The sequence below is a fragment of the Dama dama genome, chromosome 9, assembly GCF_033118175.1.
Source record: "Dama dama isolate Ldn47 chromosome 9, ASM3311817v1, whole genome shotgun sequence".
Taxonomy (NCBI): domain Eukaryota; kingdom Metazoa; phylum Chordata; class Mammalia; order Artiodactyla; family Cervidae; genus Dama; species Dama dama.
Window position 1 is genome coordinate 65725235 of NC_083689.1, and position 72089 is coordinate 65797323.

Below are 72089 nucleotides of genomic sequence, written 5' to 3' on the forward strand. Positions count from 1 at the left end.
CATAGGTGTGGAAACTGAGGGTCGGAAAAGGGAGATCATTTGCTAGTAAGTAGTGAAGCCATGGTTTAAGCCAGGACGGTGTACACCTCAGATCTTTACTTAGTATGCTTTACAGCTTCCCACCCACAAGGACTAAGTCCCTAACACAGTTTTGAAGTCTGTGACAAACCAAACATTCCTGCTCTAGGCATCTACAGATTGGGATAGCACCTCGACTTTGCAAATTTAATCATTCCTTTTTTTCCTCCTCCCCTGAACCAACTTTACCCAGTGCTTAGAAAGGGCTACTTAAATCCATAGCCCAAGAAAAATGTATCTTTGTGATTAATATGTGTTAAAATGAGGAGTGACATGGTAATAAAATGGGAAAGGTTTGGGGGCCTTTGGGGAAATCCATCTGACCGCGGGCTGTGGTTCCAATAATGAGGCTGCTATTTTGTGGTCATGGAGGTAATGTTTTCTGATGCAGGTGGAATGATTAACAAGGTGAATATCTCTGCCTGGAGGAAGGAGGGGTGGAGAGGAAGTGCCGGCAGGAAAATGGCTCAGGACGGGAAACCACAGGCCTTTCCTTCTTCATTTTCAGGAGCTGTGAGAATTTTAATTAAGCTTAGAGGCCAGGAGAGGCTGGTTCTCTGCTCTCTCTTTTACTTTCAGTCTCATTCATTCAGTGATGTGGGGTGGGGGGGAGAAGAAAGGGGACTGGAAGTACTCCAGAGGAGAGGAAAAAAACAGAAGGATGCATTTTCCTAATCCATTTTCTCCATTGCCTAGAAATTTCAGTCAGGTAATTCCTCTTCTGTTTGCCTGGAGAGCTGGCTTGCCTGGTGAGTGGAGTGTTAGATGATGGGGGTACTGCAGTGCCATGCAAGGGGGTGACTATGATTATATGTAGCCAGAGGATCCAGGAGTATACAAATCCTGCATTGATCCAGGTATTCTTCTTCCTATGAGCTTCCTCATAGAGGCATATGCAAAAATAACTGTTATTAGCTGAGCTTTAATCTTAAACCTCAAAGTAAGGATGGCCTGGGTCAGGTGTTAACTTTCTCTTCTTGAGAACAGAGGCAGTCCAAGGGGCAAGTAAAGTCTGAATGACATATTTTTCTCCTAAATTTAGATCCCTCCCAGTACGGTGCTATGGAAATGTACGTCTGCTGATAGCAAAGAGAGAGAGGTGGAAAGATGGTATCCTCTTCCATTGTCCCCTTAAGCTGTTTCAGGCTAGATTAGGCTAAGGCCTGGCTACAGTGCCAGAGGAAGGGAAAACATCCTGAGATGTGGGGACAGCTGGACAGAGATCCCACAGGAAGTGTTACTAAGCCTGTGTATGTGTCTCTGAGAACACCACCCTCAGAATAAAAAGTCTAATTCATTTTTTAGACTCTGACCAACCACATAATCATGACACTTATGTCTGGGGATGGGGTGATGGGGTGGAGGTGGTGGTAAGGTTCATACCTTTCACCTCATCTCATCTTTGGGAGGGAGATAGCAGCTGTGGAGACTCCCAAAAGAGCAAATGGAAAAAAGCTATTGAGTCTCCCTGTGTTCCTAGTCTTCTGCCCCAGTTTTGTCTTTCTGGATGAATGCTGTGGTCTCCCTGATAACTCTATCTTTGCTGTCAGAATGATTTTCCTGAATCAGCACTCTCATTCACATCACTAAATGCTCAAAAATATTCAATGGATATCACTGTCCTGAGCAGCCATGGGCAATCTGGCCCTCCTTCTGTTTTTGTAAATAAAGTTTTATTAGAACTGTTATGATCATCTATTTTCATATTCTCTACAACTGCTTTCATGCTGCAGTGTCAGAGTTGGGTGCTTGTGACAGAGAGCTTATGGCCTACAAAATCTAAAATATTTACCATTTAGCCCTTTACTAAAGAAGTTTCCTGCATCCTGGTCTAGAGAACAATGTCCAGATGACTATACCTGGCAGTTGAGGTCTTTGCTTGTATTTGTTGTTGTTCACTTGCTCAGTCATGTCCTACTCTTTGTGATCCTCTGGACTGCAGCAGGCCATGCTTCCCTGTCCTTTACTATCTCCCGGAGCTTACTCAAACTCATGTCCATTAAGGCGGTGATGCCATCCAACCTTCTTGTCCTCTGTCATTCCATTCTCCTCCTGCCTTCAGTCTTTTCCAGCTTCCGGGTCTTTTCTAATGAATCACCTCTTCACATCAAAAGGGCAAAGTATTGGAGCTTCAGCTTCAGCATCAGTCCTTCCAATGAATATTCAGGACTGACTTCCTTTAGGGTAGACTGGTTGGATCTCCTTACAGTCCAAAGGACTCTCAAGAGTTTTCTCCAACACCACAGTTTGAAAGCATCAACTCTTCAGCACTCAGTCTTCTTTATGGTCCAACTCATATTCGTACATGACTACTAGAAAAACCATAGCTTTGACTATCTGGACCTTTGTCAGCAAGGTGATGTCTCTGCTTTTTAATACGCTGTCTAGGTTTGTCATAACTTTTCTTCCAAGAAAGAAATATCTTTAAATTTCATGATTGCACACACAGTGATTTTGGAGCCCCCAAAAATAAAGTCTCTCAATGTTTCACTGTTTCCCCATTTATTTGCCATGAAGCTATGGGACCAGATGCCATGATCTTCATTTTTAGAATGTGTATTTTTAAGCCAGCTTTTTCCACTCTCCTCTTTCACCTTCATCAACTGGCTCTTTAATTCCTCTTTGCTTTCTGCATAAGTATGGTGTCATCTGCATATCTGAGGTTATTGATATTTCTCCTAGCAATCTTGACTCCAGCTTGTGTTTCATCCAGTTTGGCATTTCACATGATGTATTCTGCTTATAAGTTAAATAAGCAGCATGACAATATACAGCTTTGACATACTCCTTTCCTGATTTTGAACCAGTCTGTTGTTCCATGTCCCATGTTGCTTCTTGACCTGCATACAGGTTTCTCATGGGGCAAGTAAGGTGGTCTGGTATTCTCATCTCTTTAAGAATTTTCCACAGTTTGGTGTGATCCACACAGTCAAAGGCTTTAGCGGAGTCAATAAAGCAGAAATAGGTGTTCTTCTGGAATTCTCTTGCTTATTTTGATCCAATGGATGTTGGCAATTTGATCTCTGGTTCCTCTGTCTTTTCTAAATCCAGCTTGTACATCTGGAAGTTCTTGGTTCACATACTGTTGAAGCTTAGCTTGAATGATTTTGAACATGACCTTGCTAGCATGTGAAATGAGTGCAATTGTGCAATTTGAACATTCTTTGGCATTGCCTTTCTTTGGGATTGGAATGGAAATTGACCTTTTTTAGTCCTGTGGCCACTGTTGAGTTTTCCAAATTTGCTCACATATTGAATGCAGCATTTTAACAGCATCATCTTTTAGGATTTGAAATAGCTCAGCTAGAATTGCATCACTTCCACTAGCTTTGTTCATTGTGATGCTTCCTAAGGCCCACTTGACTTCACTCTCCAGGATGTTTGGCTCTAGGTGAGTGATCACACAATTGTGATTATCTGGATCATGAAGATCTTTTTTGTATAGCTCTTCTGTGTGTTCTTGCCACCTCCTCTTAATCTTCTGCTTCTGTTAGGTCCACGCCATTTCTGTCCTTATTGTGCCCATCTTTGCAAGAAATGTTCCCTTGGTATCTCTAATTTTCTTGAAGAGATCTATAGTCTTTCCCATTCTATTGTTTTATTTCTTTGCACTGATCACTGAGGAAGGCTTTCTTATCTCATCTCGCCATTCTTTGGAACTCTGCATTCAGGTCTGTATATCTTTCCTTTTCTCCTTTGCCTTTCATTACTCTTCTTTTCACAGCTATTTGTAATACCTCCTCAGACAACCATTTTGCCTTTTTGTACTTGTTTTTCTTGAGGATGGTGTGATCACCGCCTCGTGGACAGTGTTATGAACCTCTGTCCATAGTCCTTCAGGCACTCCATCTATCAAATCTAATCCCTTGAATCTGTTTGTCACTTCTACTGTATAATCATAAGGGATTTGATTTAGGTCATACCTTAATAGTTTGTGATTTTTCCTACTTTCTTCAATTTAAGTTTGAATTCGACAATAAGGAGTTCATGATCTGAGCCACAGTCAGCTCCCAGTCTTGTTTTTGGTGACTGTATAGAGCTTCTCCATCATTGACTGAAAAGAATATAATCAGTCTGATTTCAGTATTGACCATCGGTGATGTCCATGTGTAGAGTCATCTCTTGTGTTGTTGGAAGAGGGTGTTTGCTATGACCAGTGCATTCTCTTGGCAAAGCTCTGTTAGCTTTTGCCCTGCTTCATTTTGTATACTCTAATGCCAAACTTGCCTGTTACTCCAGGTGACTCTTGACTTCCTACTTTTGCATTCCAATCGCCTATGATGAAAAGAACATCAGTTTGTGTTTTTTTCCTGTTAGTTCTAGAAAATCTTGTACGTTCATAGAACCATTCAACTTCAGCTTCTTCAGCACTAGTGGTTGGGTGCACAGCCTTGGGTTACTGTGATGTTGAATGCTTTGTCATGGAAAAAAATCAAGATCATTCTGTCATTTTTGAGATTGCACCCAAGTACTGTATTTCAGACTCTTGTTGACTATGAGGACTACTCCATTCCTTCTAAGGAATTCTTGCTCACAATAGTAGATGTAATGGTAATCTGAATTAAATTCACCCATTCCTTTCCATGTTAGTTCACTGGTTCCTAAAATATCTGTGTCCACTCTTGCCATCTCCTGTTTGACCACTTCCAATTTACCTAGGAAACAATGAAAGAGCTTTTTTTCTTGGCCTCCAAATCATTGTGGGTGGTGTCTTCAGCCATGAAATTAAAAGCTGTTATACCAATATGGACCTAACTAATTCTTCTTCTTTTATTTATCTCTATTCCCCTTCAAGTACCTTGTGTCCCAGCCAAAAAGTTTCCCCCTACTTCATGATTTTAGTTGTTTTTGAGCTTTTTATGGAATTATTATATGTTTATAGCAAAACACCAGTATTCTAAGTATACAGATTGATGAATTTTTACAATACTGACATATGCTTATTAGTTCAGTCCAGTCGCTCAGTCGTGTCCAACTCGTTGCGACCCCATGAACCACAGCACACCAGGCCTCCCTGTCTATCACCAACTCCTGGAGTTTACCCAAACTCATGTCCACTGAGTCGGTGATGCCATCCAACCATCTCATCCTCTGTCGTCCCCTTCTCCTGCCCTCAGTCTTTCCCAGCATCAGGGTCTTTTCAAATGAGTCAGCTCTCGCATCAGGTGGCCAAAGCATTGGAGTTTCAGCTTCAACATCAGTCATTCCAATGAACACCCAGGACTGGTCTCCTTTAGGATGGACTGGCTGGATCTCCTTGCAGTCCAAGGGACTCTCAAGAGTCTTCTCCAACACCACAGTTCAAAAGCATCAATTCTGCACTCAGCTTTCTTTATAGTCCAACTCTCACATCCATACATGACCACTGGAAAAACCATAGCCTCGACTAAACGGACCTTTGTTGACAAAGTAATGTCTCTGCATTTTAATATGCTGTCTAGGTTGGTCATAACTTTCCTTCCAAGGAGTAAGCATCTTTTAATTTCATGGCTGCAGTCATCATCTGCAGTGATTTTGGAGCCCAGAAAAATAAAGTCAGCCACTGTTTCCACTGTTTATCCGTCTATTTGCCATGAAGTGATGGGACCAGATGCCATGATCTTAGTTTTCTGAATGTTGAGCTTTAAGCCAAATTTTTCACTCTCCTCTTTCACTTTCATCAAGAGACTCTTCAGTTCTTCTTCGCTTTCTGCCATAAGGATGGTATCATCTGCATATCTGAGGTTAATGATATTTCTTCTGGAAATCTTGATTCCAACTTGTTCTTCTTCCAGCCTAGTGTTTCTCATGATGTACTCTGCATATAAGTTAAATAAGCAGGGTGAGAATATACAGCCTTGATGTACTCCTTTTCCTATTTGGAACCAGCCTGTTGTTCATGTCCAGTTCTCACTGTTGCTTCCTGGCCTGCATACAGGTTTCTCAAGAGGCATGTCAGGTGGTCTGTTATTTCCATCTCTTTCAAAATTTTTCACAGTTTATTGTGATCCACACAGTCAAAGGCTTTGGCATCGTCAATAAAGCAGAAATAGATGTTTTTCTGGAACTCTCTTGCTTTTTCAATGATCCAGCAGATGTTGGCTATTTGATCTCTGGTTCCTATGCCTTTTCTATAACCAGCTTGAACATCTGGAAGTTCATGGTTCATGTATTGCTGAATCCTGACTTGGAGAATTTTGAGCATTACTTCACTAGCGTGTGAGATGAGTGCAATTGTGCCATAGTTTGAGCATTCTTTGGCATTGCCTTTCTTTCGGACTGGAATGAAAACTGACCTTTTCCAGTCCTTTGTCCACTGATGAGTTTTCCAAATTTGCTGCAGCACTTTCACAGCATCATCTTTCAGGATTTGAAATAGCTCAACTGGAATTCCATCACCTCCACTACCTTTGTTTGTAGTGATGCTTCCTAAGGCCCACTTAACTTCACATTCCAGGATGTCTGACTCTAGGTGAGTGATCACACCATTGTGATTATCTGGGTCATGAAGATCTTTTTTGTTCAGTTCTTCTGTGTATTCTTGCCACCTCTTCTTGATATCTTATATTAAGACATATGCTTAAAACTGACACTAAATCAAGAAATGGAACATTAATTGCCAGTGCCCCAGAAGCCCTCCTCATTCTCTTTTCTATCCTGATTTCTAAAAATTATAGGTCCGTTTTAGCTCTTTTTGATCTTTAATTTGTCTGACTTTGTTGTGGATGTTTTTCAATCATTCAGTTGTGTCCTACTCGTTGCGACCCCAAGGACTGCAGCACACCAGCCTTCACTGTCCTTTACTATTGCTCAGAGTTTGCTCAAACTCATGTCCATTGAGCCAATGATGCCATCCAACCATCTCAGCTCTCCCACCCTCTTCTCCTGCCCTCAATCTTTGCCATCAGGGTCTTTCCCAATGAGTCAGCTACTTTCCCTCAACTTAATTTGTGAAATTCAACCATGTCATTGCATGTACTGGTAATTTGTTTATTCTCATTGCTGATTTCCATTTTGCATGTTTTACATGATTTATTAATTCTACTGTTGATAGACATTTGTGGTTTCTACTTTGCAGCTATTTTGAATAGTGTTGCTATGAACATCATGTTACATGTTTTTTTGGTTAACACATATATGCATTTCTGTTGAGTTAATGCCTAAGTATGTAATTGAGTCATAGGTTACAGGCTACCTAATCATCCCCAGGTATTTATATTAATATATAGGCCTATCAGGGCTAATTGAGAATTCCAACTGATGCTAAGGCTCCTTGTCAACACTTGGATTTTTATTGATGGTGTTTATTATTGTTCTTTTTCCTTTGGAGAAATTCTGGTGGGTATATGGGGAAACCTCATTGTGATTTAAATTTGTATTTCCTTAATGACTAAAAGATAGGGCGCCGTTTCATAAACTTATTGGGTATTTAGATACCCTCTTCTGTGATGTGCTTAAGTCTTTTTTTGTTCCTGTGCGATTGTCTGTTCTTTTGCAGAAGTTTTTTATGTTCCAAGTGTGACTATTTTGTCAGGTTTATGTCTTGTGAACTTTGACTCTCTGGATTGTCTTTCTGCTTAAGAATTTTGTTTGATGAACAGAGGTTTATAAACCTAATACATTACAATTCATCTTTTTTCCTCATGGTACTTTATGAATCATGTTTAATAAATTTTTGCCATTTTCGAAATTACAAAGATGTTTTTATAAATTTTCTTCTATAAGCTTTATTATTTCATTTTTCTTACTACAGATTTTAAATCTACCTGGCAATGATTGTGTGTGTGTATGTATGTAGGGATCAGTAAGGATCAAGATTTATTTTTCTTCATATGGATATCCAGTAGATCTACTTTTTTTTAAATTAAAATATTCTTTACCCACTAAACTGCAGTGTCACCATTGTCGTGTATTAGTTTGCTGTTTTCTTGCATAAAAACTGCAAGGACATCACTATTTATATATATATATTACAAGAGTACATTATTTATGATAGTATCAAAATCCATCAAATTTCTAGAAATAAATGTAACAAAAGAAGCATAACCCTATATACTAAAAACAAGAGATAAAAGAAAAACAAAATTATAGTATATGTGTACATACGTGTGTGTATGTGTATTCAGCAGCATTATAATAGGTCTTGAAATATGGTAGCATATGTCTGCAGCTTTGTTTTTCTTCTTTAAGGTTTCCTTGGCTGTTGTTGACACTTTAAATTCCCATAATAATTTTAGAAATAGTCAGTCATTTGGCACTATAAAATCTGATGAGATTTTGAATTTGTAGATCAAAATGGGGAGAACTGATAGATTTGCAATATGCTAGTGTGTCTAATCTGTCTAATCTTTACTTAGACCTTCTTCAGTTTTTCTTAATAATTTTCTGTAGTTTTTAGTGTAGAGGTTTATATATATTTTATACAATTTTTTCCTAGGAATTTGGTGGTTTTTAATGATGTTACAAGTGATAAATACTTAAAAAAATTTATTTCTGTAAGTTCCCATGTTGCAAATAAATGAAAATCCAACTGATTGATGTTGTATCTAGTGATCTCACTTGATTTACTTAATTGAAATAGTTCATCTGTAGATTTTGAAAAATTTTGCACTTGTATTTTTGCTATTACTCTGCTTTTTCTTTCCTTATTTTATTACAATACTAAGACCAAAACAACATTGTATAAATGAGGTCAAAGTGTGCAGCCAGTTTCTCCCCAGTGTGGGGTATCTGTCTCTCAAATCAACATGACTTATTTCATTGATTTGGTCTCTATAAACCACTTTAGTGAAAGGAATCAGTGGGTTGGTGATTGTGTGCAAGTGTTCCTTGTGACTAAGCAGAATTATTTGTTGCTTCCTCTTCCCTTACTCTATTTTACAACTATTCTTCAAGTATAGATGAATGACCAAAATCTACTTATTAGATTTTCTGGGTTAAGTAAGTGTAAAACTCTTTTGTTGGTTTGCACAACAAAGTTATAACCATAGCTATTACCTACTGAATATTTTTTAAGTGTTGATGGTTTTGTTTGCATTATTTTATTTGATGGTACCCACAATCCTATAAAGTAGTCACTAGTGCTTCTTTTGTACAAATAAGTAGACTGCAGAATAAAAGTGACAAATTTGGCCCAAATCACATATGTGGAAGTAGTGGAGCTGGGGTTTGAACCTAGGCAGTTTGATTGCAGAGCCCTTAACCATCATGAAGCTGATTTTCTCCAAACAAGTTGAAATTTGCCTCCTTAAAATTCCTTTGTAGCTGTGCAGAACAAATGCCTTTTCTTTTCTATGAATCCCTTTCAGTTGCTTGGAGATAGCTTCTATCAGCCTTCTGAGTGTTCTCTAGATTCAGTGTTCCTAGTTTCTGTCATTCCTTGCATGACAACACTTAAAAATCTCCTTTGCTTTTTCAGTTAGCAGTTTTCTTCTCAAAACTCCTCTTCAAGCATGGTGTTCAAAGAGAGCATCCCTTGCTGCATTTGAATGATCTGAGCTGTGCAGAGGGCAGAACTTTACCCTTCTTCATCCTGGACTCTGTACCCCTTCTAATGCATCTCGAGATGGAAAAACCTGGGATAGATTTTGAAGTTCAAAGATCCCATTCCAGTCTTGGCAAAGCCGTTTAATAGCTGTGTGATGTTGGGCAAGTCACTCTATATCCTCCCCAAGCCTCAGTTTTATAGTCTGTAATATATGGGACCATGACTGCTACCCTGGTTACTCCCCCTCCCAGAGAATGGTGGGAAACTCATTTGAAATAATGGATGGGAATGTTGTTTGCAAATTGGGAAGCTCTCTCTCAATGTCAGTTATTTTTAGCAGACACATCATGCTGTTGACACATATTGAGTGAGTATTTGTACAGAATGGAGCAGAATTCAGCCACAAAGAAAGAGAACAAAAGGGAATGTAGTGGCATTCAGCCAACAGAAGGAAATGCTAGTTGGGCTACTTAGGAAGAGAAGCAGTGGAGAGTGGGGGGTTAGCCCCAGTAAAGGTGGACAGATACAGACCTGCATGTTCAGCTGAGAATTTGGACAACCTGTCTTGGTCCACAAGGTCAGTGGGGACCAGGAAATCATTATCAGCTCTGGTGACCTGAGATGCTGAATGGTGTTTTTCTTTCTAGTGAAATGGTGAGGCAGAGCTTTTCTCTGCCTCCCTCGCCCCACACCCCCACCCCATCCCACAAGGCTAATTATTATAAAAATTCTCTGTCATTGCTTTGCAACGGTCCACAGCCTAACTAATTTAAAAATGCAAATGAATGCTAAATTACAGTCAGCTTTTAGAACTTGTTTTCTGCTTGTGCACCTAGTGATGGTAGGTGTCATTTCCAGAGCTGTAAATCAATCTTGGGCACCCTGGGTGATTTGATAATGGCCAGCGGCATCACTGCTGATGTCACAAGATGCTCAGGTGATGGTAGGTTTCCGCAGCATCGTGGACCATCAATCTTAGGCTGTCTCTGCCTCTGCAGCGGCATACTGCAGCGCCACGTTATTCCTCCTGAAAACCAAGGGGCCCTCCTCCTGTCATCTGTCAGGCCTCTGATAGGCCAAGCAATGAGCCTGATTCTGGTGGTTGGGCAGTTCTGCCTTAACCATTATCCTTCCTAGCTGTGAGCTTTGGGTCTGAAAGCCTGTTTGATGATTACAGTGATAATGAGAAATGAAGTCCTGCCTGTGAGCTAATGTTGAGACTAGTGTGTCTCACAGTGTATTCCTAAGAACTGGGGTGCTTTAAAATGCAGCTTCCTGGGGTCCAGCTCCTATCTCCAGAATTGGAATCTCTACAGATGGGCCCCAGAAATGTATTTTTTTCATTATTTAGATCATCTTTATTTGACTTAGTTGTAATGGGGCTTAATTACAAAGGGAATCCATATTTCAAATGTAAATACATGTTGAAATGAATTTAAGAAATTTACTACAGTGAAAAGTCTTCAGATTAAGAGCTTCTTGTCATAGTTCAGTTTTAATGGTTGACTTTTAACAGTGTTTTTTTTCATATTCCTTTCCATAGTGCTTTATTACAGGAAATGGAATATAGTTCCATGTGCTCTACAGTAGGACTCTATTGTTTATTCATCCTATATATACTAGTTTCCATTTGCTAACCCCAAACTCTCCTCTACCTCCCCACCTTGGCTCTCCATACCTGTGAGTCTGTTTCTGCTTTGTAGGTATGTTCATTTGTGTCATGTTTTAGAGTACACATAAAAGTGATATATAGTGAGAAATGTAAATTTTTAAAATAGGCTTCCCAGATGATCCTTCTGCATGTGAAATTTTGATAACTACTGTCTTACATTATAAAATTATGGCATACTGGGGCTGAAAGAGCCACCCCCCGCCACCCCTGCCACAGACCTCCTAGCCCAGTGGTTTTCAAACTTGACTGTTGCACATTAGAATTCTTTGGTGATATCTTAAAACTCCCAGTGCTGGAGGGCTTACCCCACACAAATGTCACGATCTCTAGGGTTGGAGTCAGGCTACCAGTGTTGTTTCTTAAAGCTCCCCAGGGAACTCCAATATAGACCAAGGGTCAGAACCGCTGCTGTGATCCAACCCATTGGTTTTAGAGTTGGGGACCCCATGGCTGCTCACAGAGGCAGTAGGGACCCACCCAAGAGAGTCAGTGGCCCACACAGGATAGGAGCTCAGATTTCTTGTCTCATTGGTGTTGCTTCTATCATAACTTCTTGCAGTTGAACCAATGACAACCCTGATATGCTGTGTTCTATTTTATCCTATACAAAGCAAAATAACACCTAAGAGTTCGAGGTCCTTATAATCCAGAGAATTTTTATTCTCTCAGGGTGATCCTCTGACTCCAGCCAGAGTGGTCCCTGATTTCAGCTATGGCCTAAAACTCAGCCCCGGCTGCAGGCTGAGCCACTGTCCAACTTAAGTGCCCTGGAGAACAGGGCAACTGTTCCCCTGTCAACTGGAGAAGGCTTGCTGGGGAAACAAGCTTCTCGTTTTGCAAACTCAAGCTTGAGTTTGGGGAGCCTAAAGAAGATCACCTGGGCAGGGTCACAGGCTAGGATGCACAGAGGGTGGTGAAGAGTCACCCTCTGCCTGGGATCACTGGGTTGTGTACCATAACCGGACTTGTAGGGTCAGTCTAAAGCTGAGATTTGGGTCAGCATGTGGTCTAGATTAGAGCTTAACCAGTACAACACATACGGCCAACTTCAGGAGCAAGTTCAAGGCCATCCAGTTATTCATTTCTTTAACAAGCTTATGCTTGAGAATGTACTTTGTTCCATGTAGGCGAGAGGTGGTCCAGATAAATGGAGTAAAAGTCAGTTTACAATAGTGGTTAAATATGTGAGCCGGGGACAGACAACCTGGAACTGCATTGTGACTATACAATGTGAGAATCTGTTCATGCCATTTTTCTAAGTTTTGTTTTCTCACCCACTCCACAGCTCTTTCAAAGGATGGTCATGAGCATCAAATGAGTGTGTAAAAAATGCTTAGCTTACTGTTGGATGTATCATAGATATCTAAGTGATGTTAGTTACATGCAAACCAGTTGGAAAAAAAATAAGAAAAAAAAAATCAATCTTTGTTTCTAAGTATGGGCTTTGGACATTGAGAAAACCCCTGGCACATCTCGGGGGACAACTAGGGGATGAAGGGAGATTTCCTGCCAGCTGCGTCACTCACCCAAGAGACTCAGCTGGCACCTCTCTTGTCCCTTTAGACAGCTTGCCGCTGGCTGGGATGGTGGCAGTGGGCCAGTCACTGAGTTTAAATAGAATTTTCTTTGCAAATTGACATAGCAATGAAATTACCAAACTGCTGTGTTTATCTTTCCAAATAAAAGACAGATTTTAAGTACATTATGCCAACGTAATTGAAAATCAGAAGCAAATGAGGAGGGTGTGCTGTAACTTCTACGCTCACGTGAGATTCCACTCTCTGGATCCCCAGTTAGGTATAGGGGGTGTTGTGGGATATAAAAGAAGAAGGAATGCTTTCAATACCCCTGTGCTCATAACTGTTAAGATGAGCTGGATTCTTAGAGTGATGGCAGCTCACCACTTGGGAAACCTGAAGGCCCAGGATCTCTCTAGAGATGCAAGTATAGCAACTTGAATTTCAATTAAAATTCTTCTATCCCCATGACAGAGTCCCCTTAATCCTTCTTCAGAAATGCTGGCTGGGTAATCAGACCCTTGCGCTGCCTGCTGCAGGTGGCTATGTGTAACCAGAGCTTTACTGCCCAAGCTCTCAGATGCAAGCTCACCTGCTTGGGATCTATGTGCTACCTCCTGCTGTCTGTGTGTCGGGAATTGCGATGTCTCCACGTGGGGTTGGAGGCTGGCAGAAAAGTACAGAGCTGCGAACCTTCATGGGAAATTTCAGAACTGGCTGACCACCTGGCTTCATTTTTGGGGGGTCCTTTTCCTTGTCCTGTCTTAGTGGTTCGTACCTGACAATGACCGTGAGGGAGGTGGAGGTGGTCTAACCTCTCTTCTAAACCCATCACCCCAACTCCTGTCATGTCAAATCAAAATCATGTTTTTTAAACTTTTTATTTTGTATTAGAGCATAGTTGGTTAACGATGTTGTGATAGTTTCAGATGGACAGCAAAGGGACTCAGCCATACACATACATGTATCCATTCTCCTCCAAGTTCCCCTCCCATCCAAGCTGCCCCATAACACTGAGCAGAGATCCCTGTGCTACACAGTAAGTCCTTGTTGCTTATCCATTTTAAATCAAAATATTTTAGATGTGAACAATTACAAATATTTCCTTAACCTTGAAAAATGTGAAAGAAAACAGACTCTTTTGTTTCACTTAAAAATATATTCGTTGTGCACCATGTAGGTAAGATGAAATAGTTTAAGATGGGTTGGGCAGATTTCTATCCTAAACCTCTCCTTTGTTGAGTCTCCTCCACTCAGCCTGTTCATTCTTCTTGGCTTACACAGCAGCATCTTGTGGCTTAACCACTCTGCGTGGGGATGCAGTGCTGTCTGGAGATGCTGATTGTCCTCACATCTAGGCAGAAAACAAGCCGAAAAATGAATATCTGTGCCAGCAAGTTGGTAACAGCACGCTGTCTGAAGAGAATGAGTAATCGAATTTTGCTTAAAGAATATTGGCAACTGAATATTATTTGCAGAATATTGATAGTCAAGTGATGTTACAGTCTTTTGTGATAGAGTTGTTTACGGAGCTCTCATCTTTGGTCTTTCAATGTGGAACTCTGGTTTGAGTGAAGTACTAGTCTGACATTATTGATAGGCAGGCAGAAGTTGCTGACTTAGGGTGCAGTTGGATTTCTTTGTCATTTCCACCTTGAGTTGAAATTCTCCTCCCTGATGTCCTTGTTTAAGAAGGACCTTGGGGTGACCTAAAGAATCAAGCATTACAGTTGTGTCTGACTCTTTGGGATCCTATAGACTGTAGCCCGTCAAACTCCTCTGTCCATGGGGATTCTCCCTGGCAAGAATACTGGAGTGGGTTGCCATACCCTCCTCCAGGGGATCTTCCCAACCCAGGGGTCATTATGATTCAACCTTGAAGTTCTAGTTGTGATATATCTACTGACTTGCTATGTGACCTTGACCAGGTCATCTAACCTTTCTGGACCTCAATTTATTAATCTGAAAAATGGAGACAATAACAGATGTCCAACATATGCATACCTATGGCCGATTCATGTTGATATTTAGCAGAAACCAACACAATTCTGTAAAGCAATTATCCTTCAATTAAACAATAAACAAATTAAAAATTAAAAAAAAAAAAAAACCTGTCCAACAATATCCAACAATAACATTACAGAGCCTTGCGAGGATGGAAAAATGCATATGGGAGTTCTTTGAAGAACAGGGCACACTATGTGAAAATGATACATTAATGATGTCACAATTTGTCTTTCTTTAGACATTATCTTGCCTGGCAGTCTTAACAGAGTTATGTTTTTTAAGAGTGGAGACTCAAGGGCTAGACTGCGTGGTTAGGATCCTGGCTCTGCCTCTTGCTGGATATAAGATCTTTGGCAAGTTATTAAACTTGTTGAGTCTGTTTCCTGGTCTGTGTAGTGGAGATGATAGGGGTAACATTGATTTCAGAGGGTCATTATGAGAGTTACAGACATAATACATGTGAAGTAATTTTCACGGGGCCTTGCACAGAGTATGCTCTCCACAAAGTTTTGTTCCTTGTACTATTACTATTGGCCTCAGCCAGTACTTCGGTCTCCTGCAGTGGATTGTGACACCAGCCATCTGTGTTGTTGGGATATGTTCCAGACACCTCTTGGAGGGATGTTAGCCCATCTCTGAACCCAAGGCAGCAGAGAATGCCCATGTACATCCCTCAAGAGATATCTAAGCATAGCGACCAAAGTTTGTCCGTTCGGTGACCCCAAATGTTTTCTTTTATGTGGAAGCTCATAATATTCCATCATAAATGTTTCATAATTGCCTCATGAATTATTCACCTGCAACTTAATAACCTTAAATTTTATGGGATTATGGTTTTATGAGAGAAAAACATTATCAGCCTGGGACCCAGCTGTGAAGAGAAAGTGCTGACCTTAACAATTTATTTTCACTATGCTGTAGACCGTTTTTTTGTAACTATGAAATACAGAATATTAATAAAAGAGAAAATAAAAAACTAAAAGAAGAGGGAAAAAAATCCTTACATGGCTCTTTCTAAAAAATTTAATCTCAAAGCTGTGTTTGCAATATCTTTTCCTACTGCCAAGAAGCTGATCCACCTTCGTTATAGTTGGTATCATTTTCTTTGGTAATGCCAAAAAATTATTCTTTCTTTTCTTTCCTTATCTAGCCTTTGGCCTTCCTATACTTTCATCTATTTCTCAATTATTTTTTAAGTCTGTATTCATTAGTAATTTTTGAATTAATATCATGCTGTCACTCTCCTAGGTTATCAGAATGTTAGTTTTGGAAGGTTGTCAGAGTTGTTCAAGCAGAGTATGGTAATACAGTGGAAAGAGCAGTGGTTGGAAGATAGTCTCAGTTTAGACTATAACTTAATTGATGCATAATGTTAGCAATTCAGTTAAATTTTCCCAGGATCAGTTTCCTTATAAATAAGATGGGAAATATTGAGAAGGCCAAGGAAGATAATACTGGGTTGACTGAAAAGTTCCTCTGGGTTTTCCCATAAGATGTCATGAAAAACCCAAATAATTTTGGGGCAACCCAATAGATGAGCCAGCCTTTTAAAGAAGAAAGCAAGACCAGGGCATGCAAGGAACTGGCCCGGCAACACAAGTGAGGGAAGATTGAGGTGCTGAAATCACTGAATACAGTGGAAGGATGAATAGGAAGATAGAAAGAGAAAGCTAGTTTGTATCAAGTAGGCAAAGAATCCAACTTTATTGAAGTTTGAATTTTCACTAGGAGCAGAAAAGAATAAAGCAAGGTCATTCTATCCTCTAATATCAGAAAGAGGTACAACTGTTACTAAAACCCTTTTATTGCAAGTCACAGGGTATGTATACATACATCTTGGAATTAAAGAACTGTGGAAAGACAACAGAAATAGTGAATGGTTTATTCTATTGCCCCCCCTTTACAGATGAGGAAACTGAGGCTTAGTGAGGAGGTAAATTTGATCATGGTTCTGTGGTGAGTTAGAAGCACATGGTAGGACTAGAAGCTGAGTTCTTTACTGATTCACCTTGTTCCCCAGTAGATACCTACAAAATATTGTAAAACGGTTAACCTCTAATTAAAAAAAAAAAAAAAAGCCAGTTTCTTTGATTTCTAATACTGGATACTTGACTGCCCCAGAAAGGGCCATGGATCCACTATAAGTGGGGACCTCTGGAATGGAGGGCAGGAGTTACTAATAAAAATGGGGCAAGTTTTGGGCAGAGTAGAGACTGAAGAAGAGCTAAGAAATGCTATTCTGCTGCAGGCGAAATGAGCCCATCTACAAGCCAAGCTTAGCCATCGGTGGGGCATGTTTTTGGACTGGCTAGACCTGAGTCATCCAATTAAAACAGAAGCAGGTGCTCCAGAGGCTGCACCCCCTCTCCTTCCCACAGTTTGCACTGAGTTCTAATAACATTTTATTAAAATTCTCTGGATCCTGATTAATTTTCCTGGCTGCTTTCTCTCTTATTGCTCTCCTGGCCACAAGATGAGAACAGTCAGTGCTCTAACGAATGCAGTGAGCACTTGGGCTCAACTCACTGGGTCTAAATGGCTCTCTGTCCTCTGCCTAATGAAGCTTTGGGGATTTCTCCCCTGCCTGCACTTTGGGTGGATAATGGGAGATGGCAGCCATTTGTGTCTGAGAAGATAGGCAATACCAGGAACTTCTCTTCTGGGGCATCATCTGTAAAAAGATCATTTATTTGGTTACTGGAGGGTCTAACTGTCAGCTGAGAGAGGAAACAAAGTCGCGTTTGCACAGCGCAGGCTATATGCTAAGCATTTTTATGTGACCCTTCTGTAGGTTTTTAGAGCATCCTGTTCATTCTTCTAGCACAGAGCTGGCAAGATCTGTTTTCCAAAAAGCACTGGGAGCAACTTGAGAGAGACATTATATCTTTCTCAATGTCGCATTCTCAGACTCACCATAATGGCCAACCAACTCATAGCAAGTTCTCAATAAATAGGTATTAAATTGATGAACGACTGCTAACTGATAAATGTAGGCTTTCTTATCCAGTGCTCACTCCCTTTCCTACTTCCATTTTACAGATGAATAAGGCAAGGCTCAGAGGGATTTGCCGATGGTCACTCATATAATGATACATACAGGTCTGTGTAATGTGAAAAAGGATATGACCTTTCTACTCACTAAACATGCTGTCTATTTCTAGGGAGAGTGTACTATCTCTGGGACCTGCTGAATTTCAGTCTAGATCCCAGTGAAGTGTTGCCTTTGGAAGACATCTATTTTGGACTTAGCCTTCATGGCACACAAGTTGCTAAAGTATCAAGATTGTTCAACTTACATCATAATACTGAAAGTGTTATTATAGGCTGAGGGACGGTTTCAAAAATGACAAAACTGGGTATGGTGGCATATAAACTAGAGTCTAAGGAACAGTGGGTGTTAAAGGGAAGATAATTCAGGGTCTTCTGTGTACAGTATGATAATTCCCTCTAGCCCTGTCAACATATACTTGAAAGTGTGGACCACATTTTTTTGATTCTCAGTGGTTATGGTTGTTGAATTTGGATGTCAGTTCAGTTCAGTCACTCAGTTGTGTCCGACTCTTTGCAACCCCATGGACGGCAGCACGCCAGGCTTTCTTGTCCATCACCAACTCCCGGAGCTTGCTCAGACTCATGTCCGTCAAGTTGATGATGCCATCCAACCATCTCATCCTCTCCATCTCATTCCTCATTTCCTTCTCCTCTTGCCTTCTATCTTTCTCAGCATCAGGGTCTTTTTCAATGAGTCAGTTCTTTGCACCAGGTGACCAAAGTATTGGAATTTCAGCATCAGTCCTTTCAATGAATAATCGGGACTGATTTCCTTTAGGATTGACTGGTTGGATCTCTTTGCTGTCCAAGGGACTCTCAAGAGTCTTCTCCAACACCACAGTTCAAAAGCATCAATTCTTTGGTGCACAGCCTTCTTTATAGTCCAACTCTTACATCCATACATGACTATTGGAAAAATTATAGCTTTGACTAGACAGACTTTTGTTGGCAAAGTAATGTCTGCTTTTTAATATGCTGTCTAGGATGGCCATAGCTATTCTTCCAAGGAGCAAGCATCTTCTAATTTCATGGCTGCAGTCACCATCTGCAGTGATTTTGGAGCCGCAAAAACAAAAATCTCTCACTGTTTCCATTGTTTCCCCATCTATTTGCCATGAAGTGATGGGACCAGATGCCATGATCTGTTTTCTAAATGTTGAGTTTTAAGCTTTAAGTTTTTCTGAATGTTGAGTTTCACTCTTTCACTTTCATCAAGAGGCTTTTTAGTTCTTCTTCATTTTCTGCCATTAAGGGTAAGGTCATTTGCATATCTGAGGTTATTGTTATTTCTCCTGGCAATCATGATTCCAGTTTGTGCTTCATCCAGCCTGTCATTTCACATGATGTACTCTGCATATAATTTAAATAAGCAAGGTGACAATATACAGCCTTAGCGTACTCCTTTCCTGATTTTGAACCAGTCTATTATTGCATGTTCAGTTCTAACTGTTGCTTCTTGACCTGCATACAGATTTCTTAGGAGGCAGGTAAGGTGGTCTGGTATTCCCATCTATTGAAGAATCTTCCACAGTTTGTTGTGATCCACACAGTCAAAGGCTTTTGTGTAGTCAATAAAACAGAAGTAGATGTTCTTAAGGAACTCTGTTGCTCTTTCGATGATCTAACGGATGTTGGCAATTTGATCTCTGATTCCTCTGCCTTTTCTAAGTCCAGCTTGAACATATGGAAATTCACAGTTCACATGCTACTGAAGTCTGGCTTGGAGAATTTTGAGCATTATTTTGCTAGTATGAGATGAGTGCAATTGTGTGGTAGTTTGGACATCCTTTGGCATTGCCTTTCTTTGGGATTGAATGAGAACTGACATTTTCCAGCCCTGTGGCCACTGCTGAGTTTTCCAAATTTGCTGGCATATTGAGTGCAGCACTTTCACAGCATCATCTTTTAGGATTTCAAATAGCTCAACTGGAATTCCATCACCTCTACTAGCTTTGTTTGTAGTGATGCTTCCTAAGGCCCACTTGACCTCACATTCCAGGATGTCTGGCTATAGGTGAGTGATCACACCATGGTGGTTACCTGGGTCATTAAGATCTTTTTTTTGTATAGTTTTTATGTGTATTCTTGCCACCTCTTCTTAATATCTTCTGCTTCTGTTAGGTCCATACCATTTCTGTCCTTTATTGTGCTAATCTTTGCATGAAATGGTCCCTTGATATCTCTAATGTTCTTGAAGAGGTCTCTAGTCTTTCCCATTCTGTTGTTTTCCTCTATTTCTTTGTATTGATCACTGAGGAAGGCTTTCTTATCTCCCTTTGCTATTCTTTGGAACTCTGCATTCAAATAGGTATATCTTTCCTTTTCTCCTTTTCCTTTCACTTCTCTTCTTTTCTCAGCTATTTTTAAGGCCTCCTCAGACAACTATTTTGCCTTTTTGCATTTCTTCTTCTTGGAGATAGCTTGATCACTGCCTCCTATAAAATGTCATGAACCTCCATTCACAGTTCTTCAGGCACTCTGTCAAATCTAAGGGATTTGGTTTAGGTCATATCTGAATGGTCTAATGGTTCACCCTACTTTCTTCAATTTAAGTCTGAATTTTACAATAAGGAATTCATGGTCTGAGCCACAGTCAGCTCCCAGTCTTGTTTTTTGCTGACTATATAGAGCTTCTCCATCTTTGGTTGCAAAGAATATAATCAATCTGATTTCTTTGGATATCAGAGCTATCTTAATAAGGGATTGGAGGCAGGCAAGAAGGAGAGGCTGCAAAACCCTTACATGTAAAACGGATCAGAGAAAACATTGGGGGGTAGAAAAGGAGCAAGTAGAAGCAAGGATCTGAGAGCCAAATCAAGGATGGACAAATTTAAATGGAAGGCAGACGATTTTAACCTGGTGAACATGGCTGAAGATGGGCTTTGGGAGGTCAGGGTATTCTTCAGAAAATATGTGTAAAATTTGCATATGTGTATTACACTGGGAAGAGGATACATAAGCAACTTTTCAAAGGATTGTGAACCACTGTTTGGGGATAATTAAAGCAAGTCAAGGAGTCTTAGAATCAGAGTTCCAGGATGGGAGAGATGGGGCCAATAAGTTTTCCCGAATTGTGTTTGGAAGATGGATCTATGTACAGGCTGTAATAGTTAATATTTATTGAGGTATGAATATGTTCACAATATAACTTTAAGCCCCCTTTAAAACCTTTTTCAACATTATCTTATGGAATCCCCACAACAGTGCTTTGAAATGCTCATCTCCATTTTACAAATGAGGAAACTGAGGCACAAAGAGATGATGTAATCAACCACCCAAAGTAACATCATTATCAAATGACATGGCCATGATTGGAACGGAAGACTAATTCCTGAAGCTGTCATCCTGATCATGTCCTGTGTTGCCTCTTCAGAGGAATAAAAATATCCATCGGGGTGATGGAGGCCTAACGTTTTGCATATCTTTGTAGATCATGTGACTTTGACTCCATGGCTGCTGTTTCCCAAAATGGCTTCATGTTGGGTACTTGAACTTACTCTTTAGGAAGAACCCTCGTGGATAAGGGCCAGGAATAGTCCCAGAGAACCACCATGAGAGAGTAACCCCACGGCGGCAACAGCAGAAGGAGGTCCTAGAGATGTGGGTGGCTGAGGGAGACTTGTGTTCATGGAGGAGCTTGAAAAACTCATCTGTGAATGGGCTTTCCAGAGTGGGCCAATGGAAAAATGGTGAAAGTTTAGCCTCCATCTTTAGCATTTACCCAGGGACCTTCATGCATGTCTCTGTCCACCCTTACCAAGTCCTCTTCCCTGAGCAGCAGCACAGGAAAGTGGGCGAAGGGAGGACTTTAGCACCTCTTAGGCCTGGGCTCCGCTCTCGGCTCTTACCCCTCCTGCTGCATGCACACCTTCGGGCAGATTTCTTAATGTCTTAGAGTTGCATAGGACTTAGAAACTGAACAACAACAACAAAGAGCACCCTTTCCATCCTCTGTGAACGTGGGGCAAGGACCACCCACATCAGGGGCTGTCGTGATGGACGCATGAAAGACTGAAGGGAAAGCAACTTGCCTTTAGTGAACCCTCGACATGTGGTCGCTGTGGATTTGCTCCTCACAGCCAGGAAGATCAATGTACACCAATGGCAGAAACAGTGCTTGACCCAAAGGGATTCTATTCTCTTGCCAGCTTCCCTTGAACTCTCTTTATCTAACTTGTTGCCTGCAACAGAACATGAACTTTTCTTCTCCCAATTCTTCATAAACTCTACACCTCAGGGAACTAGGAAGATATCTGTGGGCTGTCTCCAATCAGCAAGAGAGAGAGAGAGAGAGAGAAGGAGAGAGAGAGAGAACTTTAATATCATGATGTGCTGGAGCTGGCTTGTATCGTTTCATGAAAAGCTTGAAATTGGCCAAGATGGGAGTACTTATACACAAAAATTGTCAAATACTACTGCAATCACAGCTTTATTTATTTTCTTCAAGAACTGGTTTTAAAAAATTTTAACCAGCATGCCACAGAATAACTAACAGTTACAAAGTGTATTGTCAGTCACATATTGTTCTAAAAGCCTTATCGGTACTAACTGACTTGATTCTTGTAAACATCTTTTGAAGTTGTTATTATTATCCCCATTTTACAGATTGGGAGACTGAGAAAGTAAGTTGTCCAGATCATGTAGCTAGCAACTGGTAGAACAGGGATATGAACACAGGCGGGCTGGCTGCAAAGCTTGCATTCGTCGTTGGCTATCCTGCCTCTTGAGGGTTCTTGTGACAGTTCAGTGACTCACATAAAGAGCTTGGCCCAGGGTTTGGTATTTAGTAATTGCCTGATAAATATTAGCTGCTATTATTTATATCAGGGATGTTTATTTAAGGTTGTGAGAATTGGATGAAAACTGCAGGTCTTTTCCCCCTAAAAGATGCACAGTATGTACAGCACATGCATATACACATACTCACTGTGAAGATAATATTAGGGGACCTGTGGGCTCTCCAATGCTCATTTATCCTAAGTTTATCTTCTTGGGTTCACGTCGTAAATCAGCTGACTGCTTCTAGTTCCCCACAGTCTTTGAGCTCCCCAAACATAGGGATGCAATTTTCTTTTTGTTTCTCTTTTTCTAGAGGATCACCCCACATTTCTTCAGCTCATCTCTGAGGACTGTCTGTGTTCCCCACCCAAATCACTCTTTTCCCTATGGATGTACTCCAATTCACTTTGTGCTTATCATAGTGTGGGATTCAGAACTGGGCAGTCTTAGAGTCTCCTTCGTTTTTCCTGATCCTCTGACAATGGATATCTTTTCCAGTCTCATTTTGCCTCAAGCGTCCTGCCTCAGGGGACTCTGCAGGTTTTCTAGCTTTGGGATATAAAGCTGAGCTGTAGTTATACCCCTGCTCATTTTACATGCACCTTGCATGGTGCACCCTACAAACACAACAGGAAAAGATTTTTGAATATGTGAACACACATCTTAAAGCTTCTTGACTTGCTTCATCTGGATGCCAGTGAACTGAGAGACATGTACTTTGGTTTCCTCCTGACTTTTAAACTTTCCTGGTCACCCCATTCCTCTTCCTAAACCCCTAATCACTGCCAGTGTGCCTGGTCTCCACACCCTAAGTGCAGCTTACTTTGACCTGATGGAAGAGGAATAACAGCTGATACAAATTAGTCTTTTGACATGACTGAAACTGAAATGTTCTATATGTTACCTCATTCAATTCAGTCCACACATAAAGCTGGTGAAGTTGGGGTTTCAAAGGAAACTGAAGTTCAGAGATATTAAGTAACTTACCCAAGGCTTCACAGCTAATATCTGGCTAAGCTAGAATTCAAACCTGATTCTGGGAACTCTAGGTTTACACACTTTTCTTTGTGCATGGATTTTTTTTTTTTCCCTCTGTGTAACAGCTTTAACTAGTGTCCTGACACATGGCCCCTTCCCTGAAAATCTAGTTATCTGTGGGCTTTGGAAGTTTACAGTGGTTATAAGACTTAAAGGGATTTCAGTCACTTAATGTGTGCATGGTCAATCACGTCTGACTCTTTGCAATCCCATGGACTATAGCCCACCAGGCTCCTCTGTCCATGTGGGATTCTACAGACAAGAACACTGGAGTGGGTTGCCATTTCCTTCTCCAGGGATCTTGCCGACTCAGGGATCAAACCTGTGTCTCCTGCATTGGCAGGTAGATTCTTTACCACTGTGCCATCTGGGAAGCCCCTCAGTCACTAGACACTGGGGAAATTCTTGCAGGTGGAGGATCTTCACAGTGTTGTCACACAGATATTTTCTCTTCTTCCAGCCTTGTGGCTCAGAGACTAGGTGGGAGCAGGTTACAGCCCATCTTCTTTTCCTTTCACCTTAAGGGGAAACGGGTTAACTCCCTTCTAGAAAATAAAGCAAGGGCTCTGAGCTGGATTTCCGACAGTCCATGTGTGTATGTGTGGATGCTCAGTTGCTCAGTCATGTCTGACTCTTTGTGGCCCTTTGGGCTGTAGCTCACCAGGCTCCTCTGTCTAAGGGATTTTTCAGGGAAGAATATTGGAGTGGGTTGCCATTTTCTGATAGTCTATATAAGCCTTTAAATAAGAAACCGGTTTTGAAAACCTGCCAGGTAGGCATCCTTTCAGCTTTCTGTGGCTTACCAGCGGCCCCTAGTGGCTAGAGACTCCAAGTGCCTTGAGCAGGGAGTCTTGGCTGCTGCTACGCTCTGCTCTGGCCTTGTGCCCTGCACAGTTTTAAAACACTGTATTAATTCCCAATCAACGTATTTTGCAGTGCTGGGGCAGGAAAATAGTGGAGTCTAAAACTCTGGACAAAGAGGGCATTATGATGGGTGATCTTCACCTATAAAATACGGAACCAGGCTATCACTAAAATCTTTCTCTTTTTAATATTCCAGACCGCAAACCAGAAGGTGTACAATAGTGTTATACCTGTTTAGCTGCTGAGTAAACTCAGGTAAGAGAGTTTAAATAGCCAGGGGCACACAGGTTAGTGGGAAAGAACAGTCAGGTCTCTTTGAGACCAGACTCTAAATTTGCCAGACAGGTCTAAGGCTGTGTGTGTGTGTGTGTGTGTGTGCGCGCGCATGTGCGTGGTGTTGGCCTGGCAGTGGTCTGGTCTTGGGAATGATGGCAGCTAGCACTTAAGAATTCATTCTGAGGCATGCACACGCTAGATACTCTTTTGTGGAATACCTCTTCACTCTCCCTAGCTGCCCTGTGAGATGTACATCTTCAGTTTACAGGTGGGAATGTGGATTCTCCGCAAGGCCATAATTGCCAGAGGTCATCGAAATGAAAGGCAGAGCTGGGAATTAGGTCCCAGCTTGTTCAACTCCAAATCAGTGGCTTGAATTTACCCCCTGTGTATTGCACGAGTGTTCTCCTTGCAGCCAGTCTAGGTTACTCATCCTTAGTACCCGCTCACCTGAAATATCTCCCTCCACTCCCATGCCTGGTCAGTGCTCATGACAGTTTCTGCTGGTAAGAGAGCAGGCAACTGGGGACGTCTGTTGGTGGGTGTCCCTCAGAAGATAGATTTTGTATTTGGGAGGATGTTCACTCCTCCTTGTGTGTCTCATGCTCTCAGACATCCTCTCTGACTCTGGTGGGTGGTAGGTGAACTGGGTCATGTCCTGGAATCTTGGAAGGTTCCCTTTGGAGAAGTATATGGAGACTGTGTAACACGGTAGTCCTGGGGTAGGTTCTGGAGACTTGAGACACTGAACAGCTACTAAACCATTCAAGACTCGGTTCCCTCATCCGCTCAGTGGACACAGCAGTGCCTATCTCATAGGGTCGTCGCAGGCCCTGTTAATGAGACAAATACATTTGATATTCTTAATGCAACACCAGTCACACAATAAGTCTCCTTACTGTGTTCATGAGCAAAGGAACACATGGTAATTTGATATATTTCCTTGGGAAGGGTGCCAACAGCAGGATTAACCATCAAGAGACCTGGCCCCTTGTTAGGTGTTAGCAGGTGAGATTAAGTGGTTTCCCTTGAAACAAAAAGCAATTGACTTAGGGGCTGAAGCAAGAACAATATGCTGATGGAAGACAGCCAAAGCCAAAAAGACCCCTCCCATTGGGATACATTGGGTGGCAGGAGACAAGTGATGACAAATCCTTTGTTGGGAGCAGTGCCTCCCAAATCCTTTGCCAGGAGAGTATTGCATCTTGGGAGCAACAGGAGACAGCCACAGAGGAATTAATTTGCCTCAGAAGGAATTGCCTTGACTTAATAGCTTTATTGAATCCGTGGTTTTCAGCTCATTGATTCCAGTTGCTTTCATTCAGGATTGTGCAGAAGCGATGCCATTACTTTGCCTGGTCAGGTTGATTGGCCATGATCCCGTTGATGTGGCTTCATGTCTCTCCTTCTTCACATATGTCAGCATTCCTTCCTTGACCCCTGCTTTGTGTCCTCATTTCGCCCACCTCAGGGTCTGGGCTGGACACATGTACATGGTCTGGGTAAACCCTTTGAGTTCCTTGCTAACTGGAAATAGTGGTGTCAGGCAGATCCCTGATGCCCCCTCACTTTACAGCTTTTTGTGCTGGTTAGCTTTTGCTTGAGGATTCATTTTCTTAAAGCCAAACTCTGAAGAAAACTTAATTTTTGGCTTCTTTGGGAGCATTGTCCTATGTAGCCATGCAGGGAGATTTTTAGGAATGTTTTCCAGATGGCAGTGTGCACCAGTATCATGTGGGAGCTTGTACAAAAGGACATTTCTGGGCCCAAATATTTAGATTTAGCAGGTTGTCACACACCCCCCTCCTCCTTTTTAAATTGAAGTAAACGTCAGATGGCATAAATTTAACCATCCTAAGGTGAATAATCTGGTGCCATTTAGTACACTCATAATTTTGTGCAACTATTACCTCTATGTAGTTCTAAAACATTTTCATCACCCGCAAGGAGATCCCACATCCATTAAGCACTCCCCAGCCTGTGGCAATCATCAGTTTACTTTCTGTCTCTGTGGATCTAGCTGATCAGATATTTCATATAGATGAAATCATCCAGTATTTATCTTGTTGCCTCTGGTGTATTTCACTTTGTATAGTGCTTTGAGGTTCATCCATGTTGTATCATGTCCTAGTACCATATTCCTTTTCATGGCTGAGTAATATTTCATTGTATGCACATGTAGCATTTTGCTAATTCATTTAAACAAAGTCCTCCCTTGGTTCTGCAGCAGGTAACCTTTATTCCACACTTGGGAATTGTTAGCAGTGGAGATCACTGCATTTTCCCAGGGAAGCCTGATGCATTCTTAGAGTTTGAAAAGTGCCAGGCCACAGCTGCCATCGGGTATGATAGGCATTTGGAGCTGGACCTAGAAATGGATGATCAGGGAATGTCTCACCTGGCAGGACAAGGCACCGAAGGAAGGGCATGGACAGAGACCTAGGCAAACAGTGCCGAGAAATGCAGGTAAGAGAGACTTCAGTCTGGATCCTAGCTCTGTTGTCTCATAATAGGCAAGTTAAAAACTCTCTGAATCTCCTGTTCCTGATCATAAAATGAAATAGCAATAGTAATTCTCGTAGCACTGTTGTTTAGATGAAGTAATTTATATTAAGTGCATCTTATAGGGCCTGGAACAGAGTGAATAAAGCCCAAAGTGGCCATGATTTTTATTACTTTCCCAGAAAAGGAGTACTGTGCAGTTGGAGTCTGGCACAGGCAATTTGCATAGACGGGGGCAGGGGTGTTCTCACTGGGGTTGGCGGCTGGTCCGGGATCCTGTAACATCTCCAAGAGAACTCATGAGAGCAAGACATGGCTCTTGATGTAGGCAAAAAGAGGCCCACTCTCCAGCATGCTTGTCCCAGCAATAAAGCAGGAGGTTTGCATTTAAAATGAGGCATACTGTCAGAATGGAAGCAGTATCCAGGCAAAAGGAATCAATTTTGTCATTGTTGGTCTATTTCACTGCTGGATTGTGAGTACAGGGAGGGCAGGGGTTGTCTGTCCTTCTTACTACTCTGTTCCTTGAACATGTGTAGAGGCATCCAGTCAAAAAATATTTATCATGTGTGTGACTGGCTAGCTGGCTGTTGTCTTATCTCTCTATTAGCTTTGTTGTTGTTTAGTCACTCATTCCTGTCAGACTCTTTGGCTCCCATAGACTGTAGCCCACCAGGCTCCTCTGTCCATGGGATTTCCCAGGCAAAAATACTGGAGTGCATCACCATTTCCTTCTCCAGGGGATCTTCCCCACCCAGGGATCAAACCCACATCTCTATATTGGCAGGCAGATTCTTTACCACTCAGTCACCAGGAAAGCCGCCTCTCTATTAGCTTAGGACTCCTTAAATCCTTCTGAATCATGTACTGTTGGAGGAATATACTCTGCCTCAGGTACCCTGCTATGAGACTATTCAGAAATCTGCCCCAAAATTCTTAAAAATGTGCACAGCTTTTGATCCAAAAGTTCCACCTCCAAGTATTTAACCTAAGGAAATACCTAGGGCTTAGAAGGATTATGACTCAAGAACATTAATTGTGTGATTATTTGGAATAACAAAAAAGAGGAAAGAACTTGCCATCCAACAAAAGGGAGATTGGTTAACTGTATTATTATACTCCCATTCAATAAAGTGTTTCAAAACCATCAAAATAAGGAAGAAGATTGTTTAATGATATGAGAGAATATCCAGGTTATGTAGTTAATGAAAACAGCAAGTCAGCAATATTTTGATATAATAAAACTGTGTGTGTGTGTATATGTATAAGTGTAACGCTGGAAGGATATATACAAAATACATATCACTTCGTTGTTCTGAGTGATTAAATTAGAGATAACTATCTTTTGAGCTTGTCTGTTAACTTCCATTGTTTTTTACAATGAACTTGTAGTAAGTTAAAATAAGAATGAATGTTTTTAAGGCTTATGTGGGCTTCCCTGGTAGCTCAGCTGGTAAAGAATTTGCCCGCAATGCAAGAGACCCCAGTTCAATTCCTAGGTCGGGAAGATCCCCTGGAGAAGGGATAGGCTACCCACTCCAGCATTCTTGGGCTTCCCTGGTGGCTCAGATGGTAAAGAATCCACCTGTAATTCGGGAGACCTGGGTTCGATCCCTGGATTAGAAAGACTCCCTGAAGGAGGGCATGGCAACCCACTCCAGTATTCTTGCCTGGAGAGTCCCCATGGACAGAGGAGCCTGATGGGCAATAGTCCACGGGGTCTCAAAGAGTTGGACACCACAGTGACTAAGCACAAGCACAACACAGCACGAGGTTATGTTTCTGATAAGAGTTTGGCTCTTGTCTCTTGAGTGTGTCTGAACCTACAGAGTGGACCAAATGGCCTCAGCCATGGGGGCTGGGAAGCTGTGGGAAGAGACTGGGGACAGCAAAGCGGCAGGCGTGGCTTCTGCTACGTCCCCAAAGTGGGGCATGTTGTTTTGCTTTTCTGAAGGAAAGGATGCTCTGTCCCTCTTATTGTGTCATGTTCTCCATCCTCTCCTACATGTTAGTGTCAACTTGAAAGTGCAAGGCGCTCAGTCATATCTGACTCTTTGCGACCCCATGGACTACACAGTCCATGGCATGAACCCAGGTCTTCCACATTGCGGGTGGATTCTTTACCAGCTGAGTTGCAAGGGAAGCCTGAGAATACTGGAGTGGGTAGCCTATCCCTTCTCTAGCCAATCTTCCCAACCCAAGAATTGAACCGGGCCCTGGTGGCTCAGAGGGTAAAGCGTCTGCCTACAATGTGGGAGACATGGGTTTGATCCCTGGGTCAGGAAGATCCCCTGGAGAAGGAAATGGCAACCTACTCCAGTATTCTTGCCTGGAAAATCCCATGGACAGAGAAGCCTGGTAAGCTACAGTCCATGGGGTCGCAAAGAGTCAGACATGACTGGACGACTTTACTTACTTTACTATCCTGCATTGCAGGAGGATTTTTTTTACCAATTGAGCTATCAGGGAAGCCCCAGTGTCAACTTAAATAAGGGGTAAACTGAGACAAGCTCAGATTACCAGGAATTGAGGTTATTTGGAAATAGTAGAGGAATTGCCATTTGGGAAACACATGGACTAGTAAGCTATAAGTGAGTCTGTTGAGGGTTTGGGATGAGCTGTGTTTATGGGCAAGGAGTGAAAAGAGGGAGAAGTCCAGCTAGAGTCCAGGCAGGAAGTTCGCTGGCTTGATGATGGAAAGAGATATTAGTCAGGAGATAAATGTTCGTCTTCTGTACATGAAGCATTTGTGAAGAATCAATCACTGGGTTAAATTCCATTCTTCTGAGGGCAAATGAGTAAGAGTTTCCATTTTATATCCTCCAGTTTCATTTCAGACTGAAATTTTTTTATATAACATTAAATACACCCAGGCAGTAGGGGTTATTTTTGGTTTAGAGGGTGAATGGATCCACATTGTAGGCTTCTAACTACTGAGGTAACCATCCACACCTTAGTTTCAAGAAGATAAATTTAAACGTTTCATGGGCTGAATTGTCCATATAAATTTATTATGTCCTGTGTTCTAGGAAATTAAAAGAGGAAAATCTGGGCTGAGAAAGTACAAATGAAATTAATATTTCTACCAAAAGAGAAACAAGATGAGCACCAGCTTCGGATGTTTACTTACAAGCACACCCCCCACCCCCCCGCCCCCGTCCAGCCCTGAGATGTTGTTCGTGGGCCAAGCAGGTGTGTCAGACTCCATCTTCTGTGAGGTTAGGATCTCCCCAGAGAGTCCTGGGCCCTTCACACTAACCTGTGTCCTCAGGTTGCTCTTCGGGAATTCTTCAGTATTTCAGCATCCTAGATGGGATTGTGATTTAGACTCATGCTGGGACCTCTACAGAATCTGCAAACCCACAGTGGTGGTGTACTGTAGAGTATGCTTTAAAGCAGAAGGAATATTGCTAAAGGGAACATATAGGGAGCAACAACTAATGTGAAAGGAGATGCAGTTTGACAGATGAATAGTTCTTCAGGAGTACAGAGAGAATGCATCATCAGAGGCAGAGGGAGCAAGAGGGAATTCAGTGTGCGATGGGAAAAGACCACATGAACATAGAGGGCAAGCAAAGGTGTCGCCAGGACTAGATAATGAAGGGGCACGTAATCCATTCTCAGGAGTTGACCAATTTATCCTGTAGCTTATAAATTGCCATTGAAAGATTTTAAGCAATAGTATAATCTTTGGTAGTGTGCACACTCTGTCTTTCCTATTAATCTGTGAGTTTCCTGAAGGCAAATGTTTGAGTCATCTCAGTGGTTGCCTTCTCCATTGCCCAGTATAGTCTGTTATTTATAATAAAAGCTATACTTTCATCACTTGCTTACTATGAATCTGACATTGTGCTAAATGCTTTATGTATTGCACTAGTTAGGATTCTCTAGAGAAACAGAATTAACAACAAATATACATAAGTCTTATTTTTTTTTAGATAAGAATTCCCTATTTGGGGGGGGGGGTCAGTCTTCTGAAGGATGAGGCTTTCAGCTAATCAGATAAGTCCCACCTACATTAGGGAGGGCAATCTGCTTTACTCAGTCCATTGATTCAGTTGTTAGTCTCATTGAAAAACATTCTAAAATACATACCCAGAATAACATTTGATAAACTATCTTATCTGATAAACCCAGATAGTTTAATCAGGGTTTGGGGTGATAGTTTATCACCCCAACCACCACCATTGCCCAGTCATGCTGACATATAAAATTGATCATCACACATGAGTTATATTTAACTTATACAATGATCTTGCAAGGTTATTTCTATTTTCATTCCCATTTCAAAGGCAAGGAAACTAAACCTTGGAAGATGGATGTCATGTCTGTGAATAACAACAACTGGTATGTGATTTAGCCCTGATTTAAACCCAGGCAACTGACTCATTCTTAACCACTATGCTATAATAAATATTTTTAAATTATTTTTTTCTAGAATTCTCATGTAGAAATTTAACAAAAATATAATCACTAATATATGTTAATTATATTGAACATCCATTATTGATTCCTATAGATGAGTAACTAAATGTACTGTTAACACCAGTCTTCCAATAAATCCATGTTTGATTTTTTTCTTTCTAATTCTGAAAAACAAAGAAGTAGTGAGGAGAGTTTTGCTCAGCAAACACTGGTGAATCTGGTAGAGAATTCAGTCTTCTTTTCACAGTGTGTCTCTTGGGTCCTACCAGTTGCATTTTAGTAAAAAGAAGGAATTGGTACATTAAGATGAGTCACTTATATGTGAAATCTAAACAGAAAACAAATAAGCAAACATAACAAAAGAAAAACAGAATCATAGATACGGAGAACAAATAGGTCCTTGCTAGAGGGTAGTGGAGGCGGGGAAGGACAGAAATAGGTGAGGGAGAGTAAGAAGTATAAACTCAGAGATGATGGTGTCAACTAAACTTATAGTGGTAGCCACTTCATCATGATATTAAGTCAAATCATTATGCTGTATACCTTAAACTTATACAGGGCTTTATTTCAATTATATCTAAACAAAACTGAAAGGAAAAAAATGGAAAAAAAAAAAAGATGTGAAGATGTGGAGGCAGCCAGGGAGGGCTCTTAGTTATGATATCTGTGTTGTGCAAAGAGGAGACAGATATAACCAGCTTGCAGTAAGACTTGATTCCTGGAAAGAATAATGGTGTGATATTATTTTCTGGGGATTGTCTTGAGTGTGTTTGAATGAGGTTTGAGTCAGATAAACTCATTCCAGAATCTCTGGAGTCATAGGCAATGTGGCTTGCCTGTCACTAGTAAGTGGCATGTCCCAGCAATCTATGCAAATAAAATCCTGCTTTCCTACTGATATTCATGGGCCACTAAGATATTCTTCAGTTAGAACTGTTGCCTTTTCTTCCTCTCCCACTACATTTTTCTGGGCAGTTTTTAATATTTGAAATATATGCCTTTGTGAAAGGAGAATGCTCTAAATGTGAAGAGTTGATTTAGAAAAGCAAATTTACCCTCATCAATTATTACAAGTTGCAATGCTTAAATAAATAGCATTTAAATAAATTTTCTTAAATCAAGGCACATATAAATTTATAAGAAAACATCAGAAAAACCCTGTATTGTATAACTGAATTTTGCTAACAGAGTAGAGCATGTGTTCTCATCAAAAAATATGTGAGGTGATGGATATGTTAATTAGCTAGACGGTATGAATCCTTTCATAATGTTTACATATTTCAAATCATCATGTTATACACTTCAAACATATTACAATTTTATTTGTCAATTATGGATCCAGAAAGCTGGAAAGATATTTACATAATTAAGATTGACTCAGTGGAGAGTAATGTTAGGACTTTAGTGGCCAGGCTGGTGGGAAAACATGGGCTTAGTCTGGGAAATAGTCTGTTTTGTCATAATGAGGAAGCAGCTCTGGGCCAGAGTGAGACCAGTGTTCACTACTTGAAGGGAATTCAGCATAGGCAAATCTTTTTATCTTTTCCCATTTAGGCTGGTGTGAGTAAAGGAGAGTTTTGAAAGCTGACGTGGGCATTTCATAAAAATGAAACGTAACTATATACTTTGACCCTTGGACAACACAACTTTGAACTATACTGATTGTCTTATATTCAGTTTTTTTTTTTTTTTTTTTTTAGTAAATGCATAGAACAGTGCTACACTGTCCTCTGTAGTTGAATCTATGGATACAGAACAGGTACAAAAGGCTGACTGTAAAGTTATATGTGGATTTTCAACTGTGTACCTCTAACCCCAAGTTGTTCAAGAGTCAACTGTACTTTGCTTCAGAAAGGTATATGCTTAGCTGAAAAGGTCCTAATGATAGGGTTTCCTCTTCTGTTCATTTTTCTCTCTCTGGTTGCATTTAAAAATGTTGGTTTCTGTCTATAATACAGCTTTCTAAGACAACTTGTGAGTAAGAATGTGGCTGAAAATAACCACCCCATTATTACTCCATGTCTCCACATGACCCTTTAGTTTAAACATATACTTATGTCTGATTATAGAGTTATTTTTTTCTTTTCTTTACTCAAATTCTCAAGGAAGAACACTCATTATTTCCTAGCCATTTAGTGCCTTGACTTTCCTTGTGTTGCCTTTTTCGTGTGTGTTAGGTTGTACAATTGTCTATGACTTGTAGTGGATCATATGGTAAAACACACCTATTTTTATTTACTCCTCAACAAAGGTTTTTTTCTATGATCCAATTTGATTGATGTTGGCAATTTGATTTCTGGTTCCTCTGCCTTTTCTAAATCCAGCTTGCACATCTGGAAGTTCACAGTTCATGTACTGTTAAAGACTGGCTTGGAGAATTTTCAGCATTACTTTGTTAGTGTGTGAGATGTGTGCAATTGTGAGGTAGTTTGAACATTCTTTGGCATTGCCTTTCTTTAGGATTGGAAGGAAAACTGACCCTTTCCAGTCCTGTGGCCAATGCTGAGTTTTCCAAATTTGCTGGCATATTGAGTGCAGCACATTAACAGCATCATCTTTTAGGGTTTGAAATAGCTCAGCTGGAATTCCATCACCTCACTGGCTTTGTTTGTAGTGATGCTTCCTAAGGCCCACTTGACTTTGCATTCCAGGATGTCTGGCTCAATTGCCAACATTGTTGTATTGTCGTAAAAGCAAGAGAGTTCCAGAAAAACATCTACTTCTGCTTTATTGACTAATCCAAAGCCTTTGACTGTGTGAATCACAACAAACTGTGGAAAATTCTTCAAGAAATGGGAATACCAGACCACCTGACCTGCCTCCTGAGAAATCTGTATGCAGGTAAAGGAGGAACAGTTAGAACTGGACATGGAACAACAGACTGGTCCAAATTGGGAAAGGAGTACGTCAAGGCTGTATATTGTTACCCTGCTTATTTAACTTATATGCAGAGCACATCATGCGAAATACTGGGCTGGATGAAGCACAAGCTGGAATCAAGATTGCTAGGAGAAATATTAATAACTTCAGATATACAGATGACACCACCCTTATTACAAAAAGTAAAGAAGAGCTAAAGAGGCTTTTTATGAAAGTGAAAGAGGAGAGTGAAAAAGTAGGCTTAGAAATCAACATTCAGAAATCTAAGACCATGGCAGCCAGTGCTATCGCTTCATGGCAAATAGATGGGGAAACAATGGAAACAGTGAGAGACTTTATTTTGGGGGGCTCCAAAATCACTGCAGATGGTGACTGCAGCCATGAAATTAAAAGATGCTTGCTCCTTGAAAGAAAAGCTATGGCAAACCTAGACAGCATATTAAAAAGCAGAGACATTACTTTGCTTCCAAAGGTCCACATAGTCAAAGCTATGGTCTTTGCAGTAGTCATGTATGAATGTGAGATTTGAACCATAACGAAAGTTGAGCACCAAAGAATTGATGCTTTTGAACTGTGGTGTTGGAGAAGACTCTTGAGAGTCCTTTGAACTGCAAGGAGATCCAACCAGTCCATCCTAAAGGAAATCAGTCCTGAATATTCACTAGAAGGACTGATGCTGAAGCTGAAGCTCTAATACTTTGGCCACCTGATGTGAAGAACTGACTCATTGGTAAAGACCCTGATGCTGGGAAAGATTGAAGGCAGAAGGAGAAGGGAACAACAGATGATGAGATGGTTGGATGGCATCACCAACTGGATGGACATAAGTTTGAGTAAGCTCCGGGAGTTGGTGATGGACAGGGAAGCCTGGCATGCTGCAGTCCATGGGGTCGCAAAGAGTTGGACACAGCTAAGTGACTGAACTGAACAACAGATTGGTAGGGAAATTCTCTGAGAAGAGAATATGGCTTTTTACTGGTCTCCTAACATTACACCCCACAGTAAGTCTAGTAGAGCTGCTCTGTTTTTAAAAAAACAAAAGCCTGGGGAGGAGGAGCCAAGATGGCGGAGGAGTAGGACGGGGAGACCACTTTCTCTCCTACAAATTCATCAAAAGAATAACTGAACGCAGAGCAAACTTCGCAAAACAACTTCTGATCGCTAGCTGAGGTCATCAGGCGCCCAGAAAAGCAGCCCATTGTCTTCGAAAGGAGGTAGGACAAAATATAAAAGATAAAAAGTGAGACAAAAGAGCTAAGGACGGAGATCCGTCCCGGGAGCTCTTAGGCGGCATTGCTTGGGGTAGGGTCCGGGCCTGAGTGCCCTGAGGACAATCGGAGGGAGCTTCTGCGAGTTGCCAACTTGAACTGTGGGAGACCAAAGGAGAGAGAGTAAATTAGCCGGCCGGAACACACTGCCGGCCGTTCGCAGAACAAAGAGACCGAGAGGGTCCAGAGAAGAGCTCGCAGGCTGCGGACCGGCCCAGCCCCGCCGGAGGCAGGAGGCAGGGGGGAGGGGAAGGTCGCGGCGAGACACAGGGCGCAGGCACCCGACCGGCGCGGGCGGGGACTGGGGCTGGGGACGCGGAGGGCAGAAGGCGCGCGCACCCGACTGGCGCCAGCGGAAACTGAGACTGGGTCCGCGGAAGGGCGGGGGCGCGCCACACCTGGGGAGAGTGCGCCCACCGAGCCCCTGGCTGCCTGGACCGCTCTGACGGGGAAGGCACAGAGAGCGGGCGCAGCTTTTCCTTCCGCGCTTTTGTGGAACACCCGAGGGCTGGAACCTCGCGCAGCGCGGTGCGCGCTCCATATAGAACAGCCAGGAGCCTGAGCAGCGCAGAGGAGAGAGCAACGTCAGCCCCTCCCGGCAGCCCCAGCCCATCCCCGCGGCGCAAGCCCCGCGGCGCAAGCCCCTCCCCGCAGAGCGACGGAACTAGCTACCTGAATAAGAGTCCACCTCCGCCCGCCTGTGTCAGGGCGGAAATGAGGCTCTGAAGAGACCGGCAAACAGAAGCCAAATAAACAAAGGGAACCGCTTCAGAAGGGACTGGTGCAACAGATTAAAATACCTCTAGGAAACATTGTCTACACCAGAGGAGCCTGTAGATATCGAGGAGCGTAAGCTGGAACGAGGAGCTATCTGAAACTGAGCCGAACCCACACTGACCGCAACAACTCCAGAGAAACTCCTAGATATAATTTTACTTTTTTCTCTTTTTTAAATTTTTTTTCTTTTTTTTCTTTTTTCTTTTTTCTCTTTTATTTTCCTTTAAAATCCCCTATTACTCCCCCATTACTCCTTAACTTTCATTTCCATAGATTTTTACGATTTTTTAATTAGGGGAAAAAAAAAAAAATTTTTTTTTCCTTTTTTTTTTTTTTTTTTCTTTTTTTTTTTCTTTTTCTTTCTTTTTTTTCTTTCCTTTTTCTCTTCTATTTTCTATTTTTCTTTTTCTCTTATTTCTTTTAAAGTCCTCTAGTACTCCTCTACTACTCCTTAATTTTCATTTTCAATACACTATAACCTTACAAAAAAAAAAAAGAGAAGCCCTATTTTTAAACCGAAGATTATTCTCTCCCAATCTTGACTCTCTGTTTTCTACCTCAGAACACCTCTATTTCCTCCTTTCCCCTTCTCTTCCCAATCCAATTCTGTGAATCTTTGTAGGTGACTGGGCTACGGAGAACACTCTGGGAACAGACAGCTGTGTAGATCTGTCTCTCTCCTCTTGAGTCCCCCTTTTTCTCCTCCTGTTCATCTCTATCTCCCTCCTCCCTCTCCTCTTCTTCATGTGACTCTGTGAACCTCTCTGGGTGTCCCTAACGGGGGAGAATCTTTTAGCCAATAACCTAGAAGCTTTCTTATCAGGGCTGCATAGTTGGAGAAGTCCTGAGACTACAGGAAGAATAAAACTGAAATCCAGAGGCAGGAGACTTCAGCCCATAACCTGAGAACACCAGAAAACTCCTGACTACAAGGAACTTTAAGTAATAAGTGACTGTCCAAAAGCCTCCATACCTACACTGAAACCAACCACCACACAAGAGCCAATAAGTTTTAGAGCAAGACATACCACGCAAATTCTCCAGCAGCGCAGGAACATAGCCCTGAACATCAACATACAGGCTGCCCAAGGTCACACCTAACACATAGACCCATCTCAAAACTCATTACTGGGCACTCCATTGCTCTCCAAAGAGTAGAAATCAAGTTCCACGCACCAGAACACTGATGCAAGCTTCCCTAACCAGGAAACCTTGACAAGCCAATCGTCTAACCCCACCCACTGGGTTAATCCTCCACAACAAAAAGGAACCACAGACCTCCAGAATACAGAAAGCCCACTCCAGATACAACAATCTAAACAAGATGAAAAGGCAAAGAAATACCCAACAGGTAAAGGAACATGAAAAATGCCCACCAAGTCAAACAAAAGAGGAGGAGATAGGGAATCTACCTGAAAAAGAATTTAGAATAATGATAATAAAAATGATCCAAAATCTTGAAAACAAAATGGAATTACAGATAAATAGCCTGGAAACAAAGATTGAAAAGATTCAAGAACTGTTTAATAAAGACCTAGAAGAAATAAAAAAGAGTCAATTACAAATGAATAATGCAATGAATGAGATCAAAAACACTTTGGAGGGAACCAAGAGTAGAATAACGGAGGCAGAAGATAGGATAAGTGAGGTAGAAGATAAAATGGTGGAAATAAATGAAGCAGAGAGAAAACAAGAAAAAAGGATCAAAAGAAATGAGGACAACCTCAGGGACCTCTGGGACACTGTGAAACGCCCCAACATTCGAATCATAGGAGTTCCAGAAGAAGAAGACAAAAAGAAGGGCCATGAGAAAATACTCGAGGAGATAATAGCTGAAAACTTCCCTAAAATGGGGAAGGAAATAGCCACCCAAATCCAAGAAACCCAGAGAGTCCCAAACAGGATAAACCCAAGGCGAAACACCCCAAGACACATATTAATCAAATTAACAAAGATCAAACACAAAGAACAAATATTAAAAGCAGCAAGGGAAAAACAGCAAATAACACACAAAGGGATTCCCATAAGGATAACAGCTGATCTATCAATAGAAACCCTCCAGGCCAGAAGGGAATGGCAGGACATACTGAAAGTAATGAAAGAGAATAACTTACAACCTAGATTACTGTATCCAGCAAGGATCTCATTCAGATATGAAGGAGAATTCAAAAACTTTACAGATAAGCAAAAGCTGAGAGAATTCAGCACCACCAAACCAGCTCTTCAACAAATGCTAAAGGATCTTCTCTAGACAGGAAATGCAGAAAGGTTGTATAAACGTGAACCCAAAACAACAAAGTAAATGGCAACGGGACCACACCTATCAATAATTACCCTAAATGTAAATGGGTTGAATGCCCCAACCAAAAGACAAAGATTGGCTGAATGGATACAAAAACAAGACCCCTATATATGCTGTCTACAAGAGACCCACCTCAAAACAAGAGACACATACAGACTAAAAGTGAAGGGCTGGAAAAAAATATTTCATGCAAACGGAGACCAAAAGAAAGCAGGAGTCGCAATACTCATATCAGATAAAATAGACTTTCAAATAAAGGAAGTGAAAAGAGACAAAGAAGGACACTACATAATGATCAAAGGATCAATCAAAAAAGAAGATATAACAATTATAAATATATATGCACCCAACATAGGAGCACCGCAATATGTACGGCAAACGCTAACAAGTATGAAAGAGGAAATTAATAGTAACACAATAATAGTGGGAGACTTTAATACCCCACTCACAACTATGGATAGATCAACTAAACAGAAAATTAACAAGGAAACACAAACCTTAAATGACACAATGGACCAGCTAGACCTAATTGATATCTATAGGACATTTCACCCCAAAACAATCAACTTCACCTTTTTCTCAAGTGCACACGGAACATTCTCCAGAATAGATCACATCCTGGGCCATAAATCTGGTCTTGGGAAATTCAAAAAAATTGAAATCATTCCAGTCATCTTTTCTGACCACAGTGCAGTAAGATTAGATCTCAATTACAGGGAAAAAATTGTTAAAACTTCAAACATATGGAGGCTAAATAACACGCTTCTGAATAACCAACAAATCATAGAAGAAATCAAAAAAGAAATCAAAATATGTATAGAAATGAATGAAAATGAAAACACAACAACCCAAAACCTATGGGACACTGTAAAAGCAGTGCTAAGGGGAAGGTTCATAGCATTACAGGCTTACATCAAGAAACAGGAAAAAAACCAATTAAATAACCTAACTCTACACCTAAAGCAATTAGAGAAGGAAGAAATGAAGAACCCCAGAGTTAGCAGAAGGAAAGAAATCTTAAAAATCAGGGCAGAAATAAATGCAAAAGAAACTAAAGAGACCATAGCAAAAATCAACAAAGCTAAAAGCTGGTTTTTTGAAAAAATAAACAAAATTGACAAACCATTAGCAAGACTCATTAAGAAACAAAGAGAGAAGAACCAAATTAACAAAATTAGAAATGAAAATGGAGAGATCACAACAGACAACACTGAAATACAAAGGATCATAAGAGACTACTACCAGCAGCTCTATGCCAATAAAATGGACAACTTGGATGAAATGGACAAATTCTTAGAAAAGTATAACTTTCCAAAACTGAACCAGGAAGAAATAGAAGATCTTAACAGACCCATCACAAGCAAGGAAATCGAAACTGTCATCAAAAATCTTCCAGCAAACAAAAGCCCAGGACCAGATGGCTTCACAGCTGAATTCTACCAAAAATTTAGAGAAGAGCTAACACCTATCTTACTCAAACTCTTCCAGAAAATTGCAGAAGAAGGTAAGCTTCCAAACTCATTCTATGAGGCCACCATCACCCTAATTCCAAAACCAGACAAAGATGCCACAAAAAAAGAAAACTACAGGCCAATATCACTGATGAACATAGATGCAAAAATCCTTAACAAAATTCTAGCAAACAGAATCCAACAACATATTAAAAAAATCATACACCATGACCAAGTGGGCTTTATCCCAGGAATGCAAGGATTCTTTAATATCCGCAAATCAATCAATGTAATACACCACATTAACAAATTGAAAGATAAAAACCATATGATTATCTCAATAGATGCAGAGAAAGCCTTTGACAAAATTCAACACTCATTTATGATTAAAACTCTCCAAAAAGCAGGAATAGAAGGAACATACCTCAACATAATAAAAGCTATATATGACAAACCCACAGCAAGCATCACCCTCAATGGTGAAAAATTGAAGGCATTTCCCCTGAAATCAGGAACAAGACAAGGGTGCCCACTCTCACCACTACTATTCAACATAGTGTTGGAAGTGCTGGCCACAGCAATCAGAGCAGAAAAAGAAGTAAAAGGAATCCAGATAGGAAAAGAAGAAGTAAAACTCTCACTGTTTGCAGATGACATGATCCTCTACATAGAAAACCCTAAAGATTCTACCAGAAAATTACTAGAGCTAATCAATGAATATAGTAAAGTTGCAGGATATAAAATTAACACACAGAAATCCCTTGCATTCCTATATACTAACAATGAAAAAACAGAAAGAGAAATTAAGGAAACAATACCATTCACCATTGCAACAAAAAGAATAAAATACTTAGGAGTATATCTACCTAAAGAAACAAAGGACCTATACATAGAAAACTATAAAACACTGATGAAAGAAATCAAAGAGGACACAAACAGATGGAGAAACATACCGTGTTCATGGATTGGAAGAATTAATATTGTCAAAATGGCTATTCTACCCAAAGCAGTCTATAGATTCAATGCAATCCCTATCAAGCTACCAACGGTATTTTTCACAGAACTAGACCAAAGAATTTCACAATTTGTATGGAAATACAAAAAACCTCGAATAGCCAAAGTAATCTTGAGAAAGAAGAATGGAACTGGAGGAATCAACCTGCCTGACTTCAGACTCTACTACAAAGCCACAGTCATCAAGACAGTATGGTACTGGCACAAAGACAGAAATATAGATCAATGGAACAGAATAGAAAGCCCAGAGATAAATCCACGAACCTATGGACACCTTATCTTTGACAAAGGAGGCAAGGATATACAATGGAAAAAAGACAACCTCTTTAACAAGTGGTGCTGGGAAAACTGGTCAACCACTTGTAAAAGAATGAAACTAGAACACTTTCTAACACCATACACAAAAATAAACTCAAAATGGATTAAAGATCTAAATGTAAGACCAGAAACTATAAAACTCCTAGAGGAGAACATAGGCAAAACACTCTCCGACATAAATCACAGCAAGATCCTCTATGACCCACCTCCCAGAATATTGGAAATAAAAGCAAAACTAAACAAATGGGACCTAATGAAACTTAAAAGCTTTTGCACTACAAAGGAAACTATAAGTAAGGTGAAAAGACAGCCCTCAGATTGGGAGAAAATAATAGCAAATGAAGAAACAGACAAAGGATTAATCTCAAAAATATACAAGCAACTCCTGCAGCTCAATTCCAGAAAAATAAATGACCCAATCAAAAAATGGGCCAAAGAACTAAACAGACATTTCTCCAAAGAAGACATACAGATGGCTAACAAACACATGAAAAGATGCTCAACATCACTCATTATTAGAGAAATGCAAATCAAAACCACAATGAGGTACCATTACACGCCAGTCAGGATGGCTGCTATCCAAAAGTCTACAAGCAATAAATGCTGGAGAGGGTGTGGAGAAAAGGGAACCCTCTTACACTGTTGGTGGGAATGCAAACTAGTACAGCCGCTATGGAAAACAGTGTGGAGATTTCTTAAAAAACTGGACATAGAACTGCCATATGACCCAGCAATCCCACTTCTGGGCATACACACTGAGGAAACCAGATCTGAAAGAGACACGTGCACCCCAATGTTCATCGCAGCACTGTTTATAATAGCCAGGACATGGAAGCAACCTAGATGCCCATCAGCAGATGAATGGATAAGGAAGCTGTGGTACATATACACCATGGAATATTACTCAGCCGTTAAAAAGAATTCATTTGAACCAGTCCTAATGAGATGGATGAAGCTGGAGCCCATTATACAGAGTGAAGTAAGCCAGAAAGATAAAGAACATTATAGCATACTGACACATGTATATGGAATTTAGAAAGGTGATAACGATAACCCTATATGCAGAACAGAAAAAGAGACACAGAAATACAGAACAGACTTTTGAACTCTCTGGGAGAATGTGAGGGTGGGATATTTCAAAAGAACAGCATGTATACTATCTATGGTGAAACAGATCACCAGCCCAGGTGGGATGCACGAGACAAGTGCTCCGGCCTGGTGCACTGGGAAGACCCAGAGGAATCGGGTGGAGAGGGAGGTGGGAGGGGGGATCGGGATTGGGAATACATGTAAATCCATGGCTGATTCATAGCAATGTATGACAAAACCCACTGGAAAAAAAAAAAAATAATAAAAAATTAAAAAAAAAAAAAAAAAAAAAGCCTTTTTATTTTGTATCGGGGTGTAGCTGATGAACAATGTGAATGTTTCAGGTGTATAGAAAAGCGATTCAGCCTTACATGGACGTATGTTGTTTCTCCCCCAAGCTCTCCTCCCGTCCAGGCTACCATATAACGCTGAGCAGAGTTCCAGCAGGGCTTCATTTTTAACCAGTGATGTCACACTTTCTTTAACCCCAGAGGTGTCACGTGTCTGTCCCCTGTCATCTGCATTAAGCAGGACTCAAACCAGTGGCTCATAGTTTGGGTGACAGTTCTCAGTTACCAGAAGAAAGACACTGGCGTGTGTGTGATCAAGGTTCCCATTCAGTAAGCTTCGGCTTAGAATGGAATGCGAGTAGGTATGCAAATCAGGAACCAACATAGAGGCTGTCTCACGTGGGTAGGCCACCATTACATGTGTTATGAGCAGGCTTATGACTCAGCAGTGACAGTAAAAGCTACATGATGCATCAGAATCACCTGGGGAGATCAATCTCAGGGCACCTGCCCAGATCTAGCTATCTGAGGAGAAAATTGTTTTGATAAGATCAAATGGTGAATCTAATGTTGGGTCAAGTTCAGAGACCTCTGACTTATGAGGCCCTCAGTCGCCTCCTGCCCACAGTAGATTCTGAGTTAGCCTACAACAAACAGCAGGGGCCTAAATTTGCGTACTTCTAGTCTAGGATTCTTTTCTTTTTATCTTTCTGCTGCCTTTAGAGTTAAAGAAGTACAGGCCAGCATTCTTTATATCAGAGAAACAGGGTTTGTCTTGGGTAACTGTTAGCTTTCATGCCATATGGTCAGGCTAGGAGAACTCGGGTAGATGTCTTAAGAGATTGAATGTTGAATATACGTGTCCCTAGCAAATGGGCTCTATCAATCACGAAAATTATATTTTAATGCAGTGTTTTTCGGTTACATACAGTGACAAAGGTTTGTTTGTTGCTGATGTTGTATATCTATACTGGGTCTCCTGGGGGTTCTCCTATGAAGTTTTCTAACTCCAGGACCTAGGCTAGTTGCTGAGGCAGAGGGAAAGGAGAACATAGCAAGAATATCTTGGTTTTTAAAGCTTGCACCCCAAACTGACACACATCAGTATAGTTCATATTTCATTGGCCACATCAAGCTCTTACTTCACATAGGCAGGGAAGTATACTCTTACTCTTATGGGTCTCAAAGAAGAGACCCATTCATAAAACCTTGCACAGGGATTTTGGCTTGTTTTCTACCACATCCCCAACATTTAAAACAGTGTCTGGTACATGGTAGGTGCTTAAAAATATGGACTGAATAAACAAACGAAAGTAAACTAACAGTCCATATCACCCAGGATTAACCCTGGTTCCTGACACATTTCTGAAATTATCTTAGTTGGAACATCTTAGGAAATAACTCCAGAAAGGACTACTTTTGGGAAAATTGTCCCCATATAGATTATTCATGATTGGAAAGGCCTGAGCTTGAAGAGGATCTGGGCTACATGCCTAGTGGCATTCTACATTTTGAGTACGGGTCGTTTTTTCATGTTTCTACAAGAGTATGTGGCAGGCCAGTTGGAATAGTTGTGTGATTCTCAGGATGTTAAGTGTAACATTGGGGGCGGGAAGTCATTTCGAGATTTCACATTAGAGCTCAGAGTAAAATTACCATATTGGCAATTACTGTCATGGGGATCCCCTTTTAACCAAAATGATGACTCCTCTTGGGGTTAACATTAGTTTTTACATGAAATGGCCAAAAGATTGCACTTAAGTGACTATCCTGGGAGGTCTGGCTCCGAAATTCATAGGCACATTACGATGAATGGCCATTTCTACTCTCCTGCCTTGTCCTCAGCAAGCATGGGTCCTCAGAGCCACTTTATGCCAAGAGAACAAATGTTTGCAAGTGCCCCTTCTGTTTCTGGGAAGTCTAAAACCTGCCCATAATTTGGCTAATTTGTAGTTGATCATGGGGAAGATAATGAGTAGGGGAAATTGAGGGAGCAGGGGACAGAGTTGCTAGGAAACAGATTTACTTCTCCCATCCAGACAAATAAACTAAAGAAATGGTGTTAATGATTCCGGTTACTGACAGTCTCAGTTCCAAGGAAGCACAAATAAAATATGAAGTCGGGTTACTGTGAAAAAGCATCAGAGGCAGAGGCTCTGTGGAACATAGTTGTTAATAGTACTTCTTAGAGCAGATGTGCTGTTGAAAAGAAGTCTTTGATGGAAAGGGCTTAGCATGGTATCTGCATAGAGGGGATGGGCAATAAATGTTAGTCAAAATCATTATAGTTATATATATATATATATATGACCTATTTATAAATAAGTTATTTTAATCCCATCACCTTCTAAAATGTTCTAGCCCTTTTGAGTCACTTAGTGATGTCCAACTTTTTGCAACCCCATGGTCTGTAGCCCACCAGCCTCCTCTGTGTATGGGATTATCAGGCAGAATACTGGAGTGGATTGCCGTTCCCTCCTCCAGGAGATCTTCCCAACCCAGGGATCAAATTTATGTCTCTTGTGTTTCCTTCATTGGCAGACGGATTCTTTACCACTAGTACCACCTTGGAGGCCCTCTAGCCTTTCTATTGACTGCAAATATGTCTTCTGTTTCCCGTTAAAACTTTTCTGAACCTTTCTTTCCTCATTTCACTTCCTCTGTATTGATTGTTATAAGGGTTAGTGAGGTGAGATGTGTGTATGCAATTTGGAAATGGAATGATTTTTTTAAAAATTTTATCTGCTTGTTTTTAATTGTGGTAGATGCCACAGAAAATAAAACATTTGCTATCTAAATAGTTAAATGTATAATTCAGTGGTGTTAGCTAAGTTTACGGAATCTCTAGAATATTTTTGTCTTGCAAAACCTGAACTGTCCTGATAGACCAACTCCCTCAGCCCCTGGCAGCTGCAATCCTACTTGGGTTCTCTATAAGTTTGACTATGTTAGATCTAAGTGGAATCATACAGTATTTATCTTTCTATACTAGCTTATTTCACTTAGCTTAATGTTCTCAAGGTTCATCCATGTAGCAGTGTATGTCAGAACTTCTTTCCCTTTAAAGGCTGAATAACATTTCATTGTGTGTATAGACCATGTTTTTGTTATTCATTCATCTATTGACAACATTTGCCTTGCTTCCACCTCTTGGCTCTTATGCATCACACTGCATTGAATATGGGTATACACATATCTCTTCAAGATCCTGCTTTCAGTTATTTTCGATAAATACCGAGAAGTGGATAAACGTCAATAAATTTTATGTCTACAAAGGACATAGTTTGTCCTCATCATTATTGCTCATAGTCACTTCCCCAGACACAAGAGGGGAATTTTTACATAGGTCTTTGAGGTTCCTTCTCTGCTGCTCTCTGCTTTCTCTGCACCTCCAATCCCAGTAATCTCAGCAGCAGTGAACTCTGATCTTTTTCCTCAACCCAGCAAAACTATTTCTCTGCATCACCATTTGGAAAACGCCCTCAAGAAGAAAGCTGGGGTGAATGGGAAGCTTTTCTCCCATGTGCTTCTCTTCTGATTTCCCTGCATTTGTAACTGTCCAACACATGAAAATAGTTTTGTATCCATTTTGTTGTTCAGTTTTATAGGACAGATTAAATTTGATATCATCTACTCCATCAAGGTTAGAACTAGAATTTAACCTAGGTGTCTTACATTTATACTTTATCCTCTTGGGAGAGGAAACAAACAAAAAAATCCTCCAAGCAAACAGGCAAATTAAGAAAATAATTACAAACCAGGATACATGCTATGAAGAAAACAAAGGCGCTGAAACATAGGCCTTCCCAGGTGGCGCAGTGGTAAAGAATAGCCTGCCAACTCAGGGGACAGAGGAGATGTGGGTTGATCCCTGGGTTGGGATGGTCTCGTGGAGGAAGAAAGGGCAGCCCACTCCAGTATGCTTGCCTGGAGAATCCCATGGACAGAGGAGCCTGGCAGGCTATAGTCTGTAGCATTGCAAAGACTTGGACATGACTGAACACACAACATAGGGAAGGTGGGGAAGGAGTATATGATTTGGGAATATGGTGATAAGAGGAGGCTGCTTTGAGGAGTTTTACATTGAGATTTAAATGATGAGTAGGACCTTACTATGTGAAGCAGAGCTAAGAGGGGAGAACAGAAGGATGAGCTAAATAGAAATATGGATTCTGAATAAGTGTTCCTGACCAAAATTTATGTGACACAAATAAGGACCAGAGTGCCAGGATAGGTAACTCATTATAGCTCATACTAAGAGCGAGAGGTCTGGAGACCTTGAAAGGGAAGGGATAGAGAAGCCATCGCTATGTCTGGGGATTGGGTTTGGGCAGTATTTGGGGGTGTGCTAGCATGAACGCTATCTTCAGATACCCCAAGAACTATCATGGGGAGAACAGACAACACTCTAGCACATGGGTTGGCAAACTACAGCCCACAGGCCAAATCCAGCCATACAACTTGCAAACTGTGGATGGATTTTATCCATTTTTAACTGGTTTATTACATTTTAAATGGCTATATTAGTACTTGTGTAATAGCCTCAATTTTGTTTCTGGCCCACAAAATACGTTATTTATTAGCGAGAACTTTAAGAAAAAGTTTGCTGACCCCTTGCTTTGTTTGAGGCAGTTGATGCTCACAGACTAAGATTGTCCTTGCCAATTTTATTTAATACAGGTTCACTGTGGGAATTACAATAATTTCACAAGCAAATAACAGGCAGGACAATGGCTCTTAAGCCATCAAGAAATAACATTTTGAGCCAATGATAGATTAATTACACTCCAGTTCCAGGCAAGGGGAGATGAAAGCAATAAAGCCAAAATTCATTTGAGATGTGCAAAACCAACCAGTTGGTTCTCAGGGGAGGTGGTTTAGTCAACTGAGAACTGGTATCCAGCTGTCAGCACAAAAGCAAAAGTCACCTGTTGTTAGAGCTCGTTGCTAGGGAACAGTGGCATCACTGTTGACAGGCTAGATGATCTCCTAGGGGCCTTGGCACAGCTTTCCTGACTGCTAGTAAAAGAATCACCTTTACCATGGAAGGAGCTAATGACTCAGGGTCATTAGAGATCAGCAAAGGGTCACCTTGCCCAGATGGAACACTATTCTACGGTCCTTATCAACTCTTGAGGATTTATGGTCTAAACGTCCCCACCATAGTTGCTTCTTCATGTTCTTGTCAATAAGTGTCCAGCTGAGCTCCTGAGTGGTTACTGACAGCCACAGATTTGGATGATGACATCCTGACACACAGTTTCACCTTTATATCAAAATAGCTTCATTCCTAGAAATAACTTCACTCTGAAAAATAACTTCATTTTTGCCAGAAACAAGTAGACTTGACATCATACCAAACCACTACACGGCACCTGTGTTTTGGATCAATCGCAGGAATTTGATTTGCTGTAGCAAAACAAATAAGTTAGCAAAGTTGGTATCAAAAATTCTCTAAAGGGAAGAGATTTTCCTGGGTGGAGTTTTGGAGGGACCTCCCTCCTAGGCCTTTCCTTGCCCGTCATCACACACTGGGTAGTTTCCCATATACTCAGTCCATTCATGAGAGGACGTCATTTGGCTTCTTGAGAACCATGTGGAGGCATTGGACCAACTGGTCAAGAATTTGATTCTGTGAAATTGGACGGTTTTATATTTGGCAGAAATAACAGTTTGATTTGAAAACACCTAATTAGTGACTGTAGCTAATCGTTTTACTGAATTAAATTATTTTATCATCCCTCCAACTGGATTTAGATCATAAAGTCCTTGAGTAAAATGTCAGTATCTTAAATTAATCTGTTCCAGGTCGCCACCAACCAGGGGAAGACTAGTTTATAGTCTATAATGTGTGTGTTCAGTTGCTCAGTCATGTCTGACTCTTTGCAGCCCCATGGACAGTAGCCCACCAGGCTCCTCTGTCCATGGGATTTCCCAGGCAAGAGTACTGGAATGGGTTGCCATTTCCTCCTCCAGGGGATCTTCCTGACCCAGGGATTGAATCTGAGTTTCTTGCATCTCCCGAATTGGCAGGAGGATTCTTTACCACTTGAGCCATCTAGGAAGCCCTATAATCTGTAATAAACTAGGCTAATTTCCCAGAAACTAGGCCATGGGCCCAGGTACTTCAGAAGGAAAGTACTAGTTTCAGAGCAGTCTTTCCTAACAAAACCCACCCTAGTTTATGGTACAGAGTGGAATATGGTACCGAACTCATTCATGTATTTCTTTATCTGATAAGGAACTCACAGTCCAATGGGGAAAGTGAAAGTGAAATTTGCTTAGTCATGTCTGACTCTTCGCGATCCCAAGGACTATACAGTCCATGGAATTCTCCAGGCCAGAATACTGGAGTGGGTAGCCATTCCCTTCTCCAGGGGATCTTCCCAACCCAGGAATTGAACCCAGGTCTCCCACATTGCAGGTGGATTCTTTACCAGCTGAGCTACCAGGGAAGCAATGGGGAGACAGATAAAATAATAGTAAGCATATAGGAAATTCACTTAGTTTTTGCCTTGTAATTGGGGAAAAAGCTTTCCATTACCCTCTTAGGAAATCTAGCTATGTCTGAAAATTAAGTTATTAAAGACATTGACAGGAGAAAAGCATACAAATGTTACTGAATTTTAACATGTATATGAGAGTCTTCACAAGACACTGAAGATTCTAAAAAGTGATCAGAGCAGGAAGCTATAACTTTCAGACAAAGAAAGAATAAACTTGTGAAGAATTGATAAGACAAAGGGGCTTGACCTAGGGATAGTCCAACTGGGACTAGGTCATGATGAGGGTTAGTTTAACAAGGTTAGTTTGTAGATTCCTCTGGGCTGACAAAATTCTGTCTCTAGAAAGAGAAGTATTTATATTCTGTCCATAAACAGAAAAGAAAGTTTTTTTCTGTGTTTACTGCTTCTTGATTGCCTCCAGCTTATGACCATATTATGTTAAAGGGGCAAATTTTGGAATGATATATTCTGATTTCCTGATATGCATTACGTCCAGAGCACTGTAAAACATAGTTGGACATTGAAGGAGGTCAAAGCAATTTTTACAGAGAAGATGATGCCTGGATAAAATCTTAAAGAATAGGATGGGTATACTCAGATGAAGGGTGTGGGTCAGCTGTGGCAGTATGTGGGTGGGAGAATTTAGGCAGTAGAAAGGATGAACCATGAAAAAATTTAATGCACTTAGAAAATTTTAGAGTATTCTGTATGACTAGATTAGAGTGGAGAGAAATGAGGCTAGACCATCAAAAGATAGCACAGCTGTGTTACACAAGGAATGTAGCACATTTGAGTTTCACCCCAAGGGCAGTGGAGAGCTAATGAAAGGTATAAACAGTGACATGATTGTATTTGATTTAAAGGAAAAAAATTTTTCTGGTAGCACAATGAAGAGTTGAGTAGAGCTAAGACCAGAGCTTGATGGCTGTGTTAAGATGGCTATTGCATGCTATTTTAAACATTTTTTTAAAAAAATTCTCAACTGTTTGTTGCTAGGATATAAAAATACAACATAACTTTGTATGTTGACTTTGTGTCCTACAACCTTGTAAACTCATTATTTCAGGTAGTTCTTTTTAAGATTCTTATTCCTATTTACACATTATTTCATTCTCAATTAAAGTTTTACCTAAGGAAAACAAGATTGCTATTTCAGTTATCCAAGTGACAGGCGACAGAGATGTAGGCAATAGTAAGGGTGATGGGGAGAGGGGCATGAAATACCAAGAAGGTCAGAAAAACAGGATTAATTATTGCTGAATGTGTGCAGTAAGTGAGGGAAGAGAAACTAAGAATGCCATTCAGATACATCTTGAATGAGATGACCACTTAGGACAGAAAATGAAATACAAGGGAAGGAATGATTAGCAGTATAAAATAGTACAGTAAGTCCCCTATGTATAAACAAATTCTGTTCTGAAAGTGCATTGGTAAGTCTAATTTGTTTGTAAGTCTTACAAAATTAGCTTAGGTACCCTACTAACACATTCAGCTATATAGTACTATACTGTAATAGGTATATAATACTTTTCACTCAAATAATACATAAAAGCAAACAAAAAAGAAAACATTTTTAATCTTATAGTACAGTACCATGAAAAATACAGTAGTAGTACAGTACAACAGCAGGCCTACGGGGACTGGCATAGGGTGAATAGGCAAGAAAAATTACTGGCTGGAGGGGAGAGAGGGAGTGGGAGATGGCAGAGCTGAAGGGCCGTCAGCAATAGGAGACTGAGGCTGAGCTGCAGTTTCACTCATGCCTGATGTTGATGGCACAGGTTCTGGTTCCTTGCTGGAACCAAATGTATGTTCCCATCTTTGAAAGTTCACAACTTGAAGGTTTATATGTAGGAGATTTACTGGACTGAGAACTATGGAAATAATGACTTGGAAATTGGGGAAGGTTTGAAAAAATAATAGTGTTTGAGATAAGCTGTGAATGATGGAAGAGTTTCCTGAATGAGAGTTGCTTGTGATCCTTATAAGGATGACATCGTTAGCAAAGGCTTGTAAGTGATGTGTACAAGGGTAGGTAATGTTCAGTTTCACAGATAGGTAATGGTCTGTGGTTCATAGTGTTTATTGCCAGTGTTCACTTTCTCGTTTGACTGAGATGACATTTTCATGAGAAGAACTTGGTAACTGAATGGTCTCTTTTTCAGAGGTGAAGATGCTGACATTTGGGTTAAATGAGGCTTCCAAGCTCATCGCTTTGTAAGGAGAACCATGGCTTGAGCTCACATCGCACCGAGTAGAAGGCAACATAAAGCTGGATTCAAATGGAAGGTCAATCAGTTGCAGCTCATCTGTCAGGTAAGGACCTGAACAGAAATTGCTCTTTCAAACCAGATTCTGTTTTAGCAGTAGAATCCAGTCATGCTTTAACTGTGTCCTAGAGGGCAAACCTGAACCTGGAAGAGGAGTTCAGGAGTTTTAGAGGAATTTTCAAGGATACTGTGAACCAACCAAAACCACTGAAAGGCAGGAAAGACCTTTATTCTTTTACTCCTGGGAAGTAGTAGCTTGCATGTGGCCATTTAGAAGGGTTATACCATAAATCCAGGTATTATAATAATGATTATTACTGTAATTCAATGTGATTTTATTTTGTTGCTCAAATTATTTCATCTTTGGCCATTGGGAGCTTTTTAAGTTGTTTCCTGTGTTCTTCTGACATACTTTCATCATTGTGAATATTTATTTATGGATAAATTAGCACATCCTTACTTTCTGGCACTATGAGATGCTTCAGGCACATCTTATACATTTCTGTCCCAGTTCTAGAATCAGTAGACTCAGCCATTTTTACAAAGAGGACTTAGTTCTGTGTGTGTGTGTGTATGTATGTGTAACATTGGAACCAAGACCTGAGTGCTTGATGTGCTTTTTGTAGCTTGGGTTCCACAGCTTCTAAGCAGTCTCAGCTGACAGAACAATACAATATATTAACTTGTGTGTATGTGTATATATATGTGTGTGTGTATATATATATATTTCTCTTTTTAACTATCTGTGTCTATATCAAGCTAAATAAGGGTTTGTCTTGGTGTGTCTAACTCTAATCCATTTCTACATGGATCATTATAACCTACTCCCTTTGCTTATGTGTAATTTCTTGTTTCAGCAGTGAAAACCTGCCTCCCACCATCTGTTAATCAGTCTTAATTGTCCCAATCCAGGATGCATGCTTTATTGTTTTAGAGTTGTTCTGCACGCTCATGGGGCAAAAGGTTTTATCACTAGAGTACAGTGCTTATGTGTAGTTCCCTTTGCCTTTAATCCTACAGGTTCCACAATTTTCAAAGTTAGGTTTATTCCATTCCTACAAGTAAGGGTGTGTTATACATTTGTACTACAGTTAAATTCCTCCATCACAATCTGTATTTCATCCTGAGATTCTCTGATTTTCTAAATCATCATTTTTTTTTTTAAAGTTTGTGTGTTAGGTTCATTCTTTGTGCTATAACATTTTATAGGTTTTGACAAATGTATAATATCATATATCCACCATTACAGTACCACATAGAATAGTTTCACTGCCCTGAAAAATCCGCTGTGCTTTAATGCCCCTCTTCAACTCCTGGAAACAAGTTATCAGTTTACTGATTCTATGAATTTGTCCTTCCAGAAAGTAATATATATGGGATCTCCAAGACATCCCCAGGTTTGATGATTTGCTAGGAGAACTTACAGGACTCAGCATGTAATACTCACAGCTAAGATTTACTACAGTGAAAGAATGCAAAGCAATAACCAGCGCAGGGAAAAGGCACATGGGGCAAAGGCAGGATGAAACCAGGCACAAGTTTCTAAAAGTTCTCTCCCAGTGGAATCACAGTGGATGTGCTTAATTCTTCCAGCACTGAGTTATAGCATGATAAGTTTTGTCTACTGGGGAAACTCATTAGAGACTCAGTGTCAAGGATTTTCATCAGAGGCTGGTCCTACAGGCACACTCTGTCTGGTATATACCAAAATTCCAGGCTCCTAGAAGAAAAGATGTTTAGCATCCACCACATTGTTTGTATAAGCATTTTCATCACAAGGATCTTCTCTTATAAATACTTGCAATGGTAGGACTCTTCCTGAAATCTGCTTCTTGGAATACCAGGCAAGGAGCAGCTTACACACAGATCTTTCTAAGGATAGCAGTCTCAGGCCTGTTATGTTCATTCTTTTACACGCATGGTATACATGAAGTCACACAGTATGTAATTTTCTCAGATTGGCTTCTTCCACTTACCAAAATGAATTTAAGCTTCATCCTTGTCTTTACATGGTTTGACAGCTTATTCTTTTCTAGTCTCTGAGTAGTATTCCATTGTTTGAACATACCACAGTTGATTTACCCATTCACCTAGTGAAGGATATTTTGGTTGCTTCCACTTTTTGAAGGTTATTAGCATTGATTCTGTAAACATTTGTCAGAAAGTTTTTGTATGGACATGAGTTTCCTAATCAGTTGTCTGTACCTAGCAGTGTGGTTGCTTGATTGTGTGGTAAGACTGTGTTTCATGTTATAAGAAGCTACTATACTGGCTTCCGAAGTAGCTGTACCATTTTGCATTCTCACTAGCAATGGATAAGAGTTTCTGTACTCCACATCCTTGCTAGCAATTGGTATTATTTGTTTTTTTAATTTTTATGTTAATCATTTGAATAGGTACACAGTAGTATCTCATTTCATTTGCATTTTTTAAAATAACAGTTGATGTTAAATAGTTTTTCTTGCCATCCTGTATCTTCTCTGGTACAATGTCTTATCATATCTTTTGCACATTTTAAAGTAGGTTGTTTTTTATCCTTGATTAAAATTTTGTATGTGTATATTTCGAATCCAGTCCTTTACTAGATATATTTTACAATTATATTCTCTTAGTTTGTGGTTTTTCTTAACAGTGGCTTTCACAGGATCGAAGTTTATAATTTTAATAAAGTCCAACCTACTAATTTTTCTCTTTTATAATCATAATCATGGTGCTATATTTTAAAAGTAAAAGCGCAAGTCATTCAGTCATGTCTGACTCTTTATGACCCCATGAACTGTAGCCTGCCAGGCTCCTCTGTCCATGGAATTCTCCAGGTCAGAATACTGGAGTGGGTAGCCATTCCCTTCTCCAGGGCATCTTTCCAGCACAGGGATCAAACGCAGGTCTCCCGCATTGCAGGTGGATACTTTACAGCCTGAGTCACCAGGGAAGCCCAAGAATACTGGAGTGGGCAGCCTATCCCTTCTTCAGAGGATCTTCCTGATCCAGGAATCAAACCAGGGTCTCCTGCACTGCAGGCAGATTCTTTACCAACTTCAAAGTCCTCTATATTTTTCTTCTAGAAATTTTAGTTTTACCTTTTTATGACCCATTTTGAGTTTAAAGTGTAAGGTCTGTATGTAGGTTCATTGTTTGCATATAGGTTTCCAATTATTCATCATCGTTTGTTGAAAATACTACCCTTTATCCATTTAATTGCCTTTGTCCAAAACCATTTGACAATATTTGTCCTGGTTTATTTATGGGCACTATTCTATTCCACTGACCTGTGTTTCTGTTCTTTCACAAAAAGCACACCATTGGTATACTGTAGTTGGTAATAAGCTTTGAAATTGGGTAGTGTGTCTTGAAAATGTTCTTCTTTAGTATTGCATTGGCTATTCTAGGTCTATTGACTTTCCATATAAACTTTAGAATTAGTTTGTTGACATCTACAAAAAAACTTGCATAATTACGTATTTTTAATTAAAGCACTTCTCAGAACCAGTGGAGAAGGAAATAGCAACCCACTCCAGTATTCTTGCCTGGAAAATTCCATTGACAGAGGAGCCTGGTGGACAACAGTCTGTGGGGTCGCAGAGTCAGGTACAACTTAGTGACTAAAGAGCAAGCAGCTTAGAATTGTTAGTATACTAATGTCAATTATGAATATCAAGGGAGAATACATACTCGGCAGCGTTTCTCAGACTTGTCTTCAATATTCTTTTTTTTCTCAGACCTGTGTTGTGTTTAGTCACTCAGTTATGTCCAACTCTTTCGACCCCATGGACTGTAGCCAGCAAGGCTCCTCTGTCCATGGGGATTCTCCAGGCAAGAATACTGGAATGGGTTGCCATGACCTCCTCCAGGGTATCTTCCCAACCCAGGGATCAAACCCGGGTCTCCCACATTGCAGGCAGATTCTTTACATCTGAGTCACCAGGGAAGCCCTGGACCTGTGTTACATAACCCAGAGAGAATTCCTTTCTTTTAACAAAACAAAGCTCTGAAGGTCTCAGAGGAGGAGTTGCTTTGGCTAGGGTGATGATTTTATTTATTCTGAGGCTATAAATATATTTTGATCACTTTTATATATGACATACATCTCCACTTTCAGATAATTTTACAGTTAGTATAAAAGCTCAGAGAATCACACTGTAGATATTGTGAAAGATTTCATTGATTCATGGTAGATGAATGGCTTTTTATTCTACTTATTCTCAAATAATAATGAGTGATTAAATGTGATAGTATATTGTATATAATAATTTTTATCCATATTTTGATGTAGAATTGTATAGCTTATTAATGTTGTTGTTCAATTTCAAAGTCACGTCTGACTCTTTGCAACCCCATGGACTACAAGCCTTCTAGGCTTCCCTGTCCTTCACTATCTCCCAGAGAATGTATAAATTCATATCCATTGAGTCAGTGATGCTATCTAAACATCTCATCTTCTGCTGCCCTCTTCTCCTTTTGCCTTCAATCTTTGCCAGTATCAGGGTCTTTTCCAATGAGTTGGCTCTTTGCATCCGGTGGCAAGAATATTGTAGCTTCAGCAACAGGCCTTCCAGTGGCAAGTAGAAGATGTGGTTTTGATCCCTGAGTCAGGAAGATCCCCTAGAGAAAGGAATGGCAACTCGTTCCAGTATTCTTGTCTGAAGAATCCCATGGACAGATTTGCCTAGCAGACCATAGTCCATGGGGTCACAAAAGAGTCCGACATGACTGAGCAACTAAATAACATTATTAGCCCCTCAGTTAAAGGCTGCTTTCCTGAAACTCTGTCAGTTTATTCAAGCACTTCTGAAGGGTCATTGAAGTCATCCTCAAGAGCCCCAGGCTAAGTGTTGTTTTACAGAAATGTGTGCCTCTCTTACTACCTCAGCTCTGTTGATTTAGGTCTTTTTATTCAAGTTGGGGCAACTTGGGCAAACAGTACCAGTGGATGATTCTCTCGGTGGACTTGTGGCTTTAGTTATATAACCAGGTTTACAGTGCCTGTCGTTAGCCAAAATCTCAGCCTTCTCTGTCCACCAAAGCTGAATGAAAAATACGGAGACAAAGTTTGGAGGAAATAAAGTTGGCTTTAATTTTCAGCTGGCAGAGAGGGGAACATAATAGGCTCATGACTCAACAACTGTGCCCCCCGAATCCATGAGGAGTCTAGGAGCTTGTATAGGGCAGGGGCTTCCAGTCAGGAGTTGGTGATGAGGAATAATGGTGATAAGATCTTCATTACTTCCTCTTGTATTGTTTCAAAGACAGTCATGGACTGTCATCATTGACCTAGAAATTGAGTCTGGCAGTTGAATCTCTCTGTGGCCTTCTTTCTGCTATGTAACTAGAGGGTACATGTGTTTGTAAGGGTAAATGCCAGATACAGGATATGTTTAGCGTAGGGTCAAAGGAAAAAAATGTAAATTGTAGCTCCTGCAGGGTTAGGGGGCAGAAAAGCAAATTTAGTTACAGACATACAGAGTTAGGAGTAGTTAACAGTTAAAAAAAATATTGGAATGTTCAGGCCTGCTCACTGTTCTGTCTTCTTGGTTCTCAGGAGAGGGAAAGAGAAAAACTCATTCCTCTTTTTTCCTTTTCACTGCAACAAAATGAAGGCATATTTTGTTATGTTAATGAGGTGACTTATTGAAAACCCTTTGTAAACCTAAGGATGAGGCACTGTTTGCCAGAAGAACCGGCTTTGTGATTAGAGGGTTTGGTGGAGCTAGAGACTTTAATGGCTGATCATTCATGGGTCTGAGATGAACCATCAAAGACAGGGTTTGGAAAGCTTTTGGGTTGGTGATGAGAAATGGAGTATTTCCTGCCGTATCAATAGACAAGGGTGTTACAGTCATCAGTGATTCCAGCCCTCCAGGGCACTCAGGAAGGAGCAGAATACCTGGTGATCTGGCAGCCATGAGGCTGCAGCTGCTCCCTACACAGAGCCCTAAGGAGGTTCGGGATGTGAGAACACAGGATCAGTCCAGTTCAGTTCAGACCCTCAGTCATGTCCGACTCTTTGCGACCCCATGGACTGCCCCAAGGCAGGCTTCCCTGTCCATCACCAACTCCTGGAGCCTACTCAAACTCATGTCTGTTGAGTTGGTGATGCCATCCAACCATCCCATCCTTTGTCATCCCCTTCTCCTCCTGCCTTCATTCTTTCCCAGTATCAGGATCTTTTCCAATTAGTCAGTTCTTCTCATCAGATGGCCAAAGTATTGGAGCTTCAGTTTCAGCATCAGTCCTTCCAATGAATACTCAGGACTGATTTCCTTTAGGATGGACTGGTTGGATCTCCTTGCAGTCGAAGGGACTCACAAGAGTCTTCTCCAACACCACAGTTCAAAAGCACCAATTCTTTGGTGCTCAACTTTCATTTTGGTTCAACTCTCACATTCATATGTGACTACCGGAAAGACCATAGCTTTGACTATATGGACCTTTGGAAGCAAAGTAATGTCTTTGCTCTTTAATATGCTATCTAGTTTGGTCATAACTTTTCTTCCAAGGAGCAAGTAACTTTTAATTTCACGGCTGCAGTTATCATCCGCAGTGATTTTTAAGCCTAAGAAAATAAAGTCTGTTGCTATTTCCATAGTTTCCCCATCTACTTCCCCATGAAGTGATGAAACTGGATGCCATGATCTTAGTTTTTTGCATGTTGAGTTTTAAGCCAGCTTTTTCACTCTCTTCTTTCACCTTTATCAAGAGGCTCTTTAGTTCCTCTTCCCTTTGTGCCATAATGTTGATTACTGATATTTCTCCCTACAATCTTGATTCCAGCTTGTGCCTCATCCAGTCTGGCATTTCACGTGACGTACTCTGCATATAAGTTAAATAAGCAAGGTGATGATATACAACTTTGATGTATTCCTTTCCCAAATTGGAACCAGTCTGTTGTTTCATGTGCAGTTCTAATATTGTTGCTTCTTGACTTGCATACAGATTTCCCAGGAGGTAGGTAAGTTGTTCTGGTCTTTTCATCTCTCAAAATTTTCCACAGTTTGTGTGATCCTTTAGAGAAGTCAATGAAGCAGAAATAGGTGTTCTTTTGGAATTATATTGCTTTTTCTATGATCCAACGGATGTTGGCAATTTGATCTCTGGTTCCTCTGCCTTTTCTAAAACCAGCTTGAACATCTGGAAGTTCGTGGTTCACGTATTGCTAAAGCCTAGCTCGTAGAATTTTGAGCATTACATTACTAGCGTGTGAGATGAGTGCAATTGTGCAGTAGTTTGAGCATTCTTTGGGATTGCCTTTCTTTGGGATTGGAGTGAATACTGACCTTTTCCAGTCCTGTGGCCACTGCTGAGTTTTCCAAATTTGCTGGCACATTGAGTGCAGCACTTTCACAGCATCATCTTTTAGGATTTGAAAGAGCTCAACTGGAATTCCATCACCTCCACTAACTTTGTTTGTAGTGATGCTTCCTAAGGCTCACTTGACTTCACATTCCAGGATGTCTGGCTCTAGGTGAGTGATCATACCATCGATGTTATCTGTGTTATTAAGATCTTTTTTGTATAGTTCTTTGTGTATTCTTGCTACCTCTTCTTAATACACAGGATACTGGCCCCAGATAGTGAGGTGCATATGAAAGGAATGATTTCAGTGAGACCAGACTCTTGCAAATTCCCATACATAGAAAAGCACTAAATTCCTTAACTTGGAATAACTGGTTTCCTTTAATTGGCAATAATTTCTTGATGTTCAGGCTACTTGCCCTTTGTTGTAAAACTTCTATGTAACCTGGCTCCTCCCCTCACCTCATCAGAGCAGTTCTCCCAGGGTTATTTGAGATGCTGTGTTCTGGGCTTAAAGTCCTAAAAATAACCACCGAACAAAATACAACTTTCACTTTTTAGGTTGTGTGTATTTTTGGAGGTGCTGGGAAGATGGCTAATGACATGCCTGGAGAAGGCTTTGAAGCTGCCTGTCTTTCCCCTACACCTTACCTGCCTTTCCCCACACCTCTCTTCTGTCTGGTTGTTCCTGAGTTATATCCTTTTATAACAATCCTGCAATCTAGTAAGTAAACTATTTCTCTGAGTTCTGTGAGCTGCTCTAGGAAGTCAGTTAAATCAGAGGAGGGAGTCTTAGGAATCTATGATTTATAGCCAATTGTTCAGAAGTACAGGTAAGAACTTAGGCTTGTGGCTAATGTTTTAAGTGTGATGGTGGTAGGATTGACTCTTAACTGGTGGAATCTGATGCTGTCTGGGTAGTTATTTTGTTGTTTAGTCTCCAAGTTATGTCCAACTCTTTTGTGACCCCATGGACTGTAGCCCTCCAGGCCCCTCTGTCTGTGGAATTTCCCAGGCAAGAATACTGGAGTGGGTTGCCATTTCCTTCTTCAGGGGATCTTCCCAACCTAGGGATTAAACCTGCATCTCCTGCATTGCAGGCAGATTCTTTTACTCTGTGCCACTAGCGAAACCTGCGTCTGGGTAGAAAGTGTCACAGTTGAGTGGAATTGTAGCACCCAGTTGGGGTGCTGAGAATTACTTGTTGATGTGGAACTGTCTTCCCTTCCCCACACCTGCCCCCGACATTGGCACTAATACCAAGACCTATTTGATAGGTTCTCAGTAAGTTTTATTGAGTAAATGGATACCATTGAATGGTTGAATTCTAGGATATCAGAGTTTAACAGCCCCAGGAAACTAACCTAACTGTCACAACTGGCTGATGATAGAGCTCCAGAAATGGGAAGTATCTTACTTATATGTTTTTACTTTATTTATTCATGTTTCCCAATACATGGGCTTATTTACTTATTTTTTAAAACTTGATCATTTTTGGCAATGGAGAGCAACCCATAGATAATAAAATACCTATGTTTATACGACACTGATTGATTTTACTTATATATATGAAAAGTATAGGGGCTTCCCAGGTGGTGCTAATGGTAAAGAACCTGCCTGCCAATGCTGGAGATGCAGGAGATGCAGGTTCGATCCCTGAGTTGGGAAGATCCCCTGGAGAAGGACATGGCAACCCACTCCAACATTCTTGACTAGAGAATCCCATGGACAGAGGAGCCTGGCGGGCTGTGGTTCATAGGATTGCAAAGAGACATGACTGAAGCAACTTAGCATGACATGCATGAAATGTATATATTATTTTACATATTGCTATAACTTTAAATTTTTACCGTTAGCAATTTGGAAAGAGACTTAAAATCCCCTTCTGATCTTCAGCAACTCAGAAGCTGAAAACAAATTCTAAAACCATAGGATAACCTTGTGGTTTATATGAAATATAAAAGTACATCAGGTTTTATTCATTACTTTATCTTTGTGATACTGTTACCTGCATTGTTGTAATAACCTAATAACTGTCTCCCTTTTTTTAATTCATGCAACCTTTCCTGCTACTGCTAAGTCACTTCAGTCGTGTCCGACTCTGTGCGACCCCATCCCTGGGATTCTCCAGGCAAGAACACTGGAGTGGGTTGCCATTTCCTTCTCCAATGCATAAAAGTGAAAAGTGAAAGTGAAGTCGCTCAATCGTGTCTGACTCTTCGTGACCCCATGGACTGCAGCCTACCAGGCTCCTCCGTCCATGGGATTTTCCAGGCAAGAATACTGGAGTGGGGTGCCACTGCCTTCTCCAGCAACCTTTCCTACATATGGACAATTGCATCTTCCTAAATCTCAACTTTGATTCTGTTTCCCCCACTTAAATGTTTTATTCTGCCTTCACATTTCAACATGGAAGGCCCAAGCTGCTTAACCTGGCCCTAGCCAATCTCTCCAGGTTTATTCCCTCCACTGCCCACTTGTTAAAAATGTGTAAACATCCTCCTGATCACTAGACCAGTGCTGCTCAAACTTTAAAGCCTGCATGAGTCACTTGGATCTTGTTACAGTGCAGATTCTGATTCACTAAGTCTGGAGTAGGAACCTGGGTTTTACCTTATAAGTAAGGGTAATAAAGTGGGTCCTAGAACCACACTTTGAATGTAAGGCCCTGACAGTATTATGGCCATCTCCTGTATGCACTCATCACCTTTCATTGTTTTGTGTTTAGTAACTGTCTTCCCATCGCTGCAGAGTATGTCTCAGAGGACCGTATCAGATCTGTTAGGTTCACTGTTAGGTCTATTGTATGTGCTATCCCATGCTGAGTTGCTTCAGTCATGTGTGACTCTTTGTGACCCCATGGACTGTCACTCTCCAGGCTCCTCTGTCCATGGGATTTTCCAGGCAAGATTATTGGAGTGGGTTGCCATGCCTTCCTCCAGGGGATCTTCCTGACCCAGAGATCAAACCTGCGTCTCTTATGTCTCCTGCATTGGCAAACGGATTCTTTACCATTAGCACCACCTGGGAAGCCCCATTAAGTATATTGGTACTCATCAAAAGGAATCTGAGATTCTTAAAACTCTAGCTTTGGACACAACCTCATTTGTCCCTCCCCTGCAAGTTTCAGGCAAAGAATTGAATCCAGAGAGGGAAAGTGATCTCTCCATGGTACATGGCAAGTGGTGGCAGAGCTGAGAGGAGGAACTGGTTTCTGGAATAAATACCTATTGTGTTGCAAAACATCAAGTAAAAGTCTTAGGGCAAGTAGCAGCTTATTCAGAACTTGCACCCCCAGGTATTGGAGACTTAACAGAGAACTCCCATTATAAGCACTTTGGCAAGTTGCAAGTGTCTGTGAGTAGGCAAGAAGTACCTCTGGGGTGTTTCTCAGAGTCCAGGGAGCCTCCACAATTAGACTAATAGCTTATAGGATAACTAGAGTGTGGCCAATTGAGAAGGATTGACCTAATTCTTCCTTTTTAATTACCTTAATTTTATGCATCAGGTAATTAACTGAATGACTTAGTGATTACAAATGCTTTCTCTATTTCCAGCCAGGAATGAGAATAAGTTACATAAGAAGCATCAGTGGGAAAAGGAGGAGAGATTAGGACAAGGACCACTTGTTAAGAGTCTACATGAACCCCATGCTGTTACGCAGAAATCACCATAGTTTTTTATATCTGAGCAATGGAGACCCCGGAGCAGGAAATGGAATCCCATTCCAGTATTCTTGCCTGGGAAATCCCCTGGACAAAGGAGCCTGGTGGGCTACAGTCTATGGGGTTGCAAAGAGTTGGACATGACTGAGTGACTAAGCATGCACACGCCCATACACAAGTGCACACACATACAATGTATTTGTTTGCTCATAGAAGAAAAAAACAGGAAATGCCCCCCCCCCCCCAAAGGTTTCTAGGACAAGATTGGTGTTTCTCAACTTTGGCACTATTGACATCTTGAGCCATATAATTATTTATCGTAGAGAACCATCTTGTCTGTTAAAGGATTTTCCCTGATGGCTCAGATGTTAAGCAATCTGCCTGTAATGCAGGAGACCCAGGTTCTATCCCTGGGTTGGGAAGATACCTTGGGGAAGGGAATGGCAACCCTTTCCAATATCCTTGCCTGAGCATTCTATGGACAGAGGAGCCTGTGGGCTATATCTGGGTTTGCAAAGAGTCAGACACGACACAACTGAGCAACTAACACGCACACCATCAGCATCCCCTGAAGTTATAACAATCTGAAGTGTCTCCAGACATTGCCAATTATCCCTGCAGGAGAGCAGATCTTCTCCAGATGACTCCCCAGTTAAGAACAACTGGACCAGACCGTTGGTCAGGCTCAGTATGTCCACAGCACTTTGCTGCAGCTACACAAGTTGTGCAATAACAGTTCCATGGTGCACCATTCTTGTAGACTTCAATAACGCTTGGGGCAACTTATTGCAGATTTTGATAATATCTGCAATCTGTGTCTTTGACCTTTGATAATGAACCATTGTAGGCTAAATATGAAGTGACTAATTCACAAAAACCATGTGCTTATCAGAGTATCCAATGACTTCAGTATCTAAAAAGATGGTCCATTGGTCGCCTTCATCTCCAGTATTATTCTTATCTTCTGCCCCACCTCATCCTAAACCTTTGTATCATTCACTGTCACCTCTGAAATCTTCAAGTATCTTTCTCTCTGATCACCTACCTCTGTGCTTCTGACTTGATTAATCATTTAGCCCTCCCAACAATATTTTGACCCCAACTAGGTCTCCAATGCATTGATCTCACCCATTTGCTTCACTGACTATTCCCTTCTTATCTCTATTTGCCTATTTATTCAGTTCAGTCTCTCTTGTCCACCATAGAAATCATTCTCTTATAGAAACCCTTCATAATCTTGCCTTTTTAACCCCATGATATGTTTGCCTTGTTAAATCTAAGGCAGCAGATTGAATCTTATTACTCACCTTGTCTGTTGTGGTGGTGGTGTTCAGTCACTAAGTTGTATCTGACTCATTTGCGGCCCTGTGGACTGTAACCTGCCAGAGTCCTCTGTCCATGGGATTTCCCACACAAGAATATTGGAGTGGGTTGCCATTTCCTTCACCAGCAGATCTTTCTGACCCAGGGATCAAACATGGGTCTCCTGCATTGGCAGGTGAATTCTTTACCACTGAGCCATCTGTATCTACATCTAAACAGATTAACATCTGCACCTCAATGGAAAAGGCATATACAGTATTATGACTAATCAACTGCAGTTTAAGTTTAAGATTACAAACCCCAAATAAGCACTCACACTGTCTGGATTTATTCCTTTGCTCCTCTCTCGGACAACTCTTCTACACTTCACCCCTTCAGATATCTTACCACTTGCATGCCCTCTCTCTTATCTGATAACTTTGCTTAAAAACAGAAGCAGAGGGATCTCTCGTATTTACATTATCAAATGAGAATGTATCCTTATTTAGACCCATATATTCTGTTTGTCATTCTTTTTCCGCTTCTGTTAAGGGTCAGTCTCCCCCTGTGCTGTCTATTCCAGCCCTTATGACATCCTTATGTGTTTGTTTCTGTAGTTTCCCCATCTCCTGCATCACAATTGTTTCCTTTTATCCAAATCATTCCCACTGCATATAAATATACTGCAGTTGCTCACAGTTTGCCTTCTCGTGATCTAAATTCTACTTCTACTACCATCATATTTCTCTGTTCTCCTTCACAGTAAATCTTGAAGAATTGGTCTATACTCACTGGATCCTTGTCCTTATCTTTCACTATTTCTTTAATCTGCTTCAGTCTAGCTTTCACTATCATTACTTCTCTAAAGCCTTTCCTATCCATGATCATCAGATTGCCAAAACTAATGAACACACCTTCAAACTTCTTACTCATTATTTACTGTTGACCACACTTTACTTCTTAAAATTCTCATCTTGGTATTTAGGATACCATCCTTTCATAATATTTTAGTTGCCTTTTTATGTCCTCCTTTCTTCCCCACTCCCACATTTTCCCTTCACAATCCTGCCTTTAATTGTTTGAGTTCTCCACTAATTGGTCCCAGATCAGTTCTCAGTCTGCACATTTTCCCACAGTGATCTCATCTACCTCACGGCTTTAAATACCAAATGGATGAAAATGGCTCCCAAATGTGTATCTGCATCCTGTATTGTTTCCTGTGTTCCAGATTTATATATCCATCTCTTTACTATTTATAACTGAATATATGATAGGCACGTCAAATTATCATTTTCAAAACAGAATTTAAAAAATTTCTCCCTCTTCTTCTATACTCCGCACTTCCACCAAGACAATTTTATATCATTAAATGGCTCCTTCATCTATCTCAGAACCCACTCAGAGACTCTTCAGGCTGAAATCTCAGGAGTCAACCTTGATTTGTTCCTTACTTTCATTCCCTATTTATAATCCCTCATCACAATGTTTCATTCTAGTTCTGAAATATGTTCTCTTTACCTGGTCAAAGAGCAGCAGCTCCAAAAACTTGTTAAAGGTGACCAGACAGATTTTATTCAGACTGATGTAGTAAGGGAGAGAGACTGTAGTATAAACTGAACTCAACTCCAACTAAGACAAAGATAACTGAGGTTTTTAAAGGGAAAGCAGAGAGAGATCACAAAGGGGCTATGGGAGAGAGAAAAGGAGGGACAAAAAGGAATTAGGGACTGTAGGAAAATGGAAAATTACAGAGAGAAGAGAATTACCGAAAATGGTTTGGCAGTGAGAGTTGGAACAATGCACATTTTGCAGCTTGGCAGAGTTGCATTTTCTTGAGCAAAGACTCAGCACTGGGCTGGAGTCACCTTTAGGGACATGACCTAGTACGGGTGGAAGACAGTCTATAGTTAAGTCAATTTCCTCAACACAGTGTTTGTGCCCTGGGAGTTCAGTGTTCACAGCCTCCTTACTGTTAACACCTTGACCGTCATTTATTATTGGACTTTTGAAAGAGCTTCTTCAGTGATTTCCTTGTATAATTCCTTGCCTTGTGTCAATTAAATCAGTTGTTCTTTAATCATTAAGGAAATCATTAAGTCCAAACTACAGCCTACCATTTCATATACATTGGGATGGCTATAATTATGATTAAAAAGACAGACAATAGCATGTCAGTGAGGATGCAGAGAAGTGGGAACTTTCATACACTGATGTTAGAGATGTAAAATGGTACACCTGCTTTGGAAAACTGTTTGCCAACTATTTTAAATATTAAATATTGAATTATGATATGACCAAGCAATTCCTTTCCTAGATTTATCTACACAAGAGAAATGAACACATTTGGCCACACAAAATATGGACTAACTCATATTATCTCTTCACTATAGATCAGCAGAGGGATTCTACTTATTGAAGTTACTTGAGGACCTACGATGATGAAGTGGCCAGGATTCCTACCAACAGTTGTTAGTTGCTATTCTAGAAAGAAAACATAACTCTGGCAGATCTCACATAAGCAATTAAGTCATACAGATTACTTCTGTTCACAATTTAGAGGCTGGAATTAACTATGAGACCCCATCTAATACAAGAACAAGGAAGTGCAATTCTGCATGTGTCTGGGAGGTGGAGAACCAGAATTCTTCAGCAAGCATGCTAATAAATTATTTGCCTGGGTCCTTGCCGTTTCCTTGACTTGATATGATTTTCTTTTATCTATGTGCAGAGCTGGGTCCTTCTCACCTTTTAGCTTGTAGGACTTCCCTGAGAGAACTTCTGTGAAAAGTCTGTCCCAAGCAGTGTCTCATCTCTTGCACATTCCTTTTGAGCTGTGTATCCCATCTTCTAATGTTTTATGACCCTGCTTATTTAATGATATGAAATTGTTGGGTGTATTTCTATGTTCATTTTCCTATTTGACTAACTCTTCCCACTTGAACATAAACTTTTTGAGGCTGTAATTTGTATTCTTCTCTGCTTTATTCATTTCCAAATCCCCAGCATTTAGAACAATGCTTAGCAAACTCATAATAGAAAAATCAATAAATATTCATTAAATGAATGAATGGACATCCTTTCCTGCTTCCCTAGCATTTTCATGCTATTCCTTCTTACTCTTCTTTCAAGCAAAACACTATATATTCTCTAATGTTCATCTTTTTCTTGGGTATGGTCTTGATGCCTGTTTCCTGTACAATATCACGGACCTCTGTTCATAGTTCATCAGGCACTCTGTCTATCAGATCTAGTCCCTTAAATCTATTTCTCATGTCCACTGTATAATTGTAAGGGATTTGATTTAGGTCATATCTGAATAGTCTAGTGGTTTTCCCTACTTTCTTCAATTTAAGTCTGAACTTGGCAATAAGGAATTCAAAATCTGAGCCACAGTCAGCTCCCAGTTTTGTTTTTGCTGACTGTATAGAGCTTCTCCATCTTTGGCTGCAAAGAATATAATCAGTCCAATTTCGGTGTTGGACATCTGGTGATGTCCATGTGTAGGGTCTTCTCTTGTGTTGTTGGAAGAGGGTGTTTGCTATGACCAGGGAATTCTCTTGGCAAAAGTCTATTAGCCTTTGCCCTGCTTCATTCTGTACTCCAAGGCCAAATTTGCCTGTTACTCCAGGTGTTTCTGGACTTCCTACTTTTGCATTCCAGTCCCCTATAATGAAAAGGACATCTTTTTTTGTGTGTTAGTTCTAAAAGGTCTTGTAGGTCTTCATAGAACTGTTTAACTTCAGCTTCTTCAGCATTACCAGTCAGGGATAGACTTGGATTACTGTGATATTGAATGGTTTGCCTTGGAAACAAACAGAGATCATCCTGTCGTTTTTGAGATTGCATCCAAGTACTGCATTTCGGACTCTTTTGTTGACTATAATGGCTACTCCCTTTCTTCTAAGGGATTCTTGCTCACAGTAGTAGATATAATGGTCATCTGAGTTAAATTCACCCATTACCAGTCCATTTTAGTGCACTGATTCCTAGAATGTCGACATTCACTCTTGCCATCTTCTGTTTGACCACGCCTAATTTGTCTTGATTCATGGACCTAACATTCCAGGTTCCTATGCAGTATTGCTCTTTACAGCATCAGACCTTGCTTCTATCACCAGTCACAACCACAACTGCGTATTGTTTCTGCTTTGGCTCCATCTCTTCATTCTTTCTGGAGTTATTTCTCCACGGATTTCCAGTAGCATATTGGGCACCTACCGACCTGGGGAGTCCATCTTTCAATGTCCTATCTTTTTGCCTTTTCACACTGTTCATGGAGTTCTCAAGGCAAGAATACTGAAGTGGTTTGCCATTCCCTTCTCCAGTGGACCACATTTTGTCAGAATTCTCCACCATGACCCTTCCATCTTGGGTGGCCCTACACAGCATGGCTCATAGTTTCATTGAGTTAGACAAGGCTGTGTTCCCTGTGATTAGAAAGAAAAAGAAATGCAAAAGAAAGAAAAACAAATGCAAAAAATCCAAGAAAAAAAATGCAAAAGAAATGCAAAAAATCCGAGAAAAACAAATGCAAAAAAGCAAAATGGCTGTCTGAGGAGGCCTTACAAATGTCTATGAAAAGGAGAGAAGTGAAAAGCAAATGAGAAAAGGAAAGATAAACCCATTTGAATGCAGAGTTCCAAAGAATAGCAAGGAGAGATAATAAAGCCTTCCTCAGTGATCAATGCAAAGAAATAGAGGAAAACAATAGAATGGGAAAGACTAGAGATCTCTTCAAGAAAATTAGAGATACCAAGGGAACATTTCATGCAAAAATGGGCTCAATAAAGGACAGAAATGGTATGGACCTAACAGAAACAGAGGATATTAAGAAGAGTTGGCAAGAATACACAGAAGAACTGTACAAAAAAAGATCTTCATGACCTAGATGATCATGATGCTGTGATCACTCATCACCTAGAGGCAGACACCCTGTAATGTGAAGTCAAGTGGGCCTTAGGAAGCATCACTAGGATCTAAGCTAGTGGAGGTGATGGAATTCCAGTTGAGCTATTTCAAATGCTAAAAGATGATGCTGTGAAAGTGCTACACCCAATATACCAGTAAATGTGGAAAGCTCAGTAGTGGCCACAGGACTGGAAAAGGTCAGTTTTCATTCCAATCCCAAAGAAAGGCAATGCCAAAGAATGCTCAAACTACCACACAGTTGCACTCATCTCACACACTAGTAAAGTAATGCTCAAAATTCTCCAAGCCAGGGTTCAACAGTATGTGAACCATGAACTTCCAGATGTTCAAGCTGGATTTAGAAAAGGCAGAGGAATCAGAGATCCTATTGTCAACATCCACTGGATCGTCAAAAAAGCAAGAGAGTTCCAGAAAAACGTCTATTTCTTCTAAACGTCTACTGACTATTGACTATGCCAAAGTGGATCTATGTGGATCACAATAAACTGTGGAAAATTCTGAAGGAGATAGGGGTACCAGACCACCTGACCTGCCACTTGAGAAACCGTATGCAGGTCAGGAAGCAACAGTCAGAACTGGACATGGAACAACAGACTGGTTCCAAATAGGAAAAGGAGTATGTCAAGGCTGTGTTTTGTCACCCTGCTTATTTCACTTCTATGCCGAGTACATCATGAGAAACAGTGGGCTGGAAGAAGCACAAACTGTAGTCAAGATGCCAGGAGAAATATCGATAACCTCAGATATGCAGATGACACCACCCTTGTGGCAGAAAGTGAAGAAGAACTAAAGAGCCTCTTGATGAAAGTGAAAGAGGAGAGTGAAAAAGTTGGCTTAAAGCTCAGCATTCAGAAAACTAAGATCATGGCATCCAATCCCATCACTTCATGAGAAATAGATGGGGAAACAGTGGAAACAATGGCTGACTTTATTTTGGGGGGCTCCAAAATCAGTGCAGATGGTGACTGCAGCCATGAAATCATAAGACACTTACTCCTTGGAAAGAAAGTTATGACCAACCTAGATAGCATTTTAAAAAGCAGAGACATTACTTTGCCAACAAAAGTCCATCTAGTCAAGGCTATCGTTTTTCCAGTAGTCATGTGTGGATGTGAGAGTTGGACTATAAAGAAAGTTGAGCACCGAAGAGCTGATGCTTTTGAACTGAGGTGTTGGAGTGGACTCTTGAGAGTCCTTTTAACTGCAAGGTGATCCACCGACTCAATGGACATGTGTTTGGGTGGACTCCGGATGTTGGTGATGGACAGGGAAACGTGGCATGCTCTGTAGAGTCTTCCCCTAGTTAGAGGTAAAGTCTAGCTCAACCACACTTTCATAAAATTTAACTTTTTTATTATTAGCTAACAGTCTGCCTTGTATCTTTCCAGTTGTATGTATGATTCTCCTTTGCTTCCTAATCCATACTTAATTCAATTTACAGAGTCTTTTTAAGGCCAAGTATTATAAGTATTTCATATTCTAGTGCCCAACTCAGTCAACATATATTTAGTGAACATCTCTATTCCGGGCAATATTCTAAGTGCTGTCAATAGAATTATGAACAGCTTAGAGTCTGTTCTCATGGGGTTCATTTTCTAAAGGGACAGACAGACCACCCAAGAAATAAATACATGACATAATTAAGATGTGATAAGTATTTCACATAAAATTAAAGTAAGATATGGAGGATAGACAATGAAGATGGAGTATTGGTTACGGAAAGCTTTTCCTAGATGTGACGTTTGAATAGACATCGACATAAAGTAATATGCAAGCTGGCAGAACATCTGGGAGAAGTGTGTTACAGAGAGATAGGACAGCCAGCACACAGGCTATGAGATGGGAATGAGCTGAGAATAATTGATAGAATAACTAACATTTGTTGCTAGGAACGATGGTCACGTCATCATCCTAGGTCCCTGAATAATTGCAATAAGCAGAGCCCCTCTGCTGATCTATAAAGAACAGATAATAGTAGTTAGATTTATTTTTTGCATGGATATAGTATATGTTTTCATTTCTCCATGTGGGTGGAGTATGACTGAGTGCAAGTCAGAGAGCTGTTAGGATCACATTCTATGCATTCTGTGGCCTCTCTAGGCCATGAGGTAGTTTTGGGTTTTGTTCTAAGTGTGTTGGCATGTCCTTAGTAGATTTTGAACAGATTGAGAGTTCTTAAAGCATGAAATCAACTATCACTCCATCTCCTGTGTATGGGAAACAAAAGTGGAATCAAGAAAAGTAGCTAAGAAGTTTTTGATAAGGTAAGGGAGGAGGGCTTGGATTAAAGTGGTAGTGAAGAAATGTTTGAGAAGTGGACGGAGGGTGAGTGTAGTGTCCACGGAGCCAAGTGAAGAAAGAATTCAATAGGGAGGAAGATGAATTCAACCAATTCTGTGGCAAAGATGAGCAAAAAGAGCCTTGGTAATTGACCCCTGGAGTCACTGGTGGGCTTAATAAATGTGGTTTCCTGGGAGTAGCGGAGAAAAAAAAGCCTTACTATAGTGATTTCAAGAAAAGGTGGAAGCTGAGAAAGTAGAGACAGAGAATATAGACTCTTGATGGAATTTTGCTATAAAAGAGAAGCAAATAAATGGAGGGAAAGTATATGTGTGCATAAAAATGCTTGTTTAGAGGATCAAAAGTTTTAAAAAACACAGTCAAGGAAGGGGAATGGATTTTTTTTATAATTATTGGGCACTTACTCTAATCTTAAATGGACCCTTGAGACTGCCTAATTCCTACAATAATACTTACTCACACGAGACAGTCTTCTCTGTTTACTCCTTTCACCTCTCGCTATCCCCAGGGAGGAGAAAGACTGCCTATGGATCAGGGATGAAATGGACTCTGAGGACCAGCCAGGCTACCTTGCTAGTGGCAAAGGTTCTAGAGGAAAACATAAAGCGGGAAACTGCAGCTCTGTACTGGGCAAAGGCTCTCTTGTCCCTTTTAGGATCTCTCTCGCTTGTTCTCATTTTTTCTTGGCCATGATACTCTTTCCCCCTGTTTTGGGTTTCTGCCCAGTGCTTTTGAATTTCACTTTCCAGAAAGCAAGTT